Source organism: Cyclopterus lumpus, chromosome 21 (assembly GCF_009769545.1).
Source record: "Cyclopterus lumpus isolate fCycLum1 chromosome 21, fCycLum1.pri, whole genome shotgun sequence".
NCBI lineage: Eukaryota > Metazoa > Chordata > Actinopteri > Perciformes > Cyclopteridae > Cyclopterus > Cyclopterus lumpus.
In genome coordinates, this window is record NC_046986.1 from 21,420,705 (window position 1) to 21,481,652 (window position 60,948).

The window sequence follows — 60,948 nt, forward strand, 5'->3', positions numbered from 1 at the left end:
TTCATTAGAGAGCTGGGCCTTTCAAACTGAATTGGCCCAGTCTCGGCGGGTCAGGGGCATTTAGGCAGCGCTCCGCTTCCTTTCGCTCTGGCAGCCACAGACACATGGAAGCAATTTCCCTGATTCTCTGCTGTTTTTATGATTTTCCCCTTTAATTTTTCTTTTCTCACCGCACGGCGCTCCTTTTATGTTGCATTTAGGAAATTAACACTAACCGACAAATTACTTAGTAAATAAAAAAAAGGTAGAGTTTTAGAATGTCGAAAAACCAAGAGTAGCCCAAGGGCCGGCGTTCTCCCGGCAACAAAGAAATCCTTGATAACTGTTTAGATATGTCGTCGCGCAGCTTGGCTTTATTTTATCAAGTGTATATCATTTTTCAGTTGAAATAAATGCAAGGCATTGATCTCCCTTGTGTGCAGTACTTGTGCTCCGTGTCCCCGCAGAAAATGGTGCACTTAGGAGAAGAACAAAAAAATCACTTGAAGGGATTTGGGGGGGGTCATTTGCAAAACTGCTTTACGCTTTTGGTCAAGCACAAACCGCATTCACACAAAAAAGAAAGGCCGCCTGACGGTGTAATCTTCAGATAACCAGATGCAACCAAAGTCCAGGGGATTGTAATCTTCAGAGATGTAAGCTAATTACTTAATCGCTTGCATTTGTAAATCTTATTATTGTAAAAAGAAATTGCAGGGGTGATTAAATTACTGATATTTATCTCCTAATGGCGCTGATTAGGAGGTGATGCTAATCTGTCATTCTGAGAGGCTGATATTAACGGCATCAATCTAAGAAAACAATAAACACTTAATGTGAAAGAGATGTTTTGTGCACTCGGGGACCAGATGGCCTGCTTTAGTCTGGAATGTGCAATATTCTGGCCTGCTTGGCCGCGCCGCTAATGATGGGAACCACAAACTATTGACTTATTTAATTGAGTTGTTTTGCCCCATTAACCTGTTGTCTGACACGTGAGACGGCGTCGGGAATGTTTTTACTTTGTACTGAAATGAAAACAGTCGTCTGTGCATATTTTTCTTTATTGAGTGTGCCGTACTCATAATGCCGTCAAAGATCTAGTGAGTTACGTCGGGTTGAAAAAAAAAACGTCTTACAAAATGAAAACTTTCCATGTGCGGCAAATACACTATCTCTGAACTTAAATAGCGACAGTGACCTCAGTTGAACAGCATTAATGCTCCTCTGAAACGTGCTAGATTTCTATCCTCGCACGGATTTTGGCATATTTTGTGCACCTTTCTCTAAAACGCTTTGAAAAATCCAAAACAGTGGTAGTGTGTGAAGCTATTCTCCAGTGCTTGCTCTTAATGCTACAGAAGTAGCCATAAATTATGCATCAGGAATATGTATATGTATTGACTTTAATAAGAGCTATTTCCTACACGCCGGCTTTTGTACCTGCCGAAGAATCACTGGGGTGCTTCCCAACATCAGCGCTTGTTCTCTCGCTCACACGCTCCTCTGCTGACTTTCAGCTGGGGGAAATGAAACAAAAAAAGAGCATAATTAAAACAATAATAGAGTCTCCTCTTGTTTTGGAAGGGGGTGGGGGGGGTTTCTGATATTTAATTTCTTCACAGTTACATTTGGCAACGTTGGAGGAATTTGCAGGGGACTGTCGAGGAGTGTTAGTGTAAATAAGTAAACTCTTGCTTTGTTAAATTGTGATAACTAATCAAGTCAGCGCTGACAGTTCTCTCGCTCCGTCTCTCTCGCTCCGTCTCTCTTTATCTCCGTTTTCTTCTCCTTTTTTCCCTTCCCTCTTACCGGTATCTCTGACGTGACACTCCGTCGAGTGTTAGTGCTGAATACTTGATGGCACGAAGAAAAAAAAAACGAAGAAAACAACAACAACAACGCCACTCACTTAACAGTGAAACAACAAGCTCCGGGGCGCCGAGACGCGCTCGCAAGCAAATGTTACTCTGCTTTACTCATCCATATTCCCCCTGTCTTCCGCCTCCTTGTCCCGTTGCCCCCCCTTTGCCACCCGGAATGAGGGTCTTCGGCTGCTGTGCAGGTCATTCGGCCGCTCCTGCTTCCTGTTTTTCTGCTAGTTGGCCTCTAGTGTTTTGTGTCTGTGAATGCTAACACATCTTACCTTGCCCTGGGCGACAAAGAAAGAGAGTATACCTGGTGCATCTCTCGCTCTCTGCAAACCTCAGACAATAACATTCACCGACTCTCTCACACACACACACACACACACACACACACACACACACACTGACAGACGAGCTGGGGTCTCTGTGGCACTAGTTGTCAAAACCACATAACTGCTTGTCCCCTCCGCGAGTGCGCTCGGCCATGCGGCGCCCTTCTCGGCGAGGAGGAGGCCAAAATGGCCGTCGACGCGATGGAGACAGCAAACTCCCTGCCACGGACTCGGACTCCCAGTCGCTCATGCCGTTATGGCGCGGCCAACTGCTGCACGACTGGCATTCCGCGTGGTAGCGCCGGCTGAATGAGAAGGAGGGTCAATCAGCGGCCCGGACCGTGAAACAAACCCCACAAAGAAGATGTCATCAAACAAAACTGCTTAGGTACACATGCTGAAAGACGGATGCTAAACAGAGGGGGCAGGGCACTATTAAGATGACATCAGGGACAACCTCTCAACAGCTGCATGGGAGTGCCGTCTGTTACGCAGGACGGAAAATGGAGGGCAATACAAGGGAACACTGATAGACTAACAGCAACAAGGGGAGTGGGGGGGGGCAGTCATCACCAGTCTAAGCATGTGCTGATTGAGCCTCGCTCCTTTTAACCAGCGGGCCTTCAGAGACCCAGTGGTTGGCAGCGGGGGTCACGGGAGCGCCGGCGGAGGAGCGGAGCTTCAAAAGCCCCCCCCCGCTTTTATCGAGCAACTGCGTGTCACGGGGAATGCGTCGCGCTGAGACTCGCTTAGTCGTGGTGGGACCTGCTCTGATTGAGGTAACAGCTGGGATATGACATCAGCCATAGAGTGTTGGCCATGTTTTCACTCACTGGAGCAATTCTGCTCTTAAAAGGTTCCATCAGTGCCACTCCGGCCCGGGTTTCAAGAGTCGCTTTTCATCTCTTTGGCCGCGGGACCGTGCCAGCTGGTCAGAGCGCCCCATCGCCAGGAGGGTCGGAGACACCAGAGTGCTGCACTCACAAGCGGCTCATTGTTTTTAGACACTCAGACCGGCGCAAGTGAGATGTGAGCGCTCGCATACGCACGCACACACACACGCAGATATTAATGTGAGACACATTTTACCGGGAGATACATTTGTTCCCCTTTATGTCTGCTCTTAAGACTGTAACTGAAACCAAATGGAACATACCCGTGCTGCCTGTAACAAAACAAAAAAAAGGCTTTCATGTGTTTTGGCAACGTTTCCCAAACTTGTCTTTGACCTCTGCACAGGTACTTGTGAATGCATTTTCATGAGTGTCGCTGAGCCGCACCGCGCTTTGGATTTTGAGCCTCCAGTCACGCTTTCCAACGGGGGCCCTTTAAAAAACACTAAACTCAGCCTCCTCGAGAGCGCACACTGTGATTTAGCACTTGAATATTTCTAGCACGGAGAAAAAAAGAAAAGAAAAATCCCTTTTCAACCCCTGTCTTCTGTCCAAGTATCTTTCCACTGTGACACCGAGGGACCAATTGAGACAGAAATCTATTTGCACTGCTCTGTTGTGTGCATAAGTGTGATAGCTACGCCGAGCGGAAAGCGCACATCGCCTAGAGTGAGTAAATCACCAGGGTGGAAGAAAAGAATGGTAGGGGGGGGGGGAGAATACAGGCAAAAGGCAGCTACAAAGCAGCTTATCACATTTAGCATGTGCTTATTAGGCCTCGTGCCTCTGCGCCGGCTGCTGAGAGATTGAGTTGAGCTATTTGAACTGGTTCAGACTGATGGTGAGTCTGGAGTATTGTGATGAAATGCGGTGACATAGTCCAACTCACGAGGAGGCTCGCCGTTTGGGCAAATGGGGAAGATGTAAACACCTCAGAAAAATGCATGTGTTCTGATACATGTTTGTACAGGAGCACTGTGTGCCTTTGACTGAAAGCCTACAGGAGCTGCTTCGTGTCAGTTTGGCTGCGAATTATTTGCAAAGTTAATGTGGCCTCCAGTGACCCGTCGTGACCGCTTGAGATAAACAGCACCCACAGTCTGCCCGGTGGTAAACCAGGAAGAACATGACTTTTCTTTCTCAATCGCCATTTTGTTTGACTTTAATCACCCAGCATGGCATCCTGTTGCTAAGAGCAGTTAGCATAACGTGTTACCCCAATCAAAGACAAATACAGTTATACAACTTCTTATTTATTTAGGTTGATTGAGAACCACCGTGTCTATTTTCTGTTGCTATTTCTAAATAATGTACCGTAGAATGGTGGCTAGCTATGTGGGAAGGTGACATGTCCATTTTTCATCCGGTCTACTAAGCCCTGATTGGTCGACATTGTTTCCTTACCCGGCCACAGCAAAACCCCACGACCAATCAAACAGACCCATTTGAACCTCTGAACCAATCGAGATGTAATTCGGACCAGCAACCGGGCCAGTTCTTGTTTCTTTTAAACAAGACAGTGATATTGGCCTAAGAGTGTCCTATAGTGTCGTCAGGTAGATTGACCATATTCCATATCATCTCCTTTTTAACTTTTCTACCTCAATGGGACTTGCACAAGCAAGCTGCTGCAAGTTTCATTAGTCAGTTCAGTTAGCTGTTCAGTGACAGCTGGCAGTCAGTGTACATGGTACATGTTTCAACAACTGGTTTGTGTGGTGCAACCGGTGTAAATCTACACTTAGTCACAACTCATGTGATCGACTACTACTATTCCTTTGGGCAATATTATCAGGAAACACTGCATACACTTTCATTGCTATGCAGACGATACTAAATTATATCTATCGATCAAACCAGAGGAGACCAACCAGCTCGCTACAATTCAAGAATGTCTTAAAGACATAAAAACATGGATGACCTGCAACTTCCTGATGTTAAACTCAGACAAAACTGAAGTTATTTTACTGGGCCCTGAACACCTCAGAGATCAATTATCTGGTGATGTGGTTTTTGTAGATGGCATTTCCCTGGCATCCAACACCACTGTAAAGAATCTCGGCGTTATCTTTGACCGAGACTTGTCCTTTAACTCCCATGTTAAGCAAAAAAACTGCATTTTTTCATCTACGTAACATTTAAAAAATCAGGCACATCTAGATTACTGCAACTCCTTATTATCAGGCTGCTCTAATAAGTCTCTTAAATCCCTCCAGTTGATCCAGAATGCTGCAGCTCGTGTACTCACAAAAACTAAGAAAAGAGATCACATGACTCCTGTATTAGCTGCTCTGCACTGGCTCCCTGTAAAATCAAGAATCACATTTAAAATTCTTCTCCTCACCTACAAAGCCTTGATTGGTGATGCACCATCATATCTTAAGGAGCTTGTAGTACCATATTGCCCCACTAGAGAGCTGCGCTCACTAAATGCGGGGCTACTTGTGGTTCCTAGAGTCCTAAAAAGTAGGATGGGAGCCAGAGCCTTCAGTTATCAAGCTCCTCTTTTATGGAACCAGCTTCCACTTTCAGTCCGGGAGGCAGACACAGTCACCTCATTCAAGAATAGACTTAAGACTTTCCTCTTTAATAGTGCTTAAAGTTAGGGCTGAATCAGGTTTGCCCTGGTCGAGCCCCTTGATATGCTGCTATAGGCTTATAGGCTGCTGGGGGATGTTTTAGGATACACTGAGCACCTATCTCCTCTTCTCTCTCTCCTTATGGATGAATTTACATCTCTCCATTGCACCTTATTAACTCTGCTTCCTCCCCGGAGTCGTTGTGACTTCACGTCTCATAGGGTCCATTGGACCTGGAGGTGTCTGATGCCTGGTGAGCCGGCCTCCCGCGTTGGCCCTGCTGATGCGCCCCGCCCCCCCTCCTCTTCCATTCATACATTGTCATATTCATGTAATGTGTTTATGTAACTTTGTAAATGCTGTTCATTCTGTACACATTACATCTATTGCATCTGTCCATCCGGGGAGAGGGATCCTCCTCTGTTGCTCTCCTGAAGGTTTCTTCCCTTTTTTCCCTGTGAAAGGTTATTTTTGGGGAGTTTTTCCTGATCCGATGTGAGGTCCTGGGACAGGGATGTCGTATGTGTACAGATTGTAAAGCCCTCTGATATTGGGCTATACAAAATAAACTGAATTGAATTGAATTGAATTGAATTGAAATTGAATTGAACTACAGGACCCAATACAGCTCTCAAAGAGCCTGGAATTAATAATTAATTAATTATATCTCCAATTAGAAATGTCATATTTTGAAATGCATGTGTCCCAGAATTGTTGCGCAAGACTCCTCATCATGTACAACGTGTCCTGTAAATCACTAATCATGACAACTGACACAAAAGATGAAGTGTGTTTTCATCCAACTCTGTAATATTTTTTCTTTTTAAACAGAAAAAGCACGAGTCCTCGGCCGTCTCGACATTCTCTTGATTTCCCTGCGTGTGGGTCTGCGCTGTACAGTAGTTCTGCCCCATCAGCTTTAAAAGGCCATGGCAGGTTCTCACAACACGCTACCCGTCCTCTGAAGCCTGAAGGGAATCAACAGCATTGTGACTGTCTCGGCTCACCTAAGCTTCCCTTTGTGTCCGTGCCAAAACGGGGCTCAGAGAGTAGTCGCATGTTACACCGGACCATTCTCACGTCACTGCCCTGTCACACAGAATAACGTGTTTTGGTCAGAGCTGCGGTGTCGTATGAAGGTATGAGAGAGAGAGAGAGAGAGCATGGAGGTCTTTATGTCATACAGTAAGTTACCCAGGATGAAAAACACGATTAAGTATAATTAGTGTTTTGTCTGTGGTCTTTAATAAAAGTTGCTGTTAACCCTCAAAACACCAACCACAGTGTATCCTAGCTGGAGGTCAAACACCAGTGGTTGTTCCTCAAGAAGAGAAAGTAATTCATGTTATTCAGATTTCTTATTTCTTTTACCATAATATATACAGGAAAGAGATTTTACTCCTATCCAACCACACACACACACACACACACACACACACACAGACCTAATCTGGAGCTGTAATAAAAAGAATCCTAAAATGCCCTTCTTCCTTGCCCACTGTGATCTGAGGAAAGTTTTTGCAAAATTCTGTGTGTTGAGAGCAGCCCTCCCCCCCCTCCCCCGCCACCGTCGCACCCACAGCCTCCGTCAGCTTCCTGCTTCATTAGCCGACCTTTAGCCACCGAAACAACAATTAGGCCCTCCGTTCGCTCGCCGGGCCGACTGTGCGGCGAGGAACGGCCCCCCGACTTAACGATTGGCTAAAGAGACCTGACAGCATGTTACAGCCACAGCTGTAATTGAATACAAGCTCTAACAAGCCTTTGAACAGGAGGAAGAAATATTTCATAAGCTTGATGCAATTTGGTGTGTGTGTGTAATGAAAATAATGAATGTGATCCCCTCACATTTTTTACTTGGAATTGATGTTTTCTTTTTTTTCCATTTTGGAAATAATAAAACAGATCGAGACCGACGGGGGGGGGGGGGGGGGGGGGGATAATATGAAGATTTTGATCCCTCTTCCCCATCGATGTGGCGAAAATAATACTCTTCGCATTTTGTTGCTGTTTACATACTAATTTGTTCTGTTTTCCGTGTTTATAACAAGACTGATGTTTTGCCATTCGAAAATGCGTCAAACAAGCATGGTGCTTGACAAGCAGCTTATTATTTCATGGACGGTTCACATCCCAGACCCGATGCTCCGGATGAGGTTAATTGTCGTGGTCCATGTGCATCGGGCTTTGCTGTCCAGTCCTGCCCAGCCAAGCCTGCATGTGTTTTTCAAGAATACATTCCAAGAATTCCAGCTGCTTCTAAAACATGCACTAATCAAACCACGCTGAAAAACAAACATTTGGATTATCTAGCTATGCCCTTATCCTCATTTTTCGGGTGAATAATTTAGCTGTGTCATTTGCAGGGCACTCGGCAAATACGCTCGCTGTGAAATTTGTTAAAAAGTTGGACTGGAGTGAGAGGGAAAGTTTCCCGCACTTGCTGTGGCCAAAATTGGGACGAGACCAAATTGGATATCAAAGGCTAACACTCTACCAGAGTCCAGTAATCAGGATATCCGCATTAGACAAATGTCACAGAGCGAGAAAACGAAAGGCCTCAAATGATGAATTGGACCAAATTACACGGGGGGGGGGGGGGGGGGAAAAAAAATAAAACAATCAAATATTAAAAGAGGGCACACCACTTTCCCATCTCTGACATCAAGGGTACACAGCAAGTAATCGCACGACCGAAATGTTCATCATTGCCTCCATTTAGTGTAAGAGTAATACAAGACATGTCAGAGCTGGGAGAAGAATCCCAGCCTGGTCTCTCATTACCCACGAGGGACAGAGAGACTTTTGGGCCTAATAAGGACACGATTTAGGCAAATTAGGGCGTTATGATAATGCGGCTGCTGATAATAAGGCACTTTTGGTCTTGTTTGTTTTTGTATTTTGTGGCATATTTACCCTACATGGCCACAGAGAAGGGAGGAATTTAAAAAAAAAGGGTGCATGGGATTGGTTCTTTTCTTTGATTTTTAATTCTACGAGTAGAGCACCCTTGATGTGTGCTTTGAATTCACCGAGGATGAATCAAGATGGGGTCTGAATTTTTAAACAAGGTCCTCCTCGCATCTGATTCTATGGAATTATCACTGTCTGTCTCTGTCTGTGTGTGTGTGTGTGTGTGTGTGTGTGTGTGTGTGTGTGTGTGTGTGTGTGCATGGTGGTGGTGGTGGGGTGGGGCGGTTTGTCTGCGGAAGCAATTACCTCGGAGAACTTAAATTATTTTCTGAAGTAGGTTAATGCCTGAAAGTTGCAGAGACGCGTCTGAGAGAGCGACTGGTTTTGACACAGCAGGTGAAGCGTTTGGTGCGTCCGCCCACGAAGCGCCTCACAAACAAAGGGCGAAGAATATTGCGCCGCAGTGCTAGCAGTAGGCAAGCTATTAACTCCAAATCCCTCTTTGGATCCCTTTGTCCGGTTTAAAATGTTTGGTAATGGGATTACAGCGGATGCATTTAAACAGAAGTTCAGTGAGCCAACTCAAGTGCAATGGATTTGTTGTCAAAAGTACGAACAGTGGAAATTTGCCGTCGAGCCTCTGACCTCGCCGATCCCTGCGGGGTGGACTCTGGAGAGCCCACAGGTGGATGCTGGAGTAGATTAAAGGCTACACGACCATCAGCATCAGCGAGACCATCGCTGTTTGGGTTTGGAAATGAGCAGAGCAGCAGAAGAACATGGACAAAAAGAGTGGACAAAATACTTACATGTTATTGCAAAGCATGTGTCGGATATGTGTTGCAGCCAGTGGAGCCTGCCATGTGACTGTAGCAGCAAGATCAATATCGATGTTGTTTTTTTATTTCTACGTGCCAATGTTTTAAAAAAATGTCTTCCTACTTCAATATATGCACATGGCAACCATGGTATGGTAGATTTACTGGGCATTGCTAACTGGTGAGGGAAAGATCAAGATCATGGCAGATCAACTTTACTTAGGTAAGGCAACTAAAAGATGTGGTCAAGGTTTAAAAAAATAATAAAAATAATAAATGTATTTGCAGGTTTGTAACAAGATGCAAACTGCAGTCGCCTACGTGTGCTGCGAACGCATCCGCCATCGTGACCTCCACAACCGTAGTTTCTGGCACTATTTAGATGAATGCCACTCCATCGAGAGGCGTGGAATTGACCAGTTTTGGGCGTAAGCATTGTGATGTTGTTATAGACCACAAACCAACAGTCAGGTCCGTCGTTCTTTGACCTTAACTGCACGGTTATTACTGGCCCCGTGGCAGCGAAGCTCCTCGAGCCTTGATGAAGTTTTAATTGTAACCCGACCCACGATGTTCCCCTAACCTTAACCAAGTAGTTATTCTAACCCGACCCGCGATCTGTCCTTCAACCTCCTTCATGTCTGGCATATACCTAATCATGCATCTACCACAGCTGTGTAGGATCAGAAGACTCTATCAGAAGAGAGGTTGACGACATTGTGCTGCTGATGTGGTCATCAGACCAGGAAACGATACGCTTTATTGTTACATTTTGGAAGACTTTTAGGAAACAACACTGCGTCACTCTTTTATCTTTGCGACGCTCAGTCAGGCACTTCTGAACGCGGTCGCCTCCGTGGAGCTTCCAGGGTTTGCACTGCATTTCCTCATACACGGAGCGAGACAGAGACAAAATAACACGGGAGACACTGCAGCCACGTTGCCATCGTCGAAGGCACAAGGGAGAAGACAGAATTAATTTGACAGTGAATAAGTGACAGCAGCTCCCGTCCTTTAGCGCCACGCTTTCTTCTCCTCTCCTACCCCATCCCAAGTCACTCCTCTCTCTAATTGCGCGGCGGACATCTCTGAGCACGCTGGGGAATTTCACCCACGATTTCACCCAGATTAACAGTCCCACTATGCTTTGTTGCTGCTTTATTTGCATGATAATTAGTTGGTGGCAGTGTGTATTCTAATTAATTTATTATTTCACAAACATAGGTACACAGGGAGAGGGAAATAATGAGCTAGAGCAAGAGAGGGAGAGGGGAAATAGAACAATGTGCATTAATTAAAGTGATTAAAGGATTGACTGAACTTTGCCTTGATGTGTTTATTCAATTAATAAGCAAAGTGGCAGATGACTGTTTGACTTTTATAACGATTAATTGTACCGTTTTCGTTAATTTAGGCTCATTCATCTTACACTCATCCTCTTAAGCCATCACATCAATCTTTACACGTTTGTCCCGGAGAATTGCCTGCCTCCAATTCCAAAACAAACTCCGATTACACTTATTATTCATATACACCAACATACCAATCATTATCATCATTGGTGTCTGTAATAATCATACAGAGTTCCGAGTTATCACATAGCGGTTAGATTCATAAAATGATCATTGAGTTGGACGGTAATAACTTGTCATTTTGTACATTTTTGTAATTCAGTATTTGTGACAGCTGAGCCAGCGGCTTGCAGCTAACAGTGTTTATTGCACCTTTTAATTCCTGATAATATGTATCCATTGGAAGTGACACTAGTGCAAAATTATTTAAAGAAAAGATATGCCAAAAAAAGAAAAGCAACAGATGGAGCTATATACTATAAGGGCAGAAGGAGCTTTTATAAACTTGACTCCATGTGGCCATCAGTGTGACCGGCGCTCATTAAACTGCATCTCGGCCTCACTCGTCCTCTCCTTTCTCCTCTTGCGTCTTAAGTCTGGGACAAAGGGCTGCGCTACACCCTCCTCCACACCACCACCCTCGCAAAAGGCCTCTCTGAGGGGTTGCACGCCGGGGAGATGGAGCAGTTTGAGATGAGTGCTCGCAAAATCAAAACACCTCTTTATTGTCCACGCCGTATTCCCACTGCATTGTCCAGAGGAACAAAGGGAACAGTCTTTTTCTCCGACAGAAGCCAATGGCTGGTAAGAGGTTTGATTTGAGCGTTGGGGATGCTATTTGCCTAGAGAAAGCCCGAGGACGAGGGCCGATCGGGCTGGCAATAGAATCGGGCTGTCAGCTGGCATCTAGCGATAATTGCTTCCCATGGCAGGACCCCGTCGGCCGGGAGAGGAGCAGTGCAGTGTGGTGAGTCGACGTGGGAATCCATTTTCACCGAAGCCCGGTCATAATTGTTTCTCGAGCACGAGGATACTTGTTGCCAAGCTGCGTGAGGGCCAAGCTCTGATTGACACCCATTGACCAGAGAGACCGGGGGATGCGGGGAAGAGACGGAGAGGGGTTTGGAAGGCCTTGAGTATCACCGGGATTGTCACTCAAAGATTAGAAGTGTGTGTGTGTGTGTGTGTGTGTGTGTGTGTGTGTGTGTGTGTGCGGGGGGTGGTGGGAAAGTGAGTAGAAAAAAAAAGAAACAGAGGAAAGAGGACGAAAAGGGCCAAGATGATCCTGATTCCAACGTGTTAGTATAATTATCCTGTTTCCTCTCCGATTGTTTCCTCTTTCATTATTAATCCTTTGGAAATCCAACTTCCTCCCTCGTGGATGATCATTTACACAAGTCAATAAAGCAGTAACCCTGAAAACAAGCAGCACGGCCAGACATAATGATTTTCTCAGCACCGTGCTTTGGAGGGGAAAATGTATATTTTATCCACTTTAAGCTGCAGGAGAACTATTGATTAGTAATTGATAAGATCATCTCTTTAAATAGACACAGATGTCTGTCTTGCTTCATCAAAAGGATCCTTAACGCTGATTGTGATTACCATAAGATGCTCTTATAGCTCAATTTGCTGCCGGCAGCACAGCTTGCTATCTGAGCGCCGCGGCTCCACTTCTTCAGCGAGATGGCGAAATCACCCGGGGAACTTATCACTCACCTGTCCGAAGCTAATTCCGCCTGGTGTCAAGCATGGAATTGGATTTAAGGACAGAGGAGTAGCACAGGTCCGTCTGCTGTCAGCGGATCCCGGTGCCCCCTCTACCGCGTGTCACTTCAGGGCCTGGTGAACATGCTAAAAATCCTTTAAGCGCCATCACAGGCTATCCGAGGCCCTGGGCAAATCTCTGATGACATCCTCTATTCCCCATGTAACTCGCTACTTTGGACCAAGTAGATCCCCGAGTACCTTTAAACAGAAGCAGCACATTGTATAGGGAATAGGAAGCCAGTGGACATCCCGCCCCCATGACAGTGATGTCCTGTTATCTGTCAGGCCGACACACAAGTGAGGCGGTGCACCTTGGGTGGGGTTCGGCCACATCCTCAGAGATACACCAGAAGAGGAAATGTTTACATCTGTTGATACGAACCCTTTAAAACAAGTAGGTCAAATGTATGTACAAATTGTATTCTCAGTTTGGTGTGTCTCGCCTTTCAGAAAGCATCCGTTACATCCAGACGACGGGTAATCGCTGCGGTAACAGTGTTGTTTTAGAGACTGGTCGGGGTCAAGGGTGAGAGCTTACACTGAAACATTCTTCCTCGAAATAAAAATGGCCTCCTCGGCCGTCAGCCGCGAAACCCGCTCGCTTCTCGACCTTGAGGCATTCAAATTGACAGGTCTCATTATGTGTGAACTCCCCGATATTCCCCTTCGCATTCCGCGGCCTGTCAGTCTCCACCTGCCTGTCCATCTCGCTGCCGCGTCCCCTCAGCACCCACTCGCTGACAACCACCCTTCTCCTCGCCAGCTTTTAGGCCGGGAACGAGCTGGAGAGAGGGAGAGTGTGTGTTTTACTGTTTGCGTGCGTGCGTGTGTGTGTGTGTGTGTGTGTGTGTGTGTGTGTGTGTGTTTGTGAGGGAGGGGTGTGTGGGTGGAGGTAGTGGCAGGCTTTATAGAAAAGGGCCCAGCTATCTGCTCACAATCTGACAGGGGTCCTCTTGTAAACAAACTGCAACAACCAGTGTGATCTAACCTATAGCATTGTGCTGCAAATTAGAAGGGGACTCACACTTCACATGCATGCACAGGCAGCTACATATACATATAAGCAGGTGCATGCACATATAAGCACACACACACACACACACACACACGCATGATGGTGCCACAGCAGAATCTTAAGTACCTTATGCAAACTGTATGTTTGTTGGAGGCACAGGCAGAGCACTGATGAGTGGCTCATTATGGCAACACCAGCACTACACACTGGGTATCGCATAATCAAAGCCTGGGGGTACGTATTAATTATCCTTTTGAATAGTGATGAAATTTTAAAAAGCTTCTCCTTAAGGCTCACATCACAGATAGATGAAACAAAGCGCAGCACAGCTTGCGCGCCCAGCCTCACATGTGTTTTTACATCTGTTCAGGATATTTCAATTTGATGCTCAACAAGCTGAGACTGAGATTAAAGGATAATAACGTGTCACCCTCCACACAAGCATCTCCTCCGGAGCGAGTAATGGCACATCAGCAGGCAGGCGGCTTCTGGAGGGGGAGCTAGCTAACAGCCATCACAGGCGAAGTCGATGCAGTCACGCATGTGTCTCCCGCTTGTCTCCCAGACAAGGTTTCTGAGGCACTGTCTCCATCTTTCTCTTCCGTGCCAGTTGGCTGGGAAAAGAGGGAACGGGGGGGGGGGGAAGAGCAGAGAGGGGAGCGGGTTGGGGTTGTGTTTTTTTAAAATTTTTTTAAAGAAAGCGTTGTCTTTAATGAACATGTTTAAAGAATGTTTCACCATCTATAATTTATATGGCGGGGCTTCGTCTGGGAAAAGGGGCTCCAGTAGCACATGATCCCTGATCGTGATGGTAAAGCCTGAACACCTGCTTTGCCGGGTAGGTGTGTCTGCTCCTGTGTGTGGCATGCAGAGGAATTAATGAGATGTAAAAGGCATGGTGAGCATGGAAATATTTGGTCCCAAATTGTGTTGGGAGCCGCTGATTGACACTCCCTGACCAGAGATGCGAGGTGATGGACAGGGAAGAGAGGCAGTGGAGGGAGGGGAGGGAGGAAGAAGACGTGTTGTCTTGGTGGAAGGATTGCGATTCAGTTTTGAATCCCCCGGTTATGCTTTCGGTTGCAATCGCGATGAGGATATTCAAACCGATATTCTCCCAAACGGGTTGGTTGGTGGTCTCAGCATGGTTTAAACATTCCGTCTGATTTTTTTAACATTGTTTTTAATCACACAATCCATACGATGAATATCGTGTACGTTTTCTATGCTAAAGTGTCTTTACCGGCAATTTAGCAGTACACTAAAATTGAGGTACTCACTCAAGAGAAACTCCGGAAACACTTAATCCTACATTTCCCATAATCAATCGTTTCATCCGCCTTGCCTGATAATGCTCATGTTGTAGCCTAAAGGCCTTCACATAGCAGGGGGTGTTTTTTTTGTTGCTTCGATTAAAATATGCACATCTTTTAAAAAAAAAATGTTGTCATGAATATTTTCACAAAGACGGTATTACACAGTGATAAAGCGACATTATTTTAAATATTTTTGTGGAAAAAGGTCCATTTTTCTTCTTCTTTTGCAGTGCGAATGAAAGCATCAACCAATCAATCACGTTGGACAACAGGAACATATATTTAAAACGTACACAACAGTGTCCAACAACCCCAGAGGCGCCGTAGTCTGAACCAAGATGGCAAGGCACAGCCAGATCCACTCATTCCTCCTCGTTATATACTGTACATGTGTATATGTTAACCAGAGGAAAATTTACTCAGATCATTTTGCTAAAAGGAAACTAAATAAAATATGTTACATGTTACAAACCATTGAAATAATTAGTTTAAAGTAACGGACAACCAGTTAAAATAGTTAGCTTAAAGGAACAGACAAACAGTTAGCTTAAAGAGCTAAAAGAAATGGGTAAACTACACTGTTCAAATAAGAACATCTGTTAGCTTAAAGTAATGCTTAAACAGTTGAAATAGTTAGCTTAAAATAACTGTTAATTCCTAAAAGTAAGGTATTTATGGTTTAAAGTAAGAAATAAGTATTAGCTAAAAGTAATGGATAAACAGTTAACTAAAAGTAATGAATAAACAGTGAAAATAGTTAGCTAAAGGTAACGGATAAAGAAAATAGTTAGCTTAAAGAGCTAAAAGTAATGGGTAGCCCACACCATTCAAATAAGAACATCTGCCACTCCAAGCAGAAGTAGGACTGTAGCCCTACGTGCAAATAGACTGGTTGCTTTGTGAGAGGTTCACTAATACGTGAAATATGAAACCATAGTTTGCAGTTGAACAATATCAAAAGTCAAGGAGCCAACCTCCATGACAACGTGCTTCAGACCTCCTTTGGTTCAGCACAGCAACATTTGTCTGGATGTCTGCTTCCATGACCAGAGTGGATGATCTAATCGCCTGCTACTGCTGCTGTAGTAGATACACCCTCGCTGATGACAGCGCGGGTGAGCAGGTGAGGTCACAGCCAATTGTCACTAATAGGAGCGAGATCAGTCGCAGCACTGGCAACTGTGTAGAAACTCTAACCTTATTATTTACAAAGCTTGCACCTCGAACCTCATCAGGCTCAAACGGAGCGTTGCCTTCAGCGCGCGCGGCAGAGCGGAGATTATCACAGTCAAAATAGAAAGAAGAGAGGGGGAAAACAAGCTATACTGTAGCTGTCAAAATTTCATCCTGTCTGAATTTCTCCTTTACAAGTGCCTCGCTATATGTAAACACACCCACACAAAGACACGCGAGCAAACACACAGCCGATAAAAAGTACACGCCTGGGTGCGCACACCGCAATTTCTTCCAGTGAAGGATGTTGGAAAAACCTGTCAGACTTTCACAAAGCAAAGGCACATTTTATTTATTTATTTGAGTTCAGAGTAATTACAGGCATTACCGCGGCGCTCAGCTGTGACATCTCTTTATAAAATCAGGTTCAGAGTGCGCCAGGTAGAGACGTGCCAGGGAGGAATTGTGACTCTTTTCCTCTTCTAATCTCTAATCAAATTAAATAGGTGAGCACTTTTTCCTGCTCACTCTCTCTCTCCTCCTCCTCCTCCTCCTCCTCCTCCTCCTCCTCCTCCTCTCCCTCCCATCACATGAGACGAGAGGGAGGATAAGCTTTGCCTGAAACTGCCAAGTGCACTAGATCTAGATACCATAAAAAAATCTGCTTGTCAGCACTTCCATAATTTTTGGTCCTGAGGAATTTTTCAATATGACTGCACGAGTACACATAGCAACCGCTCAAGGAAAAAAAAAAAAAAAAAAAACCACCAGAGTCAAGGATCCAATTGAAGGTATTTGTTTCCATATCCGGCTATTTGGCAAAGATGAGACTAGATAAATATGTGATTCATTCCTGCCGAACACAGTAGCTTCTGTGGAAATACGTTACTCCATGCCTCTTTTTCTTTGACTCTAAATAATTGAACAGAGAGCGAGAGGGGAGAGAGAGGGAGAGAAGAAGGCCCTCCGCAGGGTTCATATTGAGTTTTTTACTGACTTTTTCCCCAACATCTGTTCCTACTGGCACAAAGATTCACACTCACACGGATCAGATGACAAGGCGGCTGTCTGAAAAATCACAGCTTTGAGCATCATTTGACAAAATAAGCGAGATGAAGACGAGCGCAGGTACAACATGGTCAGACTCCGCTGGGTTTGCAGATGCTCACGCGCCTCCTCTAACACGAGCACCACCGGGCGCCCCAGGGCCCTGACAGAAAAGATATGACATATTTATAAAAAATAAAAAAAAACTAGAAGTGGAAGGGGGGAATGAAAACAACTCTTCCCCCCCAACCCCTCCATGAAGAAAGAACAAAAAAAGAGAAGCCTGTGTTTTACGTCTTTCTCACAACGACAGCTTCAGGGACAGTTTATGTGCGAGAGACAAAGACACTTTGACACTGTCAGCTTCTGTCACTGAAGCTACCGATGGTTGCTGGCGAGGCGGCGCTGAGGCAAAGCGGCCTGCTCGTCTCGGGCGCGCGCCCACGTTGATCTGTGTGCGTGTGCGAGGCTGTGAGATGGCTGGGCCTTTTGTGTGTGACTTGATGTCTGGAGGCCTTTATGGTAATGAATGCTAGGTCTATCCCCCCCCCCACCCCCCAGTAAAACATAGCAATAAATAAAACATAGGAACTCCTCCATTGTGGTTGATTCACATACGGGAAGTGGCGCAGGCCCCTTTTAGCTCACTGCCACTTTAAGGGAGTGCGGCTTAGCTGCGATACAAATACACCATCATAAACACTTAAGATGAACAATCCACCTGAGACCGAGGGAGCAGCCCTTTTATCCACGGCGAAGGAGAGCTATACATAATTAAGAGAGGAAAGTGTAAAGATATAATTGCTACGTTGTTGATAATCTTGATTACCATTATTAGCAAAGTAGTTTTTTTAAAAGATACATGACTCTGAGCCATATTTAGAGGGCCTAACTTATTAATCAGGCAGCTGTTTGCAGTAGCTCTTCGGAGAAATGCAGCAGTAGATGTACAGTAATAAGCGGTGTGAGTGTGTAAGCGCGGGGGGTGGGGGGGGAGTACATTCTTCATATGAGAATATAAAAAAATCAACGTGCAAAAAAAAAAAAAGAAAGAGCCGACAACAAGGACCAACACAATCAAACCTCATTATAAATCAGTGACTTCATGAAAGAATATATTTCTTTTTTTTCTTTTTAAATGACTCCACCACAACGTGCGCACAGTCCCCATTGTGGCGTAGTAATCTCTGGCAACAGTCTTTGTTTCTTTTGTGCTTTTGCTCCGACTGCGGAGGCCATGTTGTGGGTCCCACCCCCCCACCCGAGGTCTGAGGCGTCGCTCTCAGGTGCTGTATGCCGTCCTGGACCCAGCTCACCACCCACACGTCCCCAGGCTGCTCTTCAAAACAGCAATATTAGAAGAAAGAGAGGAAGAGAGAAGAGAAATCAAACATTGATTAGCGAGAAGACACTGGCAGATGTTTCTTTCCAGATGCAGAATATTTTTTTGCGAGAGAAGAAATCGGGCAAAGGGTGGGGTCTAAACGAGCACTGCTAAAACATATTAGAGGACAAGTGACCGTGATCTGTACATCTGAACATTATTTATTAGCTTATGGCGTCCATGGAAGTCTGGTATACACGTTTTCATCAGATTAAAATAAAATAATGGAAACAACTTTGAAACTAATGGACCGTAGTTTAGTTTAGGACCTGGAGTATACATAAATAAAAAAATGCGTGCTCATTAACAAGGACTCGGACGATGAATCACTAAATGTTTTTTCCCCACTTCTACCAATCTAATATTTTCCCTTCCGTCTTCATTCCTAATCCCATCGACTAAACCTGTTAAGAGTGTCACATCTGGCAGAAGACACAGAAATCAACATGTAGTGTACACATCTGGCTCTGTGGCAGCAGCGTTTCAGGGTGTCGAACACGGCTCGGGCTCCAGTGTGCTGATGCCCGTCATCACAGTCACACTGCCCTCCATTGGTTAAACCTCACATTACAACAACTGTGCTGTGGGTAGAGGCAGTATTGACGTTCCAAATTTGACTAATAGCGGTTTGGAGAGGAGGGATATGGGGGGGGGGGGGGGGTGTTGCAGGAGTCAGGTGAGATGAAATGATTGAAGACGGTTAAAGACTTACGATGTGCCGAGGTCCAACTTGTTCCCCACAGTATACGTAAAGTATAATTCAGACTCTTTGCACGGGTTTTCCTTTTGTATCTAATCTCACTGTCTAATTGATGATTAATAAATCACATGCGGGTTACCAAATTTTTCATTCTGTCCGCCAATCATTAAGACATTTCACAAGTGCTTTTATGTGACCCGTTGGGGCGATATGACACTACACATCGCTGTTGGCCCTTCTCTCCTCTCTCCCAATGTGACGGCCCCTGGTATCCCCAGGTCACACTCGAGGCGTGTGACCTGGGAATACCAGGGGCCGTCACATTGTGCTTCGTGGCTCGTCAGATACTAATTCATTTGATAGACCAACATCCATGTTGATCCTTTAATGCGGGTGCATCCCTGAAAATATCTGCATGGAATTAAAGCATTGTTTCCTAGACGAAATCGTCCAAAGATTTTAGAACGGACAAATCCATATCAGTCAGTCAAGATTTATACGTTCATGCCGAAAACAAATCCAACATGTCATTATCATTCTTATTTGTTACTTAGCACAGTGAGAGGAAAAGAGGAAAAGTGGTCACTTACTCATCCACTTTATATTTGTCTTAAAATGCTGCACCATGAGCACTTACTAAGGAAAATACTAAACATATATTTAAGTGATTTATGGCCCTTTGTAGTATGAGCAAAGCGAGGCTCCTCAGGCTGCACTTGTGGCTGCAGAGCTCCCGCACAAGGCCAGCGCATTCGTAGACTGATTCAGCAATTGGGTTGCATTGCTTTCGAGAGTGTGCCGTCGCTTTAACAAATGACAAGCACGTGGGTTTTTGTAATCCTCTGTGGCCCTCTTGCTTCTCCCACTGCTCTCCCGTTAGCTTTGACGCACCTTCGCCATTCTCACCGCTACGTCATAAAGTACGTGTTAAACTTCCTTGCATACTCCAAAAGGAGGACTTGTGAAACCGGAGGGCCACGTTCGAGTGCACAAAGTGGAGGGCCGAGAGAAAACCCGCCGCCCCGTCTCTCCTGCAACACTCTGACATACGGTGAGACTTTTTCCAATGCCTTTCACCGAGGTACGTTTTTACCAAAAAGGACGGCGTTTTCCCAAGCTTCTACGGAGCTGCATGTAGTCCCGCTGTACGTGAGGCCGCCTGGGTTTCTAATTGCCGGAGCGATCCCTCGGGGCTTCTGGTTCGAGCGGCGACGCCCTCTTCGCTGCGCTTTAGCAGTGAAGTTTATGGGGGAAATGTGGTGCTGATTTGGGCTGATTTGGGAGTGCACATGGCTTGAGACAGAGGCAGGCGATCAGACAGACTATTCAGTAGTTTAATTGGTTACCGGTTATTATGTCAAACGATTTTAATGTGATATATTGATGTGTAAAGAACTTTACTTGGAGCCTTTGAGGTCACGACACGTGGCGCTGGTGCAATGGTTGTCGCGCGTTTTTGTCGGCCGCTGCATCTTGTGCTCGACATCTTCTGCCAACACCGCCGATAGCAATGGAGGCCGGTGGAGCGATGGGCTAAACGACGTCAGCGCGTCGTTCCTTTGTGACGGACATAAGCTGCACAAATGAAAAATTATTTACGACTATTTCTGCATGTCGTCAAAGAAATCCAGATTTTGCACCTCGCATTTCCTTTTGAATTACAAACGTCGAGTGGACTTAAAAGTCAGATCCCCCCCGCCCCCCCCACACTTTGTTATTGACAGACTCAAATATACCACTGTTATAATTAGTGCTCAAAGGCTGAATTATGTCCACTTTCTTTTTGTTTTTATGTGCGACTGACCGAAATCTTTCACCGACACCTAAAAGAAGACTTCCCTCTGAGTCCAATTAGTGACGAGGTCAAATCCTATGACATGAGCCACATTATAACGGTGAAAACAGCTAGCGTTAAGTGATAATGAAGTGAACGGGTGAACAAGTTGGATTTCTTGTGTGTGTGTGGGTCTGACGGAGAGGCCCGGCTGGAATAATGAGCGCCTAACATCTGGGAGGCAAGCTGAGGGGTAGCCGACTCAAGGAACCGCTCATGTTTAGGATATTGCCGCGATTGAAGCCAGATGGGACTGAGAAAACACACACTTTTCATTTTTCATTACGCTCTCATACGGTGGAAGACCTTGAGATACAATTGTCCCCTTGCTCAACAAGCGCGGCGGCGTGCCCGTGCGATGCATTTTTCTCGATTGGAGATCTATCCGTCTACGCTGACGAGAAACCCGTACGAACTTCGACGGAGAAAAAATAATTTTTTTTTTTTTTTTTTTAAAAGCGCAGTGAATCAGAGCAAAGATCGTCCTCTTCATCCACCAAAAGCAAACGCGGTCAACATGCATGATGGTTTGGCAGGGGGGATGGCGAGGAGCAGGTCAACACGAAGGAGCAGGGAGGGGGGGGGGGGGAGGGGAGGAGATTGGGGGGGGGGGGGGGGGTAAAGCAGGCGGGAAGAGTCAAAAGAAACCCGGAGAAGTCTTTGAATCCAGCGGAATTCCTCTCCTCCTTCCGCGGCTCCTCTGGGAGGCGTCAGGAGCCTGTGGAGAGAGCGAGGTAAGACGGGGACTGTCAGGAACAAAGCTTCGAATTCACATGATATGTTTAGCTAAAAGGGTGAAAGAGAAGTGAATCAAAGCTTGGCGGGGATCAAAGGAAAACGCAACAATAAAGTCAAGGCGGTTGCCATGGGACCAGCAGGAGATGCATATCATTTTTAGAAAAAAGTTGCTCGTCTGCACTGTCAGATGTAGAAGTGTAGGTGGGGGGAGGGGAGGGGGGGGGGGGGGGGGGGATTGATTGTTATTGTTTGGTGGATGAACTGCCGCCGGAGGGGGTGAGGAGCAAAGGGGTCATCGTCGCACAGCGAGAGGAGCGCATCTCCCCCGCTTGTTTTAAACAGCAGCCGCCTGTGATCGGAGTCAGAGGCCGCCGCCGAGCCACCTTCAACTCGCGATCAACAGACGGCGAGACAGACGCAAAGACAACTCATGTCAACCCGGTAAATATCTCATCGGCACGAACCGCGGATAGGCTAAACATTTTTGTTTTGCATCTTACACTGTCAAGAGGTTATGATCGTTTGTTGGCGTTTGAACGTGAAATCAAATAGACTTTAGGCTGTTAACTGGAGACTTTCATTTTCCCGTTGATGTGGTGGAAATTTCAAACGCACAATTGTGGCACGAAATATGCTGTTGTTGTTGTTGAGGTTTTTTTCAGCTTTGAATTCTTTGACGGGTTGGTTTACCTAAATTACACACACAAAAAACGTATCTAGCCGTGCAGATCATTTTAGTTTGTTTTTAATGATCCAACTCTGAAACTTCGGCCACCACCCCAAAACAATGGAGGTGTTGGAGCAGAAGAAACAGAAGAATAAACACACGAGGCCCGATCTGAAGCCAGTGCTTGGTTTGTCCATTCTGGGCTCCTGTAGGAACGTGGCAGTGCAAGTTGGACTCTGAAGAGGACCCGCTCCCTATGTACATTCGAAGGGTTCATTCAGAAGCAACAAAAAAAAGATACATAGTTTCAGGTTATGCCCGAAAGAAAAAACACTTCCAATTACTATATTCCATTTCTGCCAATAAATCCCCCATATTCCTACACACTGCTAATTTAAGATTTTAAATTAAAGATCTTCACTTCTAAAACTGAAAAACAAAAACAAAAATAAAAAGTTAAGAGAATAAAAAGGCTCATCAAAAATATCAGAAAGCACGTCACTGATGAAAAAGTCAAATCTTGACGTACGAATTTTTACTAAATTAAAATGATGACAGGTCAACATCTTGGCTTTCCCTTGATTGGTTTGATTTTCATCTTGGAAAAACAGTCAGTTTTCCTTTTTTCTTTTCATGGCTTCCAAACTAATTGCTGTACAGCACATGGAACAAATAAGTTTTCCGTTTTGAAATATTCTAATTACGTCTTCATTACTGAGAATAAATGGCTTTTCCATATGCAGACATACGTGCAGAAAAGCAGCCAATTTGATTGACACGACAGTGCGCATGTCATTATTTTTATTTTTTTTGTATATGCAGGTGCCTGTTAGTGTGTGCACGTGCATTTCTTCCTGATGCGTGTGTGTGTGTGTGTGTGCTCGTGCAGAGATGAGACCCGTCTGTCTGCTGCTCTCTCAGATTGCACCCACGAGAGCTCCCAAAATAACAACAAAGAGCCCTCAGTGGGTCGGATGAAAGCCCTGTCACCCACCATTTCTGCACAGAGAGTCTCCTCCCCTACTGTACCTCTGAGTGACACCTCACACATCACATGGAGACAGGAAGGGGAGGCGGCCTCGCGCATTTGACCGCAACAAATATTCCCATGTTAATGAGACTGTTGTTGGCTTTTAGCGAAGGGGCCAAATGGATTCCGATTTTGAGCCGAACAGCGTTCACAACGACGTTCACATATTCCTCAGCAGGTAGAAGCTGTGAGCGATCAGAGAGATAACACATTTGGAATAATGTTTGTTCTTTTAAGGAATAACGCTTATTTCCTTTCTTGCATAAATTTAGATGCTTGCTGTTCGTGCGCTAAAGCCAGGAGGCCGTTAGCTTAGCTTAGCATAAAGACTGTAAACGGCTGCACCTCTAAAGCTCATTAGCTTGCTAGCTATATCTTTGTACGTCTACACAAACTCAAATGTCAAAAGGATGAGATATGATTGGAGGAGGACAACCTGCTGCAACGCCTGTCATCTTGTCGTCACCATGAGGTTGCCAGGCAACCAGAGGAGACTCCAGGAAGTCACTGCTCTCTGCGTTTCCAACATGCATCTCCCCTTAAAACAAGAACTTGTTTTTATATTTCTGTTTGCGTACTCGTCAAACAAACATATTAATTTGTGATATATAGGAGGTACTAGTGTGCGTATTCTCTCCCCCCTCTCTTGGTTCAAAGCTTTATGCTAAGCTAAGCTAAGCACCTCCTTTCTTCTGCTTAGCGCTCAAGCATGAGTTGTATCGTTTATTCTTCTCGAACTGTCGGGGAAGAAAAAAAAGAAAAAAACATTGTTCCAAAACTGTGGAGTCAAACAAGTCAAACAAATCAAGAAATGTTTGAATCATATGGGAGGGGACCACAAAGCCAAGCAAACATAAATCGACGCAATTCTATGATGATTCACTGCAATATTAAAGTACAATGACCATAATCACCGATTCGATAGACCAACATCTCAAATTGGAAAGTACAACTCTATTAACGCGCCCCAACCAGCAGTGAAAATCCCTCCATGTTCTGCTACTGATGTCAGGCCAAAAGCACTACAGAGAAGGACTCCATTGTTATTTCTAACTGGTACAAGCCCCGAGGTTATTTTTCCTCTGCCTTGAAACAAATCAATGAAGCACAACTCACTTTGAACAACTGCACATTTGCTGAAATCAGATGTGGGTTGAGGAGCCAGCCATCATCGGGCTTTCACTCTGGCGTGTTGACGGAGCAGGACTCTGATAAACAAAGCCCGCTCTTTGAAAGCAGGTGCAGAAGCGCCGGTTCGGCAATTTGGGAAAACAGGCTGATTAGAGAGTTGTTTGTTATTCTGCATGCAACCATTTGCATTCTGCGGATCCTTCCCAAAGTCACAGGGACGCTTCTGGTAACGTTTATGTTCTCAAACTCAAAAGTTTGTCACGGACATTTGCAAAAACATTTTTTTTTTTTTTTTTTACAAATATCTCAGAGGTGAAATTGTTCTTTCCTGTCACTTTGGTAAGAGCGTCAACAAACAATGTAACTTGATCAAATAAAACCTCTGGTGGAGTTGTTTTTTTTAAGCCAATGATGCCCCCAAGTGGTGACACTAGAGGTTGCAATGGGGCACAAGTTTACATCACACAATAATTCACATTGGCCTTCATTGCATCATTCTTGTTGGATGCACGGCCGGCTTTCCCCCCCCCCCCCCAACTGAAACACTTATAGCCACAGTGTGTTTTCACTCCCCCCCCCCCCCCCCCCCCCCGGCTTATCCTCGCTATCAACACATGGAAGTGGTTCCAAGTCGCAATCTACCAGCAGCGAACGCTCCTAAATCACTCATTTTAATATCAAAGCACTTAACACGAGGATGATGATTGCTTGCAGGTGGACGGCCGCGCTGCTCGTCAGGGCCGCGTCTGAAGAAAATGACTGAGCTCTTATCCGACACGTTACAGTACGGCCAGCGTTCCGACGGGGCGAGATCGCATTACAGAAGATTACTTTTGGAGTTTCAAAGCAATTTTCTCTAAATTACGCCGGCCTTTGGTCTCTGGTAAACTTGATTGACTTGAATGGTTTTCATTAGAAGGGTTCGCTGTTGATGCTCGTACACACACACACACACACACACACACACACACACAAAAGAAAACGGTTGAGGCATTTGAGGGCGAGCGGCTGCAGATGGGACAGACAGCGGACGGATATGTCGATCTCGTGGTTTCAGGGAACGCGGGACCCGTCAGTTTGATTTGTGACGCCCCCATCAGTGTGTCGCGCTCCCCTGTCAGCAATGTACTTGGGTTCATTGAATCCACGCAGACTTTCACAACCAGTACTGCAACGTGTGTTTTGATGCATTCACAGCGTGCTAATAAAAAAAAAAGAAGTGATTTACATATGTGAACTCCAGTTCCACTCTCCCCTCCTGTCTCTGCTCATCGACGACCAACATCTGAGTCATGGAAATCAGTTAGATGTCACTGAGCGCCTGAGGCCGGACTGACAAGAAAATAGCCATGACGAACATGACCCCCTTATTACCATTCGAAGGAAAATACTTAAAAAGAGAGGGATCCAAAATGAAGAGTAGTCCAGATATACTTTCAGTGTCACAAAGAATAAGAGCTATTTATCCGGGGCCAGAGATTACCCCCCACATTTCTGTCAGCTATTTGGTTGCTTTACCGTCTGCCTCAAAGAGGAAGGAATGTAAGGAATTAAGGAACGGTGTCTTTAATGCATCAAGAGACTCTCCTAGCTGACCAAATGAATAAAAGCATAGATTATTTCCAAAACTCTGCAGCGTGAGTCTTCGTTCTGAACGCTAAAACAACCTCAACCACACACAGCCACTGGAAATAATTAGTTAACAGAACAGGGAACTCTGTGTGTGTGTGTGTGTGTGTGTGTGTGTGTGTGTGTGTGTGCGTGTGTGTCTGTTCAGCAGGACTGTGGTGCCACCTGGAGGAGGTTTACTGACACGGCAAGGGACTGAAGCACCGTCAACCTTTTTCGACTGCAAAACAAATATTGGGGTTTCCATCTTCCAGCTGTTGCTGTACGTAAAACGGTGACAAGCAAAGTGTTTTCTCTGCAGCTTTGAATTGTGGATAGATTAACGTCAGAAGATAAGTAGTCATCAGTTTGATCATCAAGAGCAATTATGATGGAGTACTGTACATGCCGCGTTCAGACGAATGCTCCACCCGGCCCTCGGAGTACAGGGTTGAAGAAGGCTAAGTAAGCCCCCCCTCCCCCCCACCATACAAAGTTGAAGTGAACATAAAGTCCTGTCCACTGGGGAGAGACCAAACACCAGCGTACTTAAAACAAATACAACGTAACACCCCACTCAAGACGACGCCGCCGCATGGATTTGACCTCTTCGTTGAGCCCCTTTCTTCGCCGTGACGCGACACGTCAGCGTGTTCACGAGGCACGACGAACCCTCCGGCTCACAGCCAACTTCCAGATGGCCACGGAGAGCGCAGTGGAACGAGGAAGCGGCACGCCGACCACAGAAAGACGTTGGACTTTTGACTGTAGATGCCAGTAGTATAGGCAATCATTATAAAAAATACTGTTTTTCAAATTAGCTCCACCGTTACCCAATAAATCAAATGATATCTTACAACTTAATTTATTAGAAATAAATCACCCAATTTTAATAACATTATTTAAACCAGGGGCCATCCCGCATTATTGGTGCTTTATTTAATTTTCCTGATTCTACTTGGTGATACCCATTGTAGCATCCTTACTTTTAATATCTCGTTATTATTATTATTCCCCACCACAGATTAAAAAAAGGCCAAAACCAAACAAACAAACATGAAAAGGAATGAATAAAAAACAGGCGCAGTCGTGTACCGGCTCTCGGCCATCTCTGTTACCCTCAGTCTGGGCGAGCATGTTCAAAGACAGGAGGGGGGGGGGGGGGGGGGGGGGGGTGTCAGTCCAACGGGGTCCCAGCTATGAGCCCGACAGAAGACATTGTCCAAGAGCTGAGTGCACAGGAAAATGACAGAGTGCCTGGTACACAAACAACGTACTCGGTCTGTTTTGTGTCCCGACGCCTCAAACCTCACAGTGACCGCTTTACAGACTCACACTCCCCCACCGGAAACATTCCTGACCTTAGTCCATGATTTTGGGCAAACAAAAGGTGTCCAGTATTCCGCTAGACCGCCTGTCGGTCACGCTTTGATGCAGAGCATAGCATCCAGGAGGCTGTCGGTGTGCACGACGCGTGCCGCTACGAACCCGTGGCTCTTCAGAAGCAGACCGTACTCCGTCGCGCTCCTCTGCCGCCCCTCGCTCATGCTGAGGGCCTGCAGCAGGCCGCGGCTCGGGCCGCCTCGGTCTTCATCCAGGAAGATCTCGCTCAGCAGGAGTCCGCAGCCTGGCAGCATGGTGGAAGCGCATGGTTTGTTTGCGGGTAAACAGCTTTAGAGACCACAAATAGTGGTGGTTTTGTGACCAAACAAAACGGCCTTTTTTATGAGTTTACAGCAGCACTTCCACTGAGAACTAAGACTCTGGGTCACTGAAAGCAAACTCTTCCAGGAGATAGCATTTTATCAGATTGTAGGCTGAGAAGGAAAAACCGCAAACTCCTGAGTTTTGCTGGCACATGATTGTCGGTGCTAAATATGCGTTTGCATTTGAAATATTTTAGCATTTACCGTTTAGTCAACATGTAGAAAAAAAATCGATACGTTTTAAAAAATGTAATACAACTTTTACCTGTTGTGCACGCTTCTGCGATTTTACTCAGCAGAATATGCACTTTCTCATCAGGCCAGTCATGGAGAATCCTCGCAAGGACGTACAAGTCCGCTTTGGGCAGCTCATCCTTGAAGAAGTCTCCTGGTCACGCAGAGAGGAGAGAGCCAGGAGTCACGGTCACAGATTGAGGGAGGCGTTACTGTGATGAAACACACACACACACACACACACACAAACACACACACACACACACACACACACGCACGCACGCACACACCTGCTACGAATGACACCCTGTTGTCTGGGTGCAGAGGATGGAAACGTTCACTCATCTCAACCACTGCTGGCAAGTCAAACACTGTCACAGAAAACCCGGGATGGGCTTTGGTAAACTCATAGGCCATGGCACCGGTGCATCCTGGGAAGAAAAAAGAAGATGATATGTAAAAGAATGGTTTATTACTCTCTGACACACTTCTTCTTCTTTTTTTTTAAGTAAAAAAACTTTCCGTTCTTCTCCTTACCTCCAAGGTCGCAGGCAGTTTTAAACCTGGAGAGATCAAAGGCTGTTGCTACAGCTTGTCCTGTAACTTGAGCAATGCTGTGCATGGCATTCATGAATCTCAGTGTGTCTTCTTGATTGTTGACTGTATCCTTTAAGTACAAACAAATAAGATAGAAGGGGGGAAAAAAAATGATAATGTTGTCCCCCTCCCCCCTCCACGTTATTCATCTGAGGCTAAATTTATCGCAATCACCTGAAACACATCCTTGGACGTCTTGCCGAAAGCCTTCTCGCGCTGGTTGGCCCCCTCCCGCACAGCGCTGTCGAGGTGGGAGAAGAGAGGCCACACGGTGTCATCACAACGCTCGATGTAGCCGCGCAGCGAGCGGGGAGCGTGCGTCAGCAGAAAGTGAGAGGACAGGTCTGTGTTCTCGAACACCGGCTTCCTGCACCCTGTGAGTAGGGACACCACAAAACATGCAAGAGGTTTATTTGAAGTTGAAGTTAGAGATGCCATATCTCTTTGAGTGACGAGCGCTGACTCACTTCCCTCTTTGCTCCTCAGCAGTCCCAGAGACACACAGGCTTCGAGCAGGCATTCAGTGCCCTTCACGGAGGCTTTGACCTCCCGGGCCACCTGCGCTGCCTCCAGCCCTGGCCGGCTTTGGAGGAGATCAAACACGCACATCTTGGATGCTGTAAACAGTGCCTGGAGCATTTTGAGAGAGGCGGAGTGGACACGGAAGCAACGTGATTTTAGGGTGAACTGTCCCTTTAAGTTGAGGTTTAATGTACCTATATGAAAGTAGTATCAATCTTCAAATGTAATTCTCAGCGAGAAAGCAAATAAGTCATTTTTCCCACCAAATGTTTTCCTTTAAAATAAAAGGGGCTGTTCACCCCCAAATCAAAAAAGGTGCTTGTGACAGCACGAGATAGACCCATTAATGGCGTCCTCCTCCACTGAGCTGTGACGTTAGCTCACTCAGTGGTGCTGGGCGACGGGGCGACTCGCACCAAAACAATCTACATTGATAAACCACACTACGGGTAAAAGGGAAACATCTGTGTTTGGGGGTGAACTGTCCCTAGGTAGAGCTATATGCTTCACTACATATAGAAGTGAACTACAGCAACAGCAATTATTCAATTATATTTCACAAAATATATATATTTTTTAATTTAAAAACCTTTCACTGTTTGTAATTGTACCTTTGAGGCTTTGAATCCATCCATCAGATCAATAATTCGCTGCATGTCTTCTTTCTTCGGCTCAATGGGGTCCCGCTCCGTCACTGTGAGCTCAATCACCTGCCTTCTGCTGGTCATCGGCGGTAATGGTGCATTCTCAGAGTCTCCAAGCTTAGCCTCATTATTACTGCCTTTACTTTCCACCTGTACATGGGAGATTGTTACTCATAGATAATAAAAAATAAATAAAGAAGGTAACTGGTTGTGCTCCACGAACCTCTCGGAGGGGACCGGCTGAAGAGTTTGGTCTGGAGGCGGATGTGGGGCTGTGTTTGTCGGGAGAGCTGAGACTGTGGCTGGAGTGAGCTGGCAGTTTGGGCGGGGGCAGAATGAGCGCCGAGTTAGCGGGAGAGCCGTTGTGGCTCCGCCGGGCGGACTCTCTCTCTCGGTCCGAGGAGGAAGCGCTCTGGTTGTAAATGAGGTCCAGCTGTTTGCAGAAGTGGTTGAGGGGGAAACCCACAACGTTGAGGAAGTCGCCATGGACGTATTCTACCAACATCCCACCGAGAGCCTGGATACCGTAGCCTCCAGCCTTGTCCCTGACACACACACACACAAAAAGATGTTTAACTTTTTTTGTGCTTACACATTCCATGTCAAACAGGACAAGGCAAACACAGCTCAAAGCACACACACACACACACACACACACACACACACACACAAAGATGTTAAACTTTTTTTGTGCTTACACATTCCATGTCAAACAGGACAAGGCAAACACAGCTCAAAGCACACACACACACACACACACACACACACACACACACACACACACACACACACACACACACACACACACACACACACACACACACACACACACACACACACACACACACACACACACACACACACACACACACACACACACACACACACACACACACACACACACACACACACACACACACACACACACACACACACACACACACACAAAGATGTTAAACTTTTTTTGTGCTTACACATTCCATGTCAAACAGGACAAGGCAAACACAGCTCAAAGCACCAAAGTCCAAAAAAGCCACAGCTTCGTAAACGCCAATGCAAATGCTCGGTTACGTTACTACACAAAGAGTTGGTATATGTGAAAGTTCAAAGGTTTCCTACTCACATGGGTTCACCGCTATTGATATACTCCCACAGCATATCATCAGAGAGATCAGCAAACTTCACCTTTGTTTCTTCATAGAATTCAACCACCTGATAATCCACTTCTTCGTCTGGGGGGGGGGGGTTAGAAATTAAATGTTACTGTCCACTCCAATTGACAATATATATACAGCATGTTTAGGAAACTGGTATGAAATGTTACAGTACATGAATGTATAGATTTCCCTAACACGTATTCCTGTCTTCTTCATTTAAGAAGCAGGAGATACAAAAAATAAGTACCTAAACGGTTTTCACGAGTGCGATTCATCAAAGTCGAACGGTTATCAAGCGGGGACGTACTTTCTTTCTCGTGGCAGAAGACAATAGCCACACCGGTGAAGACACTGTGCTCTTTACCGCTCAGGCTGGAGGAGAAGGAGAACGAAACGGGGACATGTAAACGGAGATCTCCCCCCGCTTCTTAACGTCAACTGGGAGACAACGTTAACCGCACTCACCGTGACAGCATCCTGTACGCGTCCGCTTTGTCCGCCGGCTTCTCCAGAATCATGCCATCAACAGTCTGTGGAAATCAAAAATCAATGGCCAGAGTGAATACATTTATTTTTCTTTTTTTAAAGAGAAGACGCAGATAAAATATTGTAAATCTTCCCTCCTCTCACCACAATAGTGTCCGCTCCGATTACGATGTCTGGAGTTTTCAGGTGTTTCTAAAGCAGATAATCAAATACGTTATCAATAAGCCATTCATGGCGATAATACAGTGCATCCGGAAAGTATTCACAGCGCTTGCTACAGCCATATTCCAAAATATATTTAAAAAAAATGTTCCACTTAAAATTCGACACAATAGCCCATAATGACAAGGAGAAAGAAGTTTGTTTATAATGTTTTGCAACTCTATTCGAAATAAAGAACAAAATTATAACACGTACATAATAAGTATGCAGCCTTTGCTCAGCCTTTGCTCATCATACTTTGTTGAAGCACCTTTGGCAGCAGTTACAGCCTCAAGTCTTTTTGAGTACGATGCTACGAGCTTGGCACATGTTGGATGGGGAGCGTCTGTGCACATCCACTTTCAGATCTCTCCAGAGATGTTCAAGCGGGTTCAAGCCTGGGCTCTGGCTGGGCCGCTCAGAGTTGTCCCGAAGCCCCTCCTGTGTTATCTTGGCCGTGTGCTTCGGGTCGTTGTCCTGTTGGAAGAGGAACCGTCGCCCCAGAGCGCTCTGGAAAAGGTTATCGAGGATGTCTCTGTACTGCATTCATCTTTCCCTCGATCCAGACCAGTCTCCCAGTTCCTGCCGCTGAAAAACATCCCCACAGCATGAAGCTGCCACCACCATGCTCCACTGTAGGGATGGTATTGGCCAGGTGATGAGTAGTGCCTGGTTTTCTCCAGACATGCTCAATCTTTCAATCTTTGTTTCATCAAACCAGAGAATTTGCCTTTTACTGAGGAGGGGCTTCAGTCTGGCAACTCTACCAAACAGGCCTGCTTAGGTGAGTGCTGTAGAAATGGTTGTCCTTCTGGAAGGCTCTCCTCTCTTCACAGAGCAACACTCGAGTGACCATCAGGTTCCTGGTCACCTCCCTGAATAAGGCCGTTCTCCCTCGATCACCGGGCAGCCAACTCTTGGAGGAGTCCTGGTGGTTCCAAACCATTTATGGATGATGGAGGCCACTATGCTCATTGGGACCTTCATTGCTGCAGACATTTTTCTGTACCTTCCCCAGATCTGTGCCTCAATAAAATCCTGTCTTTGAGGTCTACAGACAATTCCTTAGACTTCATGGCTTGGTTTGTACTCCGATGTGCACTGTTAACTGTGGGACCTTATATTGACCGTTGTGTGCCTTTCCAAATAATGTCCAGTCAACTAATTTTTACCACAAGTGGACTCCAATCAAGTTATAGAAACATCTCAAGGATGATGAGTGGAAACAGGATGTGCCTGAGCTCAATTTTGAGTGTCATGGCAAAGGCTGTGAATAAAGTACTGTACTTATTCTTAATAGAGTTGCAAAAATAAAAAATAAACATTTTCCACCTTGTCATTATGGTGTTTAGCATTTTGAGGAAAAGTATATTTGATACATGTATGTAATCCATTTTGGAATAAGGCTGTAACATAACAGAATGTGGAAAAAGTGAAGCGCTGTGAATACTTTCCGGATGCACTGTACATGGCGTCAGACAGCAAGGAGCTTAACTCACAACGGGCATCCTCCTGGCCACCTCCAGGGCCTTCTGCTTGGCCGTCTCTACAGCATACTCATGGGGCGCTTTGAAAAGTCCCTTGTCGAGAGTTTCTTTGAACCATGATGGTACCACCTCAAACCGCAAGCCCTGCAATGAAAGAGTGAAAACAAAAAAGCAACCACTAAATTATACCCCAAACCACGCTGGATTTTTGGAGTCTACGTCAACATTTGACTCAACCTTTTACATAAAAAGGAACTGTGACTAAGATGTTTGAATTACCTTCCCCAGCTTAAAAGAAAGAAAAAAGATCAGTGCTCTCTGGTGGAAAACATATCCAACGGCAACACTGTTTCCAAAATACCCTAAACACTTCTTCTGGAAAGCAATTGATTGTAACTTTACGACCGACATACACATCAATACAGATATGTATGAGATATTGGCAAGATACGTCGGCCTAGTTAAGAAATAAACTGCAGATTCATTGACATTATGTTCATTGTGATTGACACCATTATCCTGAGATCAGACAAAGTAAGAGATGTGAGATGTGCACCTAAATGTGGTATTATTTATTATTAAATGTGGTATTATTTTGCACTACAGTAGTTTTTATATGATGCATGCCAGCTCTCTAATTGTTGAGGCATTCGCTCAATGTGCATTCACAATAAAATGTGCATATATGCACACATACACACACACACACACCATTCCCATACGTTGAACCAGAGGGCAACATACCACATTGCTGAGAATCTCCAGTCTCCTCGGAGAAGCACTCGCCAGCACAACCAGTTTGCCGGCGAGCTTGGAAATGACAGGGTTCAGCACCATGGTGGCCTTCTCCTTTAACCGCCCTGAGGTGAACATTTTTTTTTTTTAATTTAAAAATAAAAAATAAAAGAACACCTAAAGTGCACTGGTGTCAGCTTCTGAAATGAGAGAATGTGCTGCTTTACTACGATTTTATATATATATATATATATATATATATATATATATATATATATATATATATATATATATATATATAATATTGTTTGTATTGTATTAAACAGCATGGACTAAACAAGTAATGTTAGGAGCTGCTGTTCGAATTGTAAAGACATGTTCATTCACTACCACGGTGATTACCAATGTGTTTATTGTGCCTACATAATCAATACGTGTTCATATATAGGTTATATATAAATCCCGTAAAGTCACGCGATACTTTGTTGCGAGCATACCCTGACGACACAGAGCAGTGCAGTGCAGAACTAATTAGTTAGTTAACTAACTCGCTAACGTTAGCTCACAACTTTGCGAACCTTTCCACTCATTATTAATGTGTACACTTTCTGTTAGCACGCAGCTAATACGCTAAAACCCGCGGTGTCAACCCGAAGGAGCGACCCGGTTGAACGGACAACGTCATAAAGAACCGGTTTGACCGGTACATGAGTGTAGATAACGCAGTATCTCTCACCTGCTCATATATTTGACGCTGCGTCAGGAAAGGGACACAACTGCCTGCTAGCTGGTGACGAGCATCAGGACACTAATACCACCAACGTGACGGCGCATGCGTGAAGACGCCTCGGAACGTGGGCGGATCCACAGTGTGCACACTTTTACAGAGTAAGTAGTATCTTATCTTCTTAGTGTGCAAGTGCTATAATGCCACTACTCCGACTACCTACAGTATTGATAATACCAATAGAAACAACAATGATAATCATCATCATAATTATAATGATGTTAATAATAATAATGTTGGTGATAATAATGATAACAATAATAGCATTTATTATACATATATACAACATATAATATACATTAGTAGAGGAAGAAAACAAAAACGAAAAAGTAGGAACTTGAAGGTAAAACGGTGAAAATATCAACTACACCAATGCAATAATATAGGATAAAGGAATTTACAGAGATCATGTTAAAAAAACTTTACAATTTTCCATCAGAGAAGGCTTATATGTTCACATTTTATTTGCACTTGTGCATGCTACATATTCTTAAACACAAAAACTATTATGATGCCTTTAAAAATACATAGGCAGCAATAAATGTCTCACATTTAGGGAAATGCAATCATAAGACTCAGTTGCTGTCCATGTTCTTTTGTTCTATAGTGCACATTAAAACTGAACTTAACGGATTTTGAAATGTTTTGATGTTGAGCTTGACACGCCACACTTCCTCTCACTTCCTCTGTCACATCTCTCTTACTCTTTTTTCCCCCTTCCTATCATTCCATCTCTCTATGCCGTGGATGGCATCAAAGACAATCTTCTCTGTTCTCCCACCGGCCCTTCAACGGCATTATGTGCAGAGTAAAAACTCTCTTTGCGATCCATCTTCATTGAGTCCATGCTGATGGACAGATTGATTATCTGTCTCAGCTTCTGTCTGAAATCCTTGGAAGCAAAGTAGTAAATGAACGGATCGAGGCAGCTATTCAGGCAGCTGAAACAGAGAGACAGTTTGTAGGCCATGTAGAGAGACTCATTGTAGAAGAGCCTCAGCACCGTGTGAGCCAACAGGAGGATGTTGTTAGGCGCGAAGCAGACGGTGAACACCAGGAGAACGATGAAGGCCAGAAGTATGGCTCTTCTTTTCTGGGCTGTCTTGGAGTCTCTGGACAGTTTGTGTATGACACTGACGTAGCAGAATGTGGTGACACAGAAGGGGAAGAGGAAGAGGACGAACACCATGCTGAAGAGAAAGGCCGCCCAGGCAGACAGGGTCGGGAGCATGTCTTTCTTCAGCACGTCAAAGCATGTGGTAATCCCCAGTTCAGGAACGTCAAAGGTCAGGTCTGTGGTCATCAGCGGCCACAGTACGCTCAGGACCACGCCCCACATGAGGAGGCAGCTGAACACAGCGATGGACTTCCTGACCCTGGTCTGCCTGAACTGCATGGGCCTGACGATGCCCAGGTAGCGGTCAATTCCGATGGCCATCATGGTCAGAATGGAACAGTACATGTTCGTGTAGAAGACAAGGGTCATGACTCTGTGGGTGGATACATAGAAGAAGAGAGTTTTATTTAAAGCACTGGTTGAAGCCAAAGGGAAGATGAGAAGATTGATGCCACTCTGCTATTGGTCTGACCGTGGGCTAGCTTAACTTAGCATTAAGACGGGAAACAGGGGAGGAAAGCGAGCCCGGCCCTGTCCACTTCATAAGTAAGAAAACTACACTGACCAGCACCTCTAAAGCTCACAAATGTACACGTCATGACTCGTAAGTTAAATCCATATGTGACCCAGAGTGTACACATGTTTGGACTCATGTTTACTGAGGGAATAAAGCAAGAGAGAAGTAGAGTCATTCTCTGTTGGCAGATTTGATTTTGTTAAACTTTTGTACACTGTCACGCTTGCAATCCCTGCTAAACTAAGCTGACCGGCCGCGGGCTGTAGCTTCATATTGCACGATCACACACATAAGAGTGGTATCAGTCTTCTAATTGAACTCTTGGCAAGACATTCCCTCAATGTCAAACTATTCCAACAGGTGGGCTGCTTGTGTACACTGAGTAGCTGTGGACAAAATGGCACAAGGCCGCCATGTTCAAACAACAAGTCCCCCCCCCCCTTATCAATACTTCAACATCGTCCTGCAGTTATATAGGGCACCTGCACATATTGGGTCCCAGATTCCAGTGGTATCCTTGGAGCTGGTAGGCGATCTGAAAGGGCAGGGCGGCACCGAGGGCCAAGTCGGTGAGGGTCAGATTAATCATGAAGATGATGGACGGGGTCTTGGGGGAGGTGCGGAAGACGAGGAGCCACAAGGAGAGGCCATTTCCTGTCAGGTTGATGGCAGTGACGATCATGTAGATGACAGAGATGGCGATGCTGGTGTTGACGTTGAGGAACAGGGCCCGGGTGGCGTTGTCTAGCTTGAAGCTGCTGGAATTCCCCGCCATGACTGGGTGAGAACGGGTTCTCGTCACCTGTGAGGAATCACCTGTGGTTTAACGGGCATGTGGGGCAGTGGTTATTTTTCTTAGGCAATACTGGAGCAGCATAATGTACAGTACGTCTTAATTTACCATTGCTGCATTATTGGTTTGTAATAATTGAATGGAAAAAGCTTAAAAAATCAAAGGACATATAAAAAAAAACCCACTAAACCTAGTCTAAAGCAATGCGTTTTTAATCTTCCCTCTCTTTGAATGATTGACCTAAACGGTTAACAGACCCGCTAAGCATTCTCATGCGAACGCCTTCGCTCTGTGTCGTTGTTGGCGTGCGAGCAGCACATGCGTCTGGCTGAGTTTTCACACAGGAAAAGCACATGATTGATCTGTGGTGGAGAGGGCCAACTGCCGCCTGCGGTTTAGCTGGTGGAGCATCGACACCTGAAGATGTTATGGGGCGTAGAGTCGCAACTGCCGATGATCATATCGTCTCGCGCCCAACTGAATTTGATCTTCGTGCCATGAAGAAAGTGAACACTTCAACACGTGGTGCACATGGTGGTGTGTGTGCGTGTGGTGTGTGTGTGGTGTGTGTGTGTGTGTGTGTGGGGGGGGACAGTTGCCACAGAAATTACTGAGACGCTGCAAAGTTGCATCGTAAGCTATGCAATGGAAAGTACCCACTACCACACCAAGGATCGCGATGGTAATAACAGTGACACCTTTCTTTTTTTTTTTTACACATCAGAAGACTTATTGTATTCCAGTAATGACAATTAGCCAACTAAGACTTTTGCGAAAAAATTAATAACATGGGTCCGCTTATTCATTCTCCACCCTCTCTGTTGTAACCATCCATCCATCCATTTTCAATACCGCTTATCCTCATTAGGGTCGCGGGGGCGCTGGAGCCTATCCCAGCTGACATAGGGCGAAGGCAGGGGACACCCTGGACAGGCCGCCAGTCCATCGAGGGCACATGTAGGGACATACAACCATTCACTCTCACATTCACACCTATGGGACATTTAGAGATCAATTAACCTGCAGCATGTCTTTGGACTGTGGGAGGAAGCCGGAGAGCCCGGAGAGAACCCACGCTGCCACGGGGAGAACATGCAAACTCCACACAGAAGGACCAGCATTTCTTTAACTCGTGAATATCATGCAATGTTTTTTTTACACTTTCACAACATAGTTATGCGTGCTATTGTTTGTTCTCTATACTGATGTTGCACCGTTGATCTAAGTGGCATGTTTAGTCTTTGTGGGTACTGGGAGTTGTTTGTGTTTATGTATAAACACATCTTTTTCGACTATACCTTGAATAGGGAGGGTAGAGCCGTAGTAGAACTTAAATGTCCCTTACCGATAGCACTTTGTTGTTTAGCACTTTAGTAGCACTTAAATGGCACTTACGGATAGTATTCTGTAGTTGAACGTTATTGAAGAAATTGTACTTGCTTGATTCTTGTTGTTCTGAGTTTGGACTCATGGTTTAATGCACTTATTGTAAGTCGCTTTGGATAAAAGCGTCAGCTAAATGACATGTAATGTAATGTATGTGTTAATACGCCAAATATGAATACTGTCCAAAAATTAATTAATATAAATAAATACATTTAGCGGTAACTTTTCACTTTCTCTTCTGACTCATGACATTAAGTCACTGAGCACATATAGGAACAACAAGTGTTGACCAGAGTAACTTTGCTGATACGTTAAAAAGCATGCGTAATAATAGTAAATATTAAGCAACCGACTAGTGGGCCAACTTTGATTCAATATTTAAAAGGTTAAAGGATTCATACATTGTCAAGGTTTAGGACCTCTCCAATTGAATCTCAGTGAAAGTGGGTCAAACACTCACCTGTGGGCACGGAGGCAGACGAGACAAGAGGCAGGTGGAGGCATACGCTGTGTCGGTTGTAGATGAAGGTACAGATATTGTGACTGCTGGGGAAATGAGATTTGATTGTTACAGAGAGCGAGAGAGAGAGAGGGAGAGGGAGAGAGAGAGCGAGAGAGAGAGAGAGAGAGAGAGAGAGGGGGGGGGGAATGGATCATGTGACAACCTCCATCCTACCAACTTCACACATGTACTCATCATGATGATGATTTGTATGGTTGCCTAATTTCTCTTACTTGTGGTTCATGATGTGTCTCTACACGCAGTCTAAAACTGTACCACACGTGGGGAGAGGGAACTCTGTAAAGTAAAGGGGGTTACGGGACCCCCTGAATGGACAAGCCATTAAAAGAGTGTTGGGAGAGAGTGAAAGGGTGTGACTTTCACTTTCACTCACTGTCAGTCATAACGACGCTGTGATTGAAATGGGAAGAGAAACCAGAGAGGTGTCACAAAGTAACACCGGTGAGATGGAGATTAAAGATGATTCCATATTTTAATTATTTTCAACTCAACCATTCTACACAAACTCGCACACACGTGTTTACATTGTGTGAAAGTTCTTTGTGAGAACACCAGATGTTGACCCCAGTTCACGAGGTGGTGGGGATGTGTTCTTCTGCTGCTGGCTTCCTGTTGATGGTGATAGTTTTGCTTTTATGTGGGTGACATCGTCACAGGCACGGAGATCAGTGATACTACTCGGATTAATTCAGTACAGAACATTTGTGGGGGGGGGGGTGGGGGGGGCAAACCATTATGACATAACACCTGCCCAGATACAACTGTGTTTGTAACATTTTAGAGAGACGGAAAAAGGTTTTTAGGAGAAGGAGTTATTTTTTAGCTTTGGATAATCTGCCCTCAGCATCACCGGTGAAACACTGAGGCATGTCTACAGCCACTACAGAAACCGCTGCGTATTCACGTGTGTTTGCACATAGCCGACAATACTCGACTCATATCTGCCATTTGTAAATGTGCTCTCTGGGCGGTGCTGCAGACAAACGCTGCCTCACCCAAACCGCCACAATGACTGAAACACTGATTTAGTCCCTTAATACGGAACAAGAGCTTTATTTCTCTCAAGAAAAGAAAAAAAAACACTTCATGACACAAGATGTATAATAGACAAATGTTAGGTGGTGTGCAAAAATAATATAAGGCTTGTTCAACAGACATATTATTGTATAAATACTTTTTTTTTAGATATATATTTACTTGATAGAATGAATAGAAAAGAAATGCACACAGCATACTGAAAATATTATTAAAATGATATATATATTTCTATATATCTATATATATATATATATCTATCTATATATATATAGATAGATATATAGACTGTATATATTTATTTATACGTAGAGAATGTGTTCTTCCTAGGCTCATGGGCGGTCATGTACAACAAAGCTTTGCTCACGAAAAAAATCTGTTGGATGACAACAATTTAGGAAAAAAGCGGTAAAACATTGTTCTTATTTCTATCAATAATAACTCTTGTCCCAACTCACTCGCTCACCTCTACACACACAAATACACACAGGATTTCATCTGTGAAATGTCCTACATCCATTGTCTGTAAGTTCTACTCGCATTATATTTCATTTTGATAAAATTGAGAGGATTAGTAAAAACATCCAGGTTCAGCGGAGTCTACAAAGGCATAGTAACAAGATCTGTATCAGAGGGGGAGGTCACGGTTTCACCAGAAGTCTGACGATGGATACGACCTCTGACAGGGACACACTTCAGATGACCAACAGGAAGGACAGTGGACTGTCGACACCGACTGGTTGTGCTATCATTAAGGTCACTATCACTATTACATCCGCCAAGAGTGTTGGTTGTGTTCATTTATGGTTGTGTGCGTGAGGACTCCCAGTTCATCCATTCAGCACTGGTCGGTGCAGACACACCTGGCGGAGCATTCTAGTTGGCCCCCGTTCTCAGTATCATTCACGTGGTTCGTTCCGAGGATTCTCTGAATACTAAACAGTGAGACAAAACTATTTAGTGACTACTAAAAATGTTCATGCTCCAGCAAAATGTAAAAGCTTGACCAACATTCACAGCTTTGCTGTTACACCGAAGACAGGTGCAAAGGATTCAAAGATGTGTTTGCTTTTGAAGTGCCTCTCTCCCTCAATGGAGTGTATTAATATTAAAAACTCAATGATGACTTGTCAAATCTGCCACCATCATCTTCGGCTGGATTTGAATATATATATATATATATATATATATATATATATATATATATATATATATATATATATATATATATATATATATATATATATATATATATAACATCCAGACTGCTCACTGGTCCTCTTTGCTTTTCTCAAACCCCTTCTCCAGGCCCGTTGCCATGGCGACCACCTCGTAGCCATGCTCCTCTCCGGGTTCAGGGGAGTGGCCCACAGGGGTGCAGTCGTAGCCTTTGCCAGCTGAGCTCATGCGCTTCCTGTTGCGTGCGCCGGGCTGATAGAGCTGCATGGCGGGACGGTCCTGCAGGGAGACAAGAGAGCAGGAACATGGGAGAGACAAGCAGCACACATGTCGAATATACATACATATATATGTCCATATATGTATATATATATATATGTATGTATAGATGTACTTCTTTACCCGCTTATTCACGAGTCACGCAGGGCTGAAGTGTATCCCAGCATGCACTGGGCCGGCAGGTACAGGTAACGTTCAAATACTCTTCCCTATGTGCTATCGGTTATCAGTAAGTGAACGCACCGTAGAATAACTAACGACGACCGGATTAAGTTTATTACCTACACCTTTTGTTTTTGTCATGTTTATTTGTCAATGTCGGGAAAGAAAACATTGATTTTGTTCATCCATCCCTGAATAATTAGCTCTGATCAAATGGTTGGAGTATTAGCTGTTCTATGAGCTATCTGCACTAAAATGTATCCATACGAGCTTTTGAGGGCCTCACGTTCAGCTGATTAGCTGAATTTATTTGGGGCATTAGTTGTTTTTTTAAGTCATTTCCGTTCTCAGAAACACAGAAAGGCCGAGGCCAAGAATCAAACCTTGTGGTTGTGAAATTAGATGTCATGTCAAATGGAAACCTTTTCTTTGTACGTGACATTTTAAGAGATAAGAGTATAGAAAGCTCACTGTATCGCGGTTCAGTGCTATCTCTACGCCGGCTTCATAAGAGAGAGAGTCCGTTTCTATCACACAAATACACTGAACGTAAAGAAAGAGGATTTCTCGGAGCGGATGATTATCATCTGTAAAAAACAACAACAACAACAAAAACACACGCATCAACCAACATGTGAACCACAGTTACACGTAATTGATGTCACCTTCCCCCCCATCTCATGCTCACCTTCTCGCTCACCTTGTTTCGGAGGCGTTCCTTCCTGTTACCCAGGTCCTCCCTGTCCTCTTTCCCCAGTTTGTCTCCCCCGTCGGGGCAGTAGGAATAGCCATGGTGATGGTGCCCCTCCTTCTTGGCTCGGTCCTGGCAGTAGCCCTTCCCCCATTTGGTCTCGTCTTTGCGGCGCATGAACTTGTCAAACTCGTAGTGGTGCCGCTGCCGCTTCCTCTCCTCGTCCTTGCCCCGGTGGTCCTTGTCTCTCTGTCTGCGGCCGTGCTGCTCTCTCTGCTCCTTGTCGCTCTCGGGCTGACCCCTAGTGGTCAGAGAGGAGATTGCACAGACACCAAATACACGATTATTACACGTGCAGTTCTTGGCAGTCCAGTGTGTGTTTCTCTCTACCATAAAATAGGGTTGTCATATCACAATTAAAGCCATTTCACCTGTAGATGATGGGCTGCAAGACCAGTTTTTCACAATATTAAAAACAAAACATTCTCAGACGTTGTTGTTGTTGTTGTTGTTGTTGCTAATACATTTGATAAATTACTCGACAATTATTTAGTGAGTGATAGCAGATTAACACTTTAAAAAGTGCCAACTATAACTGCTAATTACCCCCCAAAAATATATAACACCTAATTCTAATTCCTACCTAATTCCCCCCCAAAAAGAATATATATATATATTTATTTATTTGTGAATTAGGTGTTTTAGTTGCCGCTTTTTTCCATTCAAGATTTAGGCCGTTAATTACTTTATTAGGAAATAATATATTTATGCGTAATAGTGCAGCAATTATCCACGGCAGATACTTCCTCTCTTGCTCTGACATCTCTCTCTCTCTCTCTCTCTCTCTCTCTCTCTCTCTCTCTCTCTCTCTCTCTCTCTCTCTCTCTCTCTCTCTCTCTCTCTCTCTCTCTCTCTCTCTCAGCTGTGCAGACCGAGCTGAAATCGAGCTTGACCCGAGGCTTTCACTTCAAGCGATTTAAGAAGTTTACAGCTATTAAAAAAAGCAAAAAAAAAAGATGTAGATGTTGACACAATATCTTTATTATTAGGACAATAAAAAAATGGTTCATATTACAGAGGCCTTCAGCCTATGTCACGCATTCTAATACTAACCATAAGACCGCGATAAAATCCCCAAAGTGCACCATCAAAAGTCAGTAGGAGCATCATCAGCCTTTGAGCAGTTAGCTCAGCTGGCACACGGAACCTCTCACATTTGGACACTTTTCAGAACTGAACTTTTAACTTTTTTTATTTTGCCATTTATTTGTTACAACTCGTCTTCTACACACTTTGCTTGCCTTTCCTGAAATGAGACATCATATGTGGGTTGAAGTCAACTCCAGTATTAGTCAGACGTGTTTTTAGAAGCCGGCAGAAATACTTTTGCATCCGAGAAATGAATTTCGAGTGGAATTTATTGTCGATCTTATGTCACATTAATCGGCATTCTTTCCTGTTAATATGGGGTGAGCACCCCGCACACCCCTACTTCCAACTTCTCTGGAATCTATGAAGTGTAAATGTCTTTTTATGTTAAATAGAGAGCTGGTTAAAAAGGCTGAGCCAGAGATACACTCCCTGACAGGCTGACTTGTTTCTATAAGGCCTATAAGTGGGCCTGCATGTCCTGTAGGGCGCTAACAGATCTCGAATAGGGTCCCTCTCACTCAATCCTTACTTTTCTTTGGGGTCCTTCGACTTTGTTTGTCCTCCCGCCTTCTCCCATTTGCACCTGTCCGTCTCCCCGACGTCACATTTGTCCTTCGCTTGGTCTGAATCCACGTCGTCGTCCCTGTCACTCTTCTTCAGGAGCTGGATGTCAAAGGAAAAACAAAAGTCCTCTATTGCACGCGACTGCACCACCAACAAACACATGAGTTTCTCCGTCACCTAACCTTGATTTTGATGTCTTTGTCGGACAACTTCTTCTGCTTCTCCGCCTCCTTCCGTTTGCGTCTCTCCTCCTCCCGCCGCTTCCTCTTCTCCTCCTCCCTCTGTCGTTTCTTTTCCAGCTCCCGTCTTCTCCTCTCCTCCCTCTTCTCCTCTCTGATCCTCTGCGAGAAGAGACGTGGCACTTTAAAGAGGGGATTGTCCAGACCAGTTTGTAAAGTCATTTCTTTTTTTTCATCCGAGCGTTGGCTTTTTCTCACCTGTTTCTCGATTTTCTTATTTTTGATGTACTCCAACAGTGGCGTTGTCCGTTTGGCTGAAATGAAGGAAAAGCAATTGAGACAAGTAAACCAAAGTATTTCAAACCCATAAACCCAAATCTTGATCTGCATGGTAGTTTACCTATGAGCTCTCTGGTCTTGGCCTCTATCTCTCCCAGCAGAGTTTCCGGGTTGGCCATAGACTTCTCCTCATCACAGGAGTAATTCTCCAAGAACCGCTTGTACTCTGGGTCTGAATGGGGTTTGAGATCATGAGTGTACAATATGGTGTGATGTCCATGTCTGTCAGGGTATATATTTATTTATATATATATATATATATATATATATATATATATATATATATATATATATATATATATATATATATATATATATGTAATGGTGGCTCAAGCTCTGTATTTCACCTTCTTCAATGCTCCCGACTTTGGCATCTTTCTTTTTCAGCTTCTTCTTTGAGATTTTCTGGAAGGGGGCAAACTCCACCACGGCAGGATACTCCTGGCCTGAGCAAATATTGAAATAAAAAGAAGGGCAGCTCTGATCATACAACAGACGTCCGCAATCAAACAGGAACAGCGGCAACAAAAGCTCTAAAGCCGCCTGTCGGGGGCCCATTAAATCAGCCACGCAGCTGCACAACAAACACATCTCTTGTTTTAACACCACAGAACGCGTGTCGCCGAACAAGCGAAGAGGAATTACCCTTGTTGTCGATGAAGACGTAGCCATCAAATCGGTCTCTGAACAGGAGGATATCTTCAGGGTTTTTGAAATTGACATACGCCCTGGAGAACAGGTGGGGGTAAAGACTGTGGACGGAGAGGAAGGGAGAGCCATGAACAGCCGCCGTCAGGGAAACGCAATATGATTTATACAATATAGCCGGTTATCGCGATTACCTTTGATCGGCCGGAAAGAACTCAAAATAGTCGTAGGAAGGAAGCGGACTGAGCTGCTCCTCTAGCTGCTCCTTGGACAGGTTCGGTGGGAGCCTCCGGATCACCACCTGTAATCGATCACATGTGTGTCATTTCCTTCGGCTCGGCAGGGAGCCTCTTGTTGGTCATCGAGGTCAAAAGGTTTCTCTCTCAAAGGGAGACATCTGTCATGATTATGATCTTGATTCCAGATCTCACAGGGACACATATCAGAGAAATTAAATTAAAACAGAATTGTTTACTCCACTGCAGCTTCACACACACTTTACTTTATATGGAGATCCTCGACAACTGCTCGAGGACCCCTTTAACTCTCTGACCCTGCCCACGGGCACGTCATTACAAACTCATGCTGTGCAGGCAAATTGCTCAAACACTTGACAGTGATGATGAAGTCATGTGACCATGGGGACATTCGTGAATAGACTAGCTTTTAAAATACTACACACTTGGACCTTTAACAACAGGGACTTGTGTTTACTGATATGATTCTGCCGGACAGACTTGAACGACATTGCTGTTAACCTAAAATATATTTGTACATGTTTGTGTCAAGGATTTAAACAGAAGAGACAAATGAAACAGATCAAATAAGCATTTCCAAGCACCACTTTGACTCAGTCAACGTTCTTGACAGTGTAATAAATACTATGCATTATTGCTTCTTTTTTTAAATTTATTATTATTCAGATTCACTCGACACCTTCGCGACTCTTTAGATACTGGGCAAAAAATTATATATAAAATATTTAGGATCCTAAAAAGCGGGATTACGGCGCTTAACATTTTTGATTTAAAGATAATTTGAAAACATAGACGACGCGAGAACGCGCTCGTTTGAACACAGTGTCGCGTGTACGTCAAATGAAGTCGGAATGGAGTGAGACGTATTTAATACTAAGATAAATAGATTATGGCTCCCTCCTCCTCCGGTCGCTGTCCGCGGTGCTGAAATGAACACCGCCGCCCCTCCATGTCAGTTTTCCCCGCACGGGGCATAAACAATGCGACACGTCGCCTCCCACCTTAGTGAAGACCTCCTTCTTCTCCTCTTTGGGCTTCAGGTGAGCGCCAGTGCTCTCCTGCTCCCTCGGGGCGTCTCTGAAGTGGATCTCCACGACGCTTTTCTCCTTGCCCGCGGTCATTTGGTCCTTTTCAGACCTCATTTCTCTCCATCTCCCTCTCTCTCGCCCGCGTTAAGTCGCTGTGCGCTCGCGAGAATACGGGGTTCCCGCGAGAGTGGAGCGAGAGACGGGCGCTTTGACGAGGACGCGATTGGACACAATTGATTGCTGTGGTTGTCATCGTTAAATATAGGTTACATTTAATTAAATAAATAAACGTATCAGCATTAATAATATAGGTGAAGTACCAAAAGCCAACGTTTTTATTTGGCAAAACAGTTCACTTCAGAATAATGTTTAAAATATTATAATCTTTGATTATTGCATGCATCACTTTAATGTTGTAGCTGGTAAAGGTGGGGTGATTGTTATTTACTTGATACAGCCCATTGAGTATGGCATTTTGCCTTAACCGGATAAAATACATCACTATTTATTTGATGAATACATAAGTAAATAGTAGACGTAACTAAAGTTATCAAATCAAATACATGTAAGAGAGTACAATGTGTCGTTTTGAATCATAGTGGAGAAAGTTAAGTTAAGTACAAGTAACCAAGTGTATTAGTCTATGGTAAATGTACTATTTTCCCCACAACATTCCAAACTACATTTTTTTTAAAAAGATGCAACATGTTAAATTCAACATAGGACATCACTTTAATAAATGGTCATATAGCTGTTTTTAAGCAAATCAGTATTTCATAAACAAATGTATTTCTTGAGATCAAACATTAACTAACTCTCTGCTGCCATCAACGCACACAAAGCTGCAGGCCGGCGAAACCACTTTGGCTCCGAACAAGGACAATGAGGTGTGACAATAATAAGTACCACGTGTCATTCTATTATCTGCGGGGTTGACGCGCAGTCAGGCCGGCCAACAGCCCTCGGGGTCAGCGTGCAGGTCCGGGCTCGGGCTGCGGGCTGCACGCTCAACCGACCCGCACAGTGCGAGCTGCTCACGGCTGCGCTGTCCGCCGCTGAGCTCCAGGGTTCCGAGTGGGAGGACTGGCTCACTGACCGCCCGTGGACGTCTCGGCAGGGAACAGAGAAAAACAAAACAAATATAATAATAATAATTTTAAAAAAAACATGTCTAACAAAACCTTTCCAATGGAAATATGTGACGTTATTTGACGAACAACTTTGTTCGGCCTAAAATAAATCCTGCAACAATCTTTTTTTAACTGACCATAAACTCACCACTGAGGAAGGTGTGCATGCCATTGCTGGTCTCGGCGCACAGCCGAGGTCTCTCTGGGGTCGACACGGAGCTCTTCAGGCTGGAGACGAAGGTGGAGCAGGTGTCCAGGTCCCGGCACACCTTGTCTTGGGTGTAAATGACGGCCGCTTTAGACGGAGTGCAGCCCATCTCTCTCGGAGCTATTGCAGCCGCTCTCCATTTGGGAGAAAAGAAGGGAGGTGATCGGAAAACTACTGGAATTGGGTATGAAGAGAATGGAGGGAAGGAGGGGATGGATTGAGAGATATCACTCCTCCCCTAAACCGGAGCACGGTATTTGAGAGGAAGGTCTGAGCTCCGGTCAGTTTCACACTACGTGTTTTTTCCTCTTGGGGGGGTTGGCATAAGAAATAAATAAAAAAGGTACATTTTTGATTTTACGTTAATGCGTTGGTGCACGTGAACACACCACAGGATCCGCAATGGTTTCTCTACCAAGTGTTGACATTACTATTTGGCTTAACTCTAGAACTACTAATAACTATATACGTATGTGGGGAATCAGGATCATTACCTCAGCATCTCAAATAAAATAAAAACACAATGTAAAATGGTCTTGTTTGTTCAAATGAGTAATTCAAACATTTACTAGAGCATGTTTGTAAAGGCAGGACTTCAAGCTGCAACAGGTGTGAAACAACTTAGAAATCACAACTATATTTTGAAAGTCATTTTGTGGATGGAAAATTAAAAGATAAGCCCTATTGCCATTACAAACCAACCACTTATGAACACAAAACACAGACATGCCCAAATCTTTTTAAGATAAATGCATGGTTTATTGGAGGAGTAACCAAGAATTGTTTTCACCAACAACAACAAAAATGCTTGTTTAGCTGTCTCTTTATTCAATTTGTAAATCCACAGGTTGAGAGCAACACGGAGGGCCCTGCCATAGGCAGTAATACGTGACTGTTAGTCTTTTAGATGGTGTGCGGCTGTGTTTACTCCGTCCAATCAAGTGTCAGAGGGCCGCGTGTTCCCAGTGTCTCCGGGCTGAACCCAAGGTCCAAGTACTCGGCCCCTGCACCGAGGCACATGTTAATTCTCCCTGTTAAAGTGCATTCTTGCTAAATGAATACAGAAGGTCGCTGTGTAGATTTTCACCCACACTCATAATGTTCACGACGGCATGTTCTGCGTTTTGTCACTTACAGGAACGACCGTATTTAATGCACAAGAGGGAGAATCCACAGGAAACCATTGTTGGAGGACACGCGGCCAGAGTTTCGGTTCGATAGCTGACCCCTTGGGCTCGGATACGTGTGCCTGTGACAACGCGTTTGCCGCAGCAGTTCCGCCTCCTGGCGGGGGACGCAGGGTTCACGTGCTGGCGTCCGACAAGGTGTCCAACATCACGTCGCTCTCGTACATGTCGCACTCGAGGGTCAGGGAGAGTCGCAGAGGCGTCTCCAGCATCATCTTGTCCTGGTTCGACAAGGGAGTTTCCAAGGATGTGATGCCGGCATCTTCCAGCCTCGGGGTGGCCAGGAGTTCGCCGGGCTCCGACGTGTTCAGCATCTTTATCAGCGCGGGAGTGTTCAAGCTGCCGCGCACCTTGTCGTTGATGTCCGTGCCTGTTGTTGAGACAAAGTGACGACAGACTTGAAATGTACTTTCAACAAAAAGAAACAATTTTTTTTTTAAAGATGCTTATTTGTCTGTGGGTGGTTTTGAGATGTCTGCTATTGAGATTTCTGTTTGGGGTCAAAATTATGACGACTAGTAGCACTACGGCTGAGTTAGTTATTTTTCAATTCAGCTTGATGAAAAGGCCAAGGGATGAAAAATCTTTCAACGGCAAAAGACAACTGATCTGAAGTGTCCTACCTATATAGGCATCCGTGTCACCGATGTACATCTCGATACAGTGGCCGAGCATCGTCACAGAGAAAGTGTCGTCCCTTTTCAGTCCGAGTGCCTGCACAGAAAGAAACCAAACCGACTTCTAACGTTTCTTTCAAAAACAAAAGCTGTTGACAAACAGAGAGAAAAAAAAACTAAACGATCGACTTATCACAGGTGATGCGTTTATTCCATTCAAAATAGAAACACTAAGTCCCACAGTACAAAAACTGCAGCTCTTACAACAAAAAAACAAAACGCTCATGACTCAAGGTTCTAAAGTTAGAAACCAAACCCTTACGGGCTGAAGAAAAGGGCACTATACCGTGTGAAAGTAGTCAATAGCGCTCTCAAAGTCCCCCATGAGGCTGTGCACGTATCCTATGGACGAGTAGGTGGAGGCGTGCTGAGGAATTAACACCAGGGCCTGACGGTGGTACTCCAGAGCCTGGTCATACTTTCTACAGAAACAAACACCACAATGTACAAAGTCTGTATCCATGGATCCAACATAATGCTTGCAGAAATGTGACAAATGGGTGCACCAGGGGAACATTTTAAAATATTTTGATAGCTGCAAATTGATCAGAACACAAGAAGTAGATGGTCCAAAGCATATACTTCAGTTAAAGTCATGTTGAAAAACACGCAGAGAACCGTTGTGTTAAACCCTTTTTTTAAAGTGCCAGCCAAAGGTTAATCTCGCACGCCAGCTGGATTCTTGTGATATCACACTGAAAAAATCTGTCTCGTCAGGCTTCACAGAGGCGACTGCTCGATCTTAACAACAATGGCGGCTTCTGAAGGCGTTGGCATAGATGCTGCAATAGAATCGGTTACATATCAGGACTGGAGAATATTAAGGATTTTCTCGATGGAAAAGATGTTTTTGCTCTTCTGCCCGACTGGCTTCGGTCAGGGGTTTGATTGACAGATGGTTCATTCGATGACCTGCCAAAAGACTTTTCAAAAAGTGCCCGCCCTTTTCCAAACAGTTTCCAATGACGGCTTCTCAGATGTTTCTGTGTAATAAATCACCTGGTGGGTTAGGTGAGCTAAACGATTATCATATTGAGCCTACTTCAGTGATACTAAGTGTCGTGGCCATTTATCCAATAAATCAAAAACAAACATAAATCTGATCTGGGTTTGTGGTTTACGCAGCCAAAAGAAAGCATTGTCCATTCAGGATTCTGTTTTTCTGATAATTTATTTAACTAAACAAACAAAAGAACAAAGGAACTCCTAACACTGCCTCTCCTGCTGGTAAAAAACCACAGGCCTACCCAGGTGCATGCTGGTCCTGTATCTGCCTACTCCTACATATAACCGCAGATGCCCACAGTGCTACGACGTTGATTTGGCGAAGCAACCCAGCGGGAAGTGTCTAAATACTAATATCAAATAAATAGCTCCTACACTAAGATAACTCATGGACTACAGAGTTTTCATATCAGCACATGTGCAGCTGTGTTTCTATTTTATTTTTTACATACAAGGAACGGAAATGGATGGATGGATGCGTGAACAACCTTAACGCATTAATCCTTGACCTTTGTTCTATATAAAAACTACACAAGGCTTTCAAAACAACCACTTGTGTGGCACACATTCTGCAAAGGCCCTTATATCTATTGAGTGGTGGCTATGCATAATTCATTAAAGGGTCTGTTCATGAATTCCAAATCAGGGCTCTGCATTTTGAATGATTGCGACAGCACAGCTCTGAAAAAAGCCGGTTGGAGGAAGGTGAGGGGATAATAATAGAAGAACGAATTAAAGCAGAGTGCACTCTTCGATCTTCTTTAATGATCCTCTTGGGATAAACTCGGCCTCTCATACGAGGAGCGTATGTGCCAACTTCAAGTAGACAAAATAACCTGAGAAAATTGGCTTCGTACTTACTTCAATTTCCGACACACGTGACCCAAGTTGTTTAACAAAGGCTCCCATTTGTCCACAGTAACCTTTTAATTGAAAGAAAAACAGAAAAAAAGAACACATTATTAATAACTCTAGCATGGACATGGCCGTGTTTTCAAGTCGTTCGTCATTCACACTTTGTAAGTAAATATTAATGAGCAGGTACCTCGTTTCCTATGGCTTTGATCTTCTCCATTGCATCGAGAAACAACCTCTCTGCTGTCTTCCAGCTAAAACGACAGGAGGTGAAAAACATTTTAAAGATAAACCAATGTGTGTAGTTTAGATTAGGTGCGTTATGAGTTACTTAAATGTGTGTCTACGTGTTTTCCTAACTTCAATGTGTGATTTTTTTAATATAACAGTTGACTAACTGTATTTTATCCAGAGATATCAAAACTCCCACAAATCAAACTAAAACCATCTGCATGACTAGATACCGGTGGGATTTCATGAGAAAGTTTGTCCTCTTGTAATCTGTTCAAGTAATTGGCAGCTGTGTGCTGCCAATAACATGTATGCTACCTTTGTGGAGGTAGTTGGTAGTAGTGTTGGTTGTTTGTGTTTGTGGCTCCATGACTCACTCTCCATTTTGAAAGGCAACCACCGCCACCTCGTGTATGACAAACGGGTCCTCTGGAGCGATGCTGAGGGCCTGGCTAAAGAAACGCTCCGCCAGCTTGGAGTTGTTGGTCAGACCGTACTCCAGGCCGATGTACAGCATCGGTAAGTGGCACCTGGATGAGAGAGAGACACAAACCAGTGTCACCAGAAATAACAAAATTGCCAATGCAGGCTGACGAGACAGGTATGTCTATGGACAAAAAAAAGATATTAAAAAAAGTGAAATATATGGAGTCGACAACGTCAGGGCCCGTCCGTCATGTACCCTTTCATCAGCTGGGCAGCGGTGAAGTAGGCAGCCATGGCTTGGTCATGCTCACTCTCCACCGCAAACGAATGACCGTAGGCAATCCATGCCGGGCCGTACGTCCTCTCCAGCGTGGTGGCTTTGCTGCAGGAGACACACAATATCATATAATATGCATCACTGCACCAAAAGATGAAACGGGCCGCTCTGTGGCCTTAAACAGGGTGTACTTCCTTTTGAGTGTGCGACTGCATACCTGAGGTAGCGCCGAGCGTGTTCGTTTTTATGGCCAACCATGAGATAGTAGCACCCGACAGCAAACCAGGATACCTGATGACGGTTTATGATGGTTATTAAAGACTATGTACAACTTTTCTTTTTTAAATAAGAGAGAAATAGACACTTACTGGATTGTTTGGATACAAGTCTACAAGTTTATGCGAGAGGTAAAACAATTCTGCAGGGGGGACAACACAAAAAACAGATTAGAGAGCAAAATTAACAAATTAACTATTATACTGAAGCAATCAGACAACACATGCTTTCTGCACGAATGTGATGTATATTTTACCATTTGCTTTCCCAAGCTCCACCAGAGTTCCTATGTGGACCGGTAAACAGTTGGCATGGAAGGGGTCTTTAACCATCACCCTGAAACACAAAAACAGAGCTGCATTAAGCGGGCATGCATTTATACAGACCTTCTACTGCAGCAATTTGTTGACTTTTATAGAAAGTGTCATCAAAATCATATGATTGGATACCACACTGTGATTTTGTGCATTATTCATTGTCTTTTTGTTTTGGAGGTTTGACTGTTGCGATACAATGACACAGATCCATAGATGTGTATAGTTAAAACCACTTTCTCCGGTTGAGGCGATTTTACGATGTGTGATGTTGGCGTGACGGATGCAGGCCTCTAAATGTCTCTTTACACATCTCCACATAACACAAAGATCAACAACAGACTAAGAGGAAGACACCTACGTTGATGTGAGTTTGTAGCACATCTTGAAATCACAGTTATAATAGTGTCTCTCAGCAAGAGACACCACCACATCCAAATTGTCGTGAAGTCCATTGACCATCTCTGGCACCACCAAATCACTGGGCTTGTTATACTGCAGAGGGAAGGAGGAGAGTGTGTGTGTGTGTGTGTGTGTGTGTGTGTGTGTGTGTGTGTGTGTGTGGGTGTGTGTGTGTGTGTGTGGTGGGGGGGTGGTGGGGGTGGTGGGGGGGGGGGGGGGGGGTTAAGACAAAAGAATATCCATAATATACATTTGCATTTCAATAAATATTTACGGTGTACAAATAAACCCTGGAGCGCAGCAACACCGGGGAGCAACATTTGGTTGTTTGCTCTCTGTGAACTCAAATTAAAAGATAAGGCAGACTGGTGTATTTGAGATCGACTACAAACAAACTGCAAGTCCATGTTCGTTCAAGTAAAATGACATTCTACACAAAAATGTCGATAAATAATGAGCCTTCAATCACTTTTAGACAACAATGTAACAAAAATGTGTCTGTAACACAGAGGAAAACCTTTAAGTTATATCAGGCTTTGTCTACAAAGACAGTGCGTGTTGGTTGGATGAATTCATTGTAGGTGTTGGTCTTTTCAAAGGATTAGTACACAGTAAGAAAATACAAATATCAGACTTATCCGGCAATTCATAAAAAATTAAAATAAATAAATGCTACCTTCTTTAACTTATTCTCAAATAGGAAGTGTAAGAGCTCCTCCTCTTCCTCAGTGCACTGTTGACTCAGGGGAAGTGAGTCCAGGAAGTCTTTTTCTATAGAAAAATGAACAACAGGTTTCACATACACTGCCCTTTTACAAGTTCTTGAAATGATGATAATACACATCACATCTGTAGAAGAATCAATAGGTCAGTGCACATAATCGCCACAGATCAGCCTCACCTTCCTGTGCGGTCAACATGTGGTGGGACGTTAGAAGGTCAAAGGCTTCAAAGCAGTAGACATCCAGTTTCAAGGCCTCTTTATAGCTCGAGGTGGCCAGCGGCCTGTTGTCCATGGCATCATAGATCTTACCCCGCAGGAGGCAGATGGAGCTGTTGACCTGAAACATTTCAGAGGCGTAATAAGAGAGAGAACAGAAAGAGTCAATGACTATAACATTACTCATAAATGTATAGTTTTTCAGCTACGTCTACGGCATTAACAAGACCAGACCTTGGCAGCACTCAGAAACAACTCTCATATCCATTAAATGTTACATAAATAAATTGATATCTGCGGCACTCAACTGTGATTACAGTGGTTATAAATGGCACCTTTTTGCCACTGAATACAATCCATTCTACTATTTTGAGCAGGTGAACTCCATAATATAAATGTCAGTAGAGATTACCTCATCTTTTGTGTAGTAGTTCAACATTCAAATTAAATCTGATGATTAAAAACAATTCTCATAATTGCCTAGTGTGTGGATGAAGAATATATTTTATTGTTAGTTATAATTTTCCTCTGGGAAAAATTGGATTGTTTTTAAACTTTCAACTAGCTAGCATTAATGTCAATATGTATGCTTTTGCACTCTTTGCCAATCGATATTGATGTACAGTAACGAAAAAGAAAGCGCTAATATTGGGTTTCACTTTGAATAAATAAAGGATTTATAGGGATTGCATATGTGAAACTAAGGCTACTGGGAAGTATATGAATTCCCTACAATACAACAACGTAAACACAACTGAACTTGTGGTGGTAGCGAGAGTGTTTGTGCAAAGTCAAACTGCACACGGCTGAAGACACTGAACGGAAATTCATTGCCACAGTACAGCTACATATTTCCAGTAACAGCATCAAACGAAATGCTGATCAAAGCAAATGTGAGTGGTGGTAAACAGAACAATATTGAGCAGTGAAGATTAGAGCGTGCACCACAGACAAGACAGTCCAACAATCTCTAATCTAAGCACATTCAATACATCCCAGTGTCTCAATGGCAGTCCAGACTTACGGCAGTAGGGGACATGTCCCAATCTTTGGCCGACTCTGGTGTCCCACTGTCTTCTTTCCCACTCCTGTCCAGCAGCTTCTTCATCGTTGGCTCTTCTGAGTCCAGGATATCCAAGGCCTGCTGGAACTCTTTGGCAGCATACTAGACCAAACAATCAAGAAGTTAATACATTTAAAGCATAGACAATATTGGGTGGGAATCTCTTAATATTATATTCTGCAGTGCATGTAGTGAAGGGTTTAGAACTGATGCAGTGTGCATTAGGGAGTTACTTACATGGCACCTAGCAGCGAGATACTGACAAGCACCGTACAACTGTGGAAGAGAGGACATGTTGTTGTTTCAGACTAGGGACTGACTTCAGGGACTGACAGTGACATTGTTGTGATTGGGTTCATTTCAAATACACATACGTTGGATTTGTGTCATATACCTTGTGGCTCACACACCTTTGCACATACTCAACAACCTGCAGTTACCTTGTCAAGTTTTCGTGATCGGAGGGCGTGGGAGGCTCTGTGGTACTGTGAGGTCAAGTAAAGGCACTGAGCGAGCCAGTAGATATCCTGGGGGTCCTCTGCATGCCAAACAAAGAAGGGAGTATTGGGGTCATCAACTTCTGACGTTAAGTCATCACTGACAGGCCACTCAGGAAAGAAAACACTGCAACGGTTGTCAGGCTACTGTATTAAGAGTCAAGTGTATTTACAGCTCTGAGTGTACAACAATGTCAGATTGAGCACGTATTCTCTCCCTATGCAACAGCAACGTAGTGACTTAAGGTGGCAGATCGGTAGGCATGCTGGTGCAACGGTTCCAGCACCAACCGCACTCACTCACCGCGAGACAGGGACGCTATCTTGTCGGCCCAGAACAGAGCACTTTGATACTGTTGCTGTGGGACACACAAAGACATGGCACGAGTCACTCACATGTGTCTTTATTGTTGCGGCTGGCTGGTCGCCCAGGTGATAGCTTCTTTTTTTTTTTTTTAAGTTAGCTAGCCAGTCAGAGCTAACTATATCGCTATCAAGCTAGCATTAGCTAGCAACACAGAGAGAAAAAGTCAGAAATATATTAATTCGTACCTGGTCGACGTACTGCCGTACTCGCTTTCGAAGTCGTTCAAGATTCATTTTGGGATTTATTTCTAACAATTATGGCTCCAACTATCAAAAGCGTGTCATTCTTAGAGACACTGTATCAAACTATGCACAAAACAGTACGTGCTAGCTTGCTAGCAGGGGAGAGTCAAATCCGCGGCTTCTTTCTGCAACGGGTGTCCTGTACAAAATGTGCCGTATGGAAACTCATCCTGGCTAGACAGTTCCGCGTGAACCCCCACACACACTTTCGCTCTATGTCTAGCTGTAAAATAATAGTACATAGATTAAAAAAACAAAAAAAAGATACAAATGTGTACTCGATTTATTTATTGTTGTTGTGAAAGGAAAAAAATACAAAAAAAGGTTATCATGCAGTTTTACAGGATTTAGGTCCAGTTTCTCTGTAGTCTTTTTTTAAACTGCCGATGGTACAAATAGTAAATGTAGGACACACTTTTGCTACTAGAAAACCACATTGTATCCCTCTTCAAGAAGCAGGATTCCCAGGCGCATCCCGTGGGGTGTGTTTCTCAGGTGCCTTTGGTTCAGGGCACGTTGCTATGTCCAGTTGTCTCTCTCTTCTTCTACCTTCTTTCTTGCTGGTTCCTCTCATCCTTTCCTTTCCCCCAGACTCGGCCTTGCACTCGGCCTTGGGTCTTGCAGGACTGTGTGCGGTTGGACCGGCGCTGACCTTCTGCTCTTCACGATCGCCGCACTTCTCTACGGGGTTTCCTGGGCCCTGAAGTTGAAATAAAACCTCTATTATGATGTCCAGTTAAGATCACATGATGGTCATTGTGAGTGCAGAAGTGACATATTGTGCATATTTAATGTAATAATGTTTTTTTTTTTTTGTGTGTGTTTTTATGTTTTTTAAAGAACCTGTTGCTGGCTTGTTCTGCCTCGTGGGTAATGCGCAATGCTGTCCATCACTTTGAGAGTTTGGAGCCAGCCCTCGTGCCAGCTCCTCCGATTATAATGAGACCTGCACTGGCCGAGACGGAACAGGATCTTTTGATTCTCCTTGGTAATGCGGAGCAGCTCCAGCTGTCGCTTCTTCTCGCCAAGGCTGCGACGAGGAGTAAACACGCGACCAGGTGTCAAAGGGGGAGGACTTGCTTCACTTTAATGCGCATACTTTCCACTCCACTGACCTTTTTCCGTCGTAATAGTTCCTGTTGTCCACACCTCCACCTATCCTCGTGATGTGCGCGATTTTCTCCGCGAGCATATTGTTTTCCCTCCGCATCTTCATCGCGCGCTCTTCCTCCAGCTTAGTGCAATAACACAAGATTAGACATCGCCACGCAGTGTTCGGGATGGACATTTTTAAAGCATTATTATTTTTCGCTGCACTATTCTTTTCTCAGTTTTTAAAAACATTTTTTTTTCGGCAGACACATCTGCTGCCGCCCTGTGGACGTCAGAGATGAACACGTGAGAGAGAAAAGGGATAAAAGAGAGAGAGAGAGAGAGAGAGAGAGAGAGAGAGAGAGAGAGAGAGAGAGAGAGAGAGAGAGAGAGAGAGAGAGAGAGGAAAGCAGCAACCTTGAGGTTCTTCAGCTTGGCTGTCAGGTGACTGTAGGTCTTTGGTGGAGTCGTGTTTATTGTTGGTTTGGCTGACTTCACCTTGGGGAGGGGAGGGGAGGGGGGGGGGGGTAAAAAACAAACACACCGCTTTGTAGAGAGTTTTGCAAAAACGTACTGGTTTTGACAAATATAGTGAATTGTGTTGGTTTGTGACTGTAATAAAAACGTTCACAAAGATGTGCGACAACAGGCATTCAGTCCCCTCCACAAGCCGCAGCAGGGTTCGTGTGTGTCCCAACCTTGCCCCTGTGTAAATCATAGGCAGCCTCGTCCCATTTCTGCTGCAGGTACTTGTTCCCAGTGGGAAGCAGTGGTTGACACGCCCGATGCGCCATCACGGCCCTGGGGATTAATACATAAAAAAAAAAAAAAAGGATTCAACAAAAGGGTTATACCACCAGACACCCCGACTAGAAAACCCCACACGTTGAAGTCATGTTTGCATCAGTGCATGGTCTGCAGTGAACAGTGTACCCGTTACCTCACCCGGTCCCACCTCTGACCCACCTCACAGTCCGCGGCGGTCCTGATGGGGTCCGCTCGGTGTCACGGCCCTTCATCTGGAGAGAGAGAGAGAGAGAGAGAGAGAGAGAGAGCGAGAGATACGTGTGTGTGACTCCAGCTCAAGAGACACTGCGGTCTGTTTTCTGCCAGTCATATGCGGTTGCCATGACAGCCGCTGTGGGGAGCAGAGATGAATGAACGGTTTCAAAGCTTGTCTAGCAAGTTACCCACACACGCACACACACACACACACACACACACACACACACACACACACACAAAAGAGAGAGAGAAAGAGAGAGACGCATCCAGGCAGAGATCGGCTAATTAGCGAGGGGGCTGTCGGGGAGGGGAGGACTGTGAAATGAGCTGCCGCACAGTTCAAAGCTTCACATACAACCCGAACGCCCCCCCCCCCCCCCCCCCCCCGGACAAAAAAACATGTGCTCGTGCTATTTTTAAACTGGGAAAAAAAACAAAAAAAAAACAGAGAAAAGGTGACACACATTTTCTGACACCGGTCGGACTTTCTGAGAAGTTCCAAAGGATCTGTTAAACATGGTGATCGTGAAATAATTTAATCGAATGCAGAATTATTACATTTCATGAGAGAGAGAAAAACAAAACAAAGACTTGACAGCATTGAATGAACGAGGTCAGAGGGAATGCAGACGACTGTATTTCCTCTCTTGTTACAAGCAGACAATAACAACCTTGGAGACAGTCACTTGGAAACTTCAGCTCCAACGCACTCTGACGCAAACACGGTTCACGCGGACGCAACACAGCACTGCGGGTGTTGCTGCCGGAGCGTGAACAGTTAGAAAAGTATATTAAATCAAAATCCAATATGTCATGTTAATGATTATGTTTAGTGCCCGATACCTGTCCCGGACGGTGCAACAACAATGGAGCGCGTGGTCGGTGGTTTTGTTAAATGAATCCCATTGAGGTGATGCGGCTTCATGAATGAACGGTCGCCCCCTGCTGACCGGAACCGGTCATGACAATCATGAAGGCGCAACTGAGATCATAACTGGTTAATAACTCAAATTCCAAAGCCAGAAGGAACAACCGATTGCACCGTGTAGTTGTATCAGCGCATTGCAAAATAGGTCCAACGTGTTACTCTGTTGGAGAAGAAGAGACGCGTTGATGGGCCAGGAGGCAGATGCCAGGGCGATGAAGAGAGAGAGAGGGGCCTCTCGATCGGCCACATTCTTTCTTTATGACTTTTTGTTTGTTCCCCCAATCGAATATATATTTCCAAAACATAAAAAAAAGACAAAAAGCTTGTTAATGTATGCCGCCTCAACTAGGAATACTGCACAAAAATCATATTAATCGTGCTTCTAAATTGATGCACTCCACGACAAGGATGCCAGGCCTCCATAACAGTAAACTAAACTATATATATATATATATATATGGATATGAATATAATGCAATATAAATACAACAGTAGTTCACAGTTGTTTATTGGTAGATCCGGGGCCAGAGTGTGGCGTCGTACAGGCCTTGGGAGCAGAGAGGCCTGGGCGGGAGGTGTGGAGCAGGTCAGGGAGAATCCGGAGCCGGCCGAGTGGCTCGGCAAGGCAGACCCCCTGGGGATCCCGAGAGGGGGCCAGTGAGCCTGGGGGAAATGCGAAAAATATTTGACTGCATAAGTATTCATCCCATTTCAAGTCAATATTAAGTAGAGGCTGCTCAGGCAGTAATTACAGTACATGTACATTTCACCAAGTCTTTTTGAAGCTTTTCAACTTCTGTCAAGTTGCATGGAGGTGCAATTTGTTTCCCCAAATAGTTCTAGAGTCGACTACCGACCCAGCGTGTTCCCGTGTTACTGTCTTTGGGTTTCAAAGTGCCTTTGCTGGAAAATAAATCCTTTCCTTAGCTGCATTTCTCACCTCAGGCCTCATTTGACCCTTTTTACCACCACAAGCGTCCCCCGCAGCATGACGCTGCCACCAGCACCAGCAGCCTTCAGGGCGAGGATGAAGAGTGGTACTCTCTGCTGCTGCGTGCTTACACCAAACAACATTTTATTTATCTTTTTATCTCAGCACACACTGGACAAAAAGGTGGGGCGCAACCCATTGACACTAATGTTCACAGCTTGGGGGAGTCTCTACTTGTGGTTCACCTAACCTGAGTGCTTTTGATAGAAACTGAGAGGAAAACCGAGGGAGAGGCAGGACAGAACGCAGCACTCGAGCCTCGGGGCCTTCTCACACGGAAACC

At 44.7% G+C, this 60,948-nt stretch overlaps 5 protein-coding genes across 9 annotated transcripts; all 5 read right to left on the reverse strand.

Moving 5' to 3' along the window:
- Positions 1–27,304: 27,304 nt before the first annotated feature.
- On the reverse strand, positions 27,305–34,758 carry asmtl (acetylserotonin O-methyltransferase-like). Of its 2 annotated transcripts, none has more exons than XM_034562479.1 (15): positions 34,653–34,758; positions 33,926–34,041; positions 33,194–33,325; positions 31,638–31,685; positions 31,473–31,537; positions 31,315–31,379; positions 30,974–31,082; positions 30,074–30,395; positions 29,818–30,000; positions 29,152–29,314; positions 28,859–29,058; positions 28,625–28,754; positions 28,378–28,518; positions 28,119–28,241; positions 27,305–27,774 (listed from the first exon to the last, which is right to left on the reverse strand). In XM_034562479.1, the coding sequence occupies exons 2-15, from the start codon at positions 34,016–34,018 to the stop codon at positions 27,569–27,571; spliced, it is 1,980 nt and encodes a 659-aa protein (XP_034418370.1). In that variant the 5' UTR covers positions 34,019–34,041; positions 34,653–34,758; the 3' UTR covers positions 27,305–27,568. The 2 variants fall into 2 exon arrangements, with proteins under 2 accessions (XP_034418370.1, XP_034418369.1); XM_034562478.1 differs by having other exon boundaries at positions 31,255–31,379.
- Positions 34,759–35,149: 391 nt separating this feature from the next.
- Positions 35,150–39,134, reverse strand: p2ry8 (P2Y receptor family member 8). Of its 2 annotated transcripts, none has more exons than XM_034562485.1 (3): positions 38,977–39,134; positions 36,820–37,139; positions 35,150–36,193 (listed from the first exon to the last, which is right to left on the reverse strand). In XM_034562485.1, the coding sequence occupies exons 2-3, from the start codon at positions 37,110–37,112 to the stop codon at positions 35,440–35,442; spliced, it is 1,047 nt and encodes a 348-aa protein (XP_034418376.1). In that variant the 5' UTR covers positions 37,113–37,139; positions 38,977–39,134; the 3' UTR covers positions 35,150–35,439. The 2 variants fall into 2 exon arrangements, with proteins under 2 accessions (XP_034418376.1, XP_034418375.1); XM_034562484.1 differs by having other exon boundaries at positions 36,820–37,153; positions 38,977–39,133.
- Positions 39,135–41,338: 2,204 nt separating this feature from the next.
- On the reverse strand, positions 41,339–46,710 carry upf3a (UPF3A regulator of nonsense mediated mRNA decay). Of its 2 annotated transcripts, none has more exons than XM_034562483.1 (10): positions 46,526–46,710; positions 45,462–45,568; positions 45,265–45,371; positions 44,967–45,065; positions 44,681–44,791; positions 44,539–44,594; positions 44,284–44,442; positions 44,067–44,200; positions 42,395–42,686; positions 41,339–41,532 (listed from the first exon to the last, which is right to left on the reverse strand). In XM_034562483.1, the coding sequence occupies exons 1-10, from the start codon at positions 46,664–46,666 to the stop codon at positions 41,344–41,346; spliced, it is 1,395 nt and encodes a 464-aa protein (XP_034418374.1). In that variant the 5' UTR covers positions 46,667–46,710; the 3' UTR covers positions 41,339–41,343. The 2 variants fall into 2 exon arrangements, with proteins under 2 accessions (XP_034418374.1, XP_034418373.1); XM_034562482.1 differs by having other exon boundaries at positions 42,383–42,686.
- Positions 46,711–48,633: 1,923 nt separating this feature from the next.
- cdc16 (cell division cycle 16 homolog (S. cerevisiae)) lies at positions 48,634–56,801 on the reverse strand. The gene is made up of 18 exons (XM_034562480.1): positions 56,593–56,801; positions 56,345–56,399; positions 55,984–56,081; positions 55,781–55,819; positions 55,505–55,645; positions 54,442–54,601; positions 54,217–54,311; positions 53,500–53,633; positions 53,081–53,160; positions 52,917–52,966; positions 52,766–52,839; positions 52,528–52,653; positions 52,223–52,375; positions 51,805–51,868; positions 51,621–51,682; positions 50,041–50,176; positions 49,701–49,791; positions 48,634–49,447 (listed from the first exon to the last, which is right to left on the reverse strand). The coding sequence occupies exons 1-18, from the start codon at positions 56,638–56,640 to the stop codon at positions 49,194–49,196; spliced, it is 1,860 nt and encodes a 619-aa protein (XP_034418371.1). The 5' UTR covers positions 56,641–56,801; the 3' UTR covers positions 48,634–49,193.
- Positions 56,802–56,914: 113 nt separating this feature from the next.
- Positions 56,915–59,670, reverse strand: si:dkey-83m22.7 (uncharacterized protein CFAP97D1). 2 transcript variants are annotated; one of them, XM_034562060.1, is made up of 7 exons: positions 59,590–59,670; positions 58,708–58,760; positions 58,440–58,542; positions 58,159–58,239; positions 57,765–57,883; positions 57,493–57,679; positions 56,915–57,349 (listed from the first exon to the last, which is right to left on the reverse strand). In XM_034562060.1, the coding sequence occupies exons 2-7, from the start codon at positions 58,758–58,760 to the stop codon at positions 57,098–57,100; spliced, it is 795 nt and encodes a 264-aa protein (XP_034417951.1). In that variant the 5' UTR covers positions 59,590–59,670; the 3' UTR covers positions 56,915–57,097. The 2 variants fall into 2 exon arrangements, with proteins under 2 accessions (XP_034417951.1, XP_034417952.1); XM_034562061.1 differs by lacking the exon at positions 59,590–59,670 and adding an exon at positions 59,418–59,579.
- Between the last annotated feature and the right edge of the window lie 1,278 nt (positions 59,671–60,948).

Excerpts from the sequence above, each read along its gene's own strand:
- asmtl (XM_034562478.1), bottom strand. The coding sequence starts at position 34,018 with ATGGTGCTGAACCCTGTCATTTCCAAGCTCGCCGGCAAACTGGTTGTG. Across the intron at positions 29,059-29,151 it reads GCTGAGGAGCAAAGAGGGAA|GGTGCAGGAAGCCGGTGTTC; the intron begins GTGAGTCAGCGC and ends CCCTACTCACAG. Across the intron at positions 28,242-28,377 it reads CAGGGTGTCATTCGTAGCAG|GAGACTTCTTCAAGGATGAG; the intron begins GTGTGTGCGTGC and ends CTGCGTGACCAG.
- p2ry8 (XM_034562485.1), bottom strand. The coding sequence starts at position 37,112 with ATGGCGGGGAATTCCAGCAGCTTCAAGCTAGACAACGCCACCCGGGCC. Across the intron at positions 36,194-36,819 it reads CTGGGACCCAATATGTGCAG|AGTCATGACCCTTGTCTTCT; the intron begins GTGCCCTATATA and ends ATCCACCCACAG.
- upf3a (XM_034562482.1), bottom strand. The coding sequence starts at position 46,666 with ATGAGGTCTGAAAAGGACCAAATGACCGCGGGCAAGGAGAAAAGCGTC. Across the intron at positions 44,443-44,538 it reads ATAAGAAAATCGAGAAACAG|AGGATCAGAGAGGAGAAGAG; the intron begins GTGAGAAAAAGC and ends CTCTTCTCGCAG. Across the intron at positions 44,201-44,283 it reads ACAAAGACATCAAAATCAAG|CTCCTGAAGAAGAGTGACAG; the intron begins GTTAGGTGACGG and ends TTTGACATCCAG.
- cdc16 (XM_034562480.1), bottom strand. The coding sequence starts at position 56,640 with ATGAATCTTGAACGACTTCGAAAGCGAGTACGGCAGTACGTCGACCAG. Across the intron at positions 56,082-56,344 it reads GATAGCGTCCCTGTCTCGCG|AGGACCCCCAGGATATCTAC; the intron begins GTGAGTGAGTGC and ends TTTGGCATGCAG. Across the intron at positions 49,448-49,700 it reads TGACACGGATGCCTATATAG|GCACGGACATCAACGACAAG; the intron begins GTAGGACACTTC and ends TCTCAACAACAG.
- si:dkey-83m22.7 (XM_034562060.1), bottom strand. The coding sequence starts at position 58,760 with ATGAAGGGCCGTGACACCGAGCGGACCCCATCAGGACCGCCGCGGACT. Across the intron at positions 57,680-57,764 it reads AACTATTACGACGGAAAAAG|CCTTGGCGAGAAGAAGCGAC; the intron begins GTCAGTGGAGTG and ends TCCTCGTCGCAG. Across the intron at positions 57,350-57,492 it reads GCAGAACAAGCCAGCAACAG|GGCCCAGGAAACCCCGTAGA; the intron begins GTTCTTTAAAAA and ends TTTCAACTTCAG.